The 72,089-nt window shown below is 40.7% G+C and overlaps 1 protein-coding gene across 1 annotated transcript; it reads left to right on the plus strand.

Annotated features, from left to right (window-relative positions):
* Window positions 1-3,268: 3,268 nt before the first annotated feature.
* Window positions 3,269-54,766, plus strand: LOC139462057 (uncharacterized). Its single transcript, XM_071243558.1, has 5 exons — window positions 3,269-4,090; window positions 35,994-36,096; window positions 36,884-37,029; window positions 41,728-42,144; window positions 52,932-54,766. Exons 1-5 carry the CDS (start codon window positions 3,883-3,885, stop codon window positions 53,432-53,434), a joined length of 1,377 nt encoding a protein of 458 aa, XP_071099659.1. The 5' UTR covers window positions 3,269-3,882; the 3' UTR covers window positions 53,435-54,766.
* Window positions 54,767-72,089: the final 17,323 nt, after the last annotated feature.

Here is a 72,089-nt window from a genome sequence, read left to right on the forward strand (position 1 = left end):
GGTGGTCAAGTTCGTTGACTTGGTTGATGCATGTCGTTGGTCGGTTGGTTTATTGTTTAACGACGCACTAAGCAATATTCCAGCTATATGACGGCGGTCTGTAAATAATCGAGTTTGGACCAGACAATCCAGTGATTGAGATCATGAGCATCGATCCACGCAATTGGGATCGATGACATGCATCAACCAAGTCAGCGAGCCTGACCACCCGATCCCGTTAGTCGCCTTTTACGACAAACATAGTGTCATTGATCACAATTGCGTGGATCAATGCTCATGATATCAATCACTGGATTGTCTGGTCCAGACTCGATTATTTACAGACCGCCGTCATATGGCTGGAATATTGCGGAGTGCGGCGTTAAACAACAAACAAACAGAACATATGATCAATCATTGATGGAAAGATTATTGTCTAAAGTCCATTGAAAATAGAAGGCGACAGTTATCGCTAAAAGCATCAGGTTATAATTTCTTCTGCCTAAATGTGTCAGTGATTCCTCCTGCTTTCTGGCGGTAAGCATCTGTATAATTTGTCCTAAATTGAGACTAGAGTCAATCTGGTACAGTAACAATTCAAGAGATAAAGACATATTGCATGAAATCGTATCCCCGACATTTACATCCAATGATAACGAGTCGTACTTTGTAGAATCTGATATCTGATATCTATATAGCTTACCTGCTATTTCCATCGATTTTCATGCATTATGATGTAACGAATGAGGCCAGAATCACGAGAGCAGTGACACACGATGTCTTTTCCTATCCAGATTTATCTGCTTTGTGTCAGTTCTTTGTTGAACTAACTACCACGTGATTGATGATCGTGTGTTGGAATAAAATTAAACGTACTATCTACGATAATTCGACGAAAATAATATGGTCCTATCAACAATAATCAACAATATTCTAGCTATATGATCAAGACGGTGACCTAAAGACCCGTGAAGATTCCGGGTAGAATAGGTCTTTAGTAACCCACGCTTGCCGTAAAAGGCGACTCTGCTTGTCGTAAGAGGCGACTAACGGGATCGGTTGGTCAGGCTCGCTGACTTGGCTGATGCATGTAATCGTATCCCAGTTGCATGGATTTAGCTCATGATGGCAATCAGGATTGTCTGGTCCAGACTCGATTATTTACAGGGTCATATAGCTGGAATATTGCTGAGTGCGGCGAAACATATCTAAGCAGAATTGATTTTTCGCCGCTCACGTGGTAAAATATTAAAATCGTAGCATACATACCAACCTTTTCCTGATGTAAGTATGCTCGGTGAGGATGGAGGCAATCAAACCATTTGTGAAAATCTTTAATGACACATGGAAATATATCATGGATGCACTTTGACAGATAACAGTCAGCAAGTGATGAAGACTTGTGTTGATCCCATCGGGCTATGGGGTCTTATCACTAGTGAGGTGAGGTGAGGTGAGGTGAGGTGAGGTGAGGTGAGGTGAGGTGAGATATCACTATTGAGGTGAGGTGAGGTGAGGTGAGGTGAGGTGAGGTTTAACGTCGCGTCCAAGATTATTGCACTTATATAGCGACGTGCATGTACGTGTGTGTGTTTGTGTGGCTGCTTGTACTAGTCCGGACTGATGCCGATTTATAGTGCTAGCTCACTGAGATAACATGCCGCATTTTAAACATGAATACCCCACTCAGACACAGTATACTGACTCCGAGCCGACCAGTCCTTGTTTTAGCCCCTAAATGCCGAGCGCCAGACAGGGGAACAACAAGTAACATCTTTTAACGTCTCTTGGTATGACGCGGTCGGGAATCGAACCCCAGACCTTCCGCTCTCCGGGCGGACGCTCTACCACTAGACCACGGAGGCGGTCAGAGTGAGTGTACATTCCTAGGTCAGATACAACACGTTCTGGGTAGAAGGTTAGCATTCTCACTGTAGTGTTCTAGGTGCATATAATGTTCAGGGACGTGACACAGCTGGGAAACTGCTTACTGTGGCGTAAAATAACAAACAAATAAAACAACCCCCGAGGTTATAATCATATTGACGTCTTAGAATGCAGTCTTATAGGCGTGAGTGAAAACAGTCCTATTGACGTCAGTGTTTATTTCTCTCTGTTCACAATGCAAACTAAACTATCATCATCGTCTTCTTTAAGACACGATATGGTGTATGTACATAATTCGTATCTTAAACGTCTTTGACAGAAACTACTCATTCTCCTTGTCAGACTCGCTGGGTTGCGCCCCTTAGGCGTGCCAGAATCTGATGATCGTAAGTTAGAATTCCCAAATTTGACCCGACTAATTTTCTTGGTTTGTCAGAAGCCAACCCGGTCTCATGGGTTTTACAAAGTGGTAAACGTCTAAGACACCCTGACGTCAAAGACACACTGACTACTCAAATGCTGTCTGAAGTGGCGTTAAACACAACTCATTTACTCACGTTTCTCAATGAGTATCCAGATAATATACAAAGACAGCAGAGTAATTCGCTCAACCATACTTCCTGTGTGAATAACTTGGGTGTAACGCCACTTTTAACAGTATTCCAGTCACATCGCTGCGTGTCAGCTTAATGTGGGAGGAAAGCCCTAAGTGATGCAGGCCTCAGACGTAAACCACTTCGGTGAAACCCACGAGCACGGGTATGGTGCCGACAAACCTAGAAACATAATCGGGGCTGACCGGGATTCGAACCCACATTCATAGGAATCTGACGTGCCATCATGTGACAGAGAAGTCAGAAAAATCGATTGTCATCAATACATTATTGACTTAAGGATTTGAGTCCAGCACCAGCATCACTGTTTTTATCCACTCACATGGTAAAATATCAATTCGGTAGCACAGTCATAAATCTTTTCCTGACGTGTGTATGCTCGACGAGGATGAAGGTAATCATACCATTTGTGAAAGTCCTTAATGACACATGGAAATATATCATAGATAAACTTCGTATTTTTTCCCACATGAAGCTAACATGCCGTTATACATCTAAAATAGTGTCTAAAACGGCGTTAAGCCAAATGCATTAAAGAAGTCAAACTCGGTGGAAAGAAATCGATTCAATACAATTTGTGCATTATCCTCCCAACCAGCACAACACATTCAACAGGCTGTACAATGCCCTTTATCAAACCTTATCCCACCAGCAACAGATGGAACAGCCTGCAACGACCACCGCATTTTGTTACAAAGGAAATCGAAGCCATAAGCAAGCCTACAACTACTGCACTCGCCTATCCTCGGTGTCGGCCGAAGTGTTTAAAGCAAGGCAGTCTCTCTGAGGTGTGGAACGGGCTAGCTGCAATCGATGATTGGTCCTATCAGATAAGCTACTAAGACGTGCAGTGGCTGTAGTTTGAGTAATCAGGCAAGCTGAGTGAAGGCAGGAACGATGAAGTCCGTTACACTGTATACTACATGAAGGGGATTAGCTCCGCGGGGTGTGTCACTCAGACTGTAAAACATAACTCTGTGATGAGAAGCTACCTTCGCGTGGATCGACAGCGCTGTTGATCATGTGGGTAAGTGGGGACAAGCGTCTTGCTTGTAGAACACATACATGATCACTTGTTCCATATCCGACCATTAACTTGTTCATCAATACTAATTTCTCACTTGTATTAACCTGTGAGGACATGTGTCACAAGGTTGTGTGATTGTTGTTCCTGGGCTAATGGTTCTGAGAGAATCTAATCATTGATTTCTGCTGTAATGAACTTTCACAACATGTTCGTTAGGAGTGGCACAACAGCTTTAGAAGACCTTGGCGTAGTTTTTGTCATGATGTCTGGCACGTTTGCAACTTCAAGTCGTCCTGATTATCATTAAGGATGCCGTGGACATACAGTGCGAGCGACTGATACTTCTACAACTTGTACAACGTGAGGATTATCATTATGGATGTGGACTTGGACATCGTCCGGGTGAGTGTGTCGGTCACTCTGTTGTTTCTGGTGATCGTTGGGAATGTGAGGCTCCTTGTGTACTGTCAGCGGACGCTACCCAACAATAACACCCTCAAGAATGTCCTACCCGTGCTCTGTGTGTCCTCTTTCCTTGCTGGGGTCAGCGGCTTGTCTGGAGTGCTTATGTCGGCGTGGAAAGGTCAGTAAAATTGGTTCCTCTTTATAGACTGACCACTTCGTCGGGGCTAGTTGCAGGGTAGCTACTGACATATATCTGTGATTGCTGGGGTTTATATCAGTCCTCACACTAACCCCTGCGTCAGGGGTAGTTGGAAGGGTACATAAACGTCTGACATATCTATCACAAATACATAGAATTGACAACTTCTTCAGAGTACCTACATGTATGGGTTATATATCTGTCTTATTTGAGTATGAAGATTCACAGAACTGGACCCTTGAAGATTCCGGGATAGAATAGTTCTTCAGCAACCCATGCTTGCCGTAAAGGATGACTACTTGTCTTAAAAGGCGACTAACGGGATCGGGTGGTCAGGCTCGCTGACTTGGTTGATGCATGTCATCGATCCCAATTGCGTGGATCGATGCTCATGATATCAATCACTGGATTGTCTGGTCCAGACTCGATTATTTACAGACCGCCGTCATATAGCTGGAATATTGCTGAGTGCGGCGTTAACCAACCAACCACATAACTGACCATTGCGTAAGTGTACCTACATGCATGGCATATATATCTGTCACAGTTGAGTACATAAGATTCATCAAGACTCGATTATTTACAGACCGCTGTCATATAGCTGGAATATTGCTGAGTGCGGCGTTAAACAACAAACAAACAGACATCAATCTGACCTCCGCACAGGTCCCTTAAAGTATGAAGTATATACACTGACAATTGCGTTAGTGTACTTACATGCTTGACGTACCAGTATATACATGTACGTCACAGTTATACATCAAGTATATATGTTTCAAGTGTCCATTGCGTAAGGGTACTTTAAAGTATGACATATAGATCTGTCACAAATGAAAATGTTAGATTCATCAAACAGACCATTGCGTTAGATTACCTAAATATATGGCATATATATCTGTCACACAAGAGTACCTACGTGCATCGCATATATATCTGTCACAGTTGAATATATAAGATTCATAGTACTGGCCATTGTGTTAGGGTAGTTTTAAACAGACTTTTAATTTCATCACTGGAAGAAAGCCCGAAATAATGCAGATCTGAGACCCTAAAACTGAATAATGTTGACAAACCAAGCATAGTCGAATCGGGGATTGAAACCCACGATGATAAGACTCCGGGACGCCAAAAATAACCCAATCCTTCATCGCGAATCGCGGTGCCTCAGACGACTGACCCGCCTGTGATGAGCACTTTACAGCCTCTTGGAGAATTAATATTGAAACTGCCACCGTGATCCTTCGTTTCTTGCCGGCCTGTCCAATTCTATACCTTATCAAAGACATTGTTTCTTTTGTTCTCTGGAGCTTAGTTTTTGCTTAACTGACTTGGAGGGTTATCGGTAATAGGCTCCCAGCCTTGTTCAACGTTCAATGTAAAAATTATCTACTTTTAAAACTAACCTTTTTCAAAGGTCACTTTCAGAAAGAGGCACATCACCCATTTAGATATATTTGTTCGGCGTTCGATAGAAAACACAACAGACTGACTGGCTGCTAGTTTAAGTGCAATTTTTCAAGACATATGAGGTGTGTGCATTTGAAAACTGTATGTTTTTTAAAGAAATAAACAACGCGTGGGTTTTTTTATCGTACAATATCGCAGCCCCTCATGGTTTATTCTTAGCCCCTCATCGATATTCTTTCTGCATTGTTTTATTGTACGATAAAAGACCGACCACGAGTCGTTTATTTCTTATATGAGATATCAACATTTTGTACAGCCCCTTTAATGATGTTAATAAAATGTACAAGCTTGAAAAATATTTACCCGTATTTTATTAATGATGACTCACTGAACAAAAGCCGACCTCTGCTATGTCGGACGAGTGGGTTTAGTTTGGTATTTCCCGCATATTCTCCCAATCCCCACGTCGACTATCTGTACCTTTTTTCCCCAATACAGATTGTCATATCTCTCCCACGTTTGGATTTCGATCGTTCGGCCGATGCATTTATCTGCGTTGCCCAGCTGGATCCATGGAAAACAACTCACTAGACACTACCCACTAAAAAATAAAGGCCAAAATACGTCATCAAGTTGCGAGCGCATGTTCGAATCTCCGGAAATGACGTCATGATAGAACAATGTTTTATCGTGAAATAAACCACTCTTCGTTCTTCATTGTTCTTTGCGTCACGCCGAAGACCCGGGTTCGATTCCCGACATGGGTACAATGTGTGAAGCCCATTTCTGGTGTTCCCGCCGTAATATTACTGGAATATTGCTAAAAGCGGCGTAAAACCATACTCACTCACTCATTGTTCTTTGCGATTTCTCGAGTAGCTGTCTTATATTAAGCAGTAAATATTGATTATTACTATAAGCTTACTGTTACTAGTATATGTTTGTTTTGATATTTGGGGTGTGTGGGTGGGAATTGGTTAAGATTTAAGAATCAGAAGCATGTGCAACTTCTTGATCAAATTTGAATCTGAACCATTTTCCAACTAAATTTGAATCTAAAGGATGCAACAGTTTTTCCTCAGATCTGTATTGACCAAACACTGTTCCCAATAGTATCAGCGATAAGCTGACTTATAACTCAGCCATAACCATGCTTCAGGTATCAGACGTTCTTTAGGGTAACCGCGTCTTCTTCTGAGCTCCTTCGTCCTAATGTTAAAACGTTATTTTTAGTTGAAAATCTCCCACCACCCCAAACCAGCAAAAAATTGATTGCTTCCATCTACATCTGAATGTACATGTAGGCTGCAACAGACGTCATTGCGAATTGCGATCATTACTCAGACGCACAGGAAATATCTTATAGGGCTCCCAGTCCCTCTTCCACAATAATGTCTCAGTGAATTACACCTTTAGCATGCACATTTATCATTAAACCATACCATAATGACCTTAACGACCATCATAATTGTGATGAGATCTCCAAATGAAATGGTAGGTTTCAGAAACAAGAAGACAGCTCTGAAAAATATTAATTAATTTCAAAATGAAATGCCGATAATAACTTTAGAGAAATGATTTTTTATTATTATTCTTATTACGAAAACATGATTACAAAGTTTTAATGATTAGAAAGGGTTTTGTCGCTGTTATTTATTTGAATTATTTCAAGAAATTACATTGCAACACACACTCCTATTAGTTAAACATTGTCCAGACAAAGCCAATCCAAACGTGTACTGATGGGGACGTCATTATATGCCACGTAAATATTTACAAATGATTCGTTAATCCGGATTACCGGGGTTTCACTGTATAAGATTTGGTTGGTTTGTTGTTTAACGCCGCACTCAGCAATATTCCAGCTATATGACGGCGGTCTGTAAATAATCGAGTCTGGACCAGACAACCCAGTGATTGATATCATGAGCATCGATCCACGCAATTGGGATCGATGACATGTATCAACCACGTCAGCGAGCCTGACCACCCGATCCCGTTAGTCGCCTTTTAAGACAAGCATAGTCGGCTTTTAAGGCAAGCATGGGTTGCTGAAGACCTATTCTACCCCGGAATCTTCACGGGTCTCACTGTATAAGAACTGTATACAAACTGATGATATTGGATGCGGCACTACTCCGATCAATCAAACACCGAAGGAGAATTACGAACAGGACGGAAAGTCATGACGTGATAATTACCGCTTACATCGATACACCCATCAGTTCAGAAACACAGACTAGAGCCATGACGTCAAAGCAGCATACAACTAATCAATCTTTCAAGTTAATTGACATCAAAACATCAACATGACCATGGCATCTCACTTTTGGATAATTGTATTCACTGAATGATTTGTTTATGGTGCTTAAGTCTTTGTTATCTCTTGTTGAGCCTACATTCTGCATCAATCCCCGAGTATCAGGATACTCTGGTCAATGAGAAACATATTTCAAAGGAAAAGATGTTTACAGAATTAATGCATTTTGAGAGAGATTAAGAGCATGGTCCCCGGCCAAACAAGGCTTGTTTGTTTGTTTTTTAACGCCGCACTCAGCAATATTCCAGCTATATGACGGCGATCTGTAACTAATCGAGTCTGGAAATCCAGTGATTGATATCATGAGCATCGATCATTGCAATTGGGGTCGATGACACGCATCAACCAAGTCAGCAAGCCTGACCTCCCGATCCCGTTAGTCGCCTCACACAAGCATAGTTGCCTTTTACGCCAAGTACCGATTGCTGAAGACCTATTCTACCCCGGATCTTTACGGGTCCGACTAACTAACCCTACGCAGGATGGTGCATGATTTGGTTTATTTTCCAAATATTGCTGCTGACAGTCATGATTACAATCCATTTTTGACTCCTTGAACAAACATGATAAAGCATCCCCGCAACAGTTCAGCTGAATCCGTCAAGTCATTTCGGAGAAGTCGAAATGTTAAACGACGACGTTCATTTCAGGCCAAGTGAGCTTAAAAAAACCCAGGTGCCTTTGTTACCTTTTTAAGTGGCTGAGTGAGAATGGTTTTACGCCACATTGAGCAATATCATATGAGTGCGGGGGACACCAGAAATGAAGTTTACTCACTGTATCCATTTAGGGAATCGAACCCTGGTCTTCGATTAACCACTAGACTACCCTACCGACCTATCTTTAAATCCCGCCATTCGCGAATAATTTTAACTTTAGAACACGTAAAAGATTTTCTTTTTCCTCGTGGCTTTCTGAAAAGAATCAAAAGGTACATGTACGTCGGAGTAAAATTTCTATGTTATTTCGATTTTCATCATCATCCAATAAATAATTTCACACCAAATGATAAAACTGCTATAAATGAGTAGAGGCTGTTTGAATGTGGCCGTTATTGGAACAAAAAAAACATTCCCTTTTCGTCGTGACGGAAAACATCAAAAGGCGATTCTTTTGAATAGAAAATGGAGGGGAAACAAGAAACCTTTTAACGTGACTTAATAATAACAACCCCGGATTTTTGCAAGACAGGGTCGCAAAACCTGTCCATTAGGAAGAAATAGACTTGTTGCGAAATAGAAATCCCCACTGAGTTTAGTTTGAAAAGAATTCGCATCCCCACTGCTGAAAAGTTTGATTAAACGTGACAAATACAATATCGACCAGGTGTATACACGTATATAATTAGCTATTGATTGTGTACATTGTCACAAGAACAATCAAGCTATCATGCTACCAATATGAATAATTTTTCATCAGATGTCGATGGCGCATTACCACCGTCTTTATCAACAATGTAGCCATACCTTGTAAATGGAACCCCAACACATTGATGTTAATTTGCTACATTAGCTATACGAGAACCTCGGACCAGAAACAATGTGTATCTTTGTGCTGTTACAGTATGCGGAGGTAGTGAGCATGTATTAATGCTTGGACCTCTATACCTTTGCTAGTAATATCCAGAGAGTGTTTTGGCATTTGCCATCCATCAAACACTACGTGGGGTTGAACAATGCCAGAGCAGGCAGAAGGGAAGTGGAGAGTTAAATGTGTGGGAGGTTCGTCACGAATATAAATACATTGTAATTAGGATCACTGGAGTTCAGGAACTAAGCGACATCTCCGGTCCCCCTGAATAAATATGACATGGCTGTATAAGTGCTGCCGCACGTGTTGTGTACCGCCGCTTAGCAATACCCCTCTTTATCACGTACGTTAAGTAATGTACGATATGTACATGTTGCTGCGGACCCGTGAAGATCCGGGATAGAATAGGTCCTCAGCAACCCATGCTTGCCTTAAAAGGCGAGTATGCTTGTCGTAAAAGGCGACTAACGGGATCGGGTGGTCAGGCTCGCTGACTTGGTTTATGCATGTCATCGACCCCAATTGCAATGATCAACATAACATAACATAACCCGTGTTTTGGTTTTCGATCCTGATTCCATATTTTAACGGTATGATCCGTAGGCCACAGAACTGACCTATCGAAAGACGAACGCATGAGGGCATACGGTAAGCGCAGCTAAGATATTAGTCAGGCAATCAACCACTTGAGCCAGGCTATCTTTCATCAGTTAGTCGCATCTTCCCACTTCACAAGGCCACTGGAGACCTATTCTAACTCGGAATCTCCATGTGGTATCAATAATATTTTCAAAGAAACTACGCAATCTTGTTTAAGACTCGTCTAAGGCTGTGTCGAGATGTCCCCCGCTGAAGAGAGTTGAATCACTCGCCCTACTTTAAAATGTTAGTAGGTGGGGGACAGGGGCTGTTATTTCGTATGGAGACTGGATATAACTTTTTGAGCTACAGATGCCTAAATAATGTTTTAAAAAACTCACCTTGCAACAACGTTATTTTTGTGGCTGACAATTTACAATAGTCTGAAGCAAACTATTTTCTCAAGCATATTCTGGGACTACGACTATCTATTTATTTCATCAGGCTTTCCTGCAACATCAAACTGACACGCCGTGAATAAACTGAATTAGTGTTCACTCACTTAGAACTTCTCAAATGTGTATTCCAAATCGAAATTCAAAATTCACGAGTTCAAACTCACGGAACCAGGTGGTCGCGAGACTCGTATTTTTTAGTTCACTAAACAGTTGGCCCCAGACAAATTCATCGACAATCAAATCACAAGCAAATGAACCTATGTAAAGTTATTTCAGGATGACCAGATTTTGTTGTAGATCTTCAGGGTAATTAGCTGTATCCTTGGGCCTAACACTGTTGCGAGTAGTTCTTGAGATCGAAGGTTTGGAAATGTCATCACCGTTCTGAAGGTAAGCATTCATGGCAACAGACAACGCAAACAAGAGTTGAAGATCACCGCAAATACCCAGGATGGTTACTCCACAGGCACGTCTGATGAAAAATACTTTGGGCAGAAAGGCCCGTCATATTGGTAAAGAGTTGCAACGCCTGAAATAGTTAGAAAGTAGAAGAATTTCCACAACAAAGAAGACTAAAGGGATCCATAACATACAGACAATACCGGAGTAATGCTAAAAGCGATGGTACAACAACTCGAGAAAAAAGGTGTGGGGTTGGCGGCTCCTGATTGGGGTGTGATGGATACACACACATTTGTTTTAGACCAAGAACGTAAACCTTTCCATGAGTATCATGATGGTTGGTTGGCTGGTTGGTTTGTTGTTTAACGCTGCACTCAGCAATATTACAGCTATATGACGGCATAGTCACCTTTTACGACAAGCATGGGTTGCTGAAGACGTATTCTACCCCGGATCTTCACGGGTCGTATCATGATGGCAATCCATGGAGTGACTAGTTCCCCAAAGAGTGAGGTGTGTCGTCCGTTGAATTAAAAGCAATATTGATACACGGTTATATTATTGATAAAGTATAGCTATTACTTTCTAGTGAGATCCGTGAAGTTCCGGGGTAGAATAGGTCCTCAGCAATCCATGCTTGCTGTAAAAGACGACTATGCTTGTCGTGAAAGGCGACTAACGGGATCGGGTGGTCAGGCTCGCTGACTTGGTTGATGCATGTCATCGATCCCAATTGTGTGGATCGATGCTCATGATATCAATCACTGGAGTGTCTTGTCCAGACTCGATTATTTACAGACTGCCGTCATACAGCTGGAAATTTGCTGTGCCGCGTTAAACAACAAACAAAAAGCCAGCTTAATAATAACATATGGTTCGAAGGGTCAAGTGGTTGTTCTCTATGCAGAGTTGTTGGTTGGTTGGTTGGTTTGTTGTTTAACGCCGCACTCAGCAAATATTCCAGCTCTATGACGGCGGTCTGCAAATAATCGAGTCTGAACCAGACAATCCAGTGATTGATATCATGAGCATCGATCCCGTTAGTCGCCCTTTACGACAAGCATAGTTGCCTTTTACGGCAAGCATGGGTTGCCGAAGACCTATTCTACCCCGGAATCTTCACGGGGTGCAGAGTTATGTCCCATAGCCATATCATGATGCTAATATTAACGTTCTGAAAGTCCTCCTTATTAACCGCGACCGCGAAATACAGACGTGACATCTAGGATGTTTTCGAGACGGGGATATTTGTACGTTTACTCCAGAAATTACCTACTTTATGTCAGCTCAGAGCCCAACCATTACATGCATGTTGCAGTCATTGCATCGTGAAAGTGTTGCTGGAGCGGATATTAGCAGTCTGAGAAAGTGAAAGGTTGTGATAAATTGAGTACATGGCGGTGCTTGCATCAACAAAATTGTATTTTCCTTTCACTGATAAGTTAATGCTTCTTCAAGCAAAGTCAGAGTTAAATTAATTTGCGTTGGAAAGCTTTATTCCAGTTGGTTGGTTCTGATGACGACCTCTCAGTGTGGACAGAAGCCTTAAGAACCCCCAAAGTTCCAAAAAGAAATTGTGCTCGGGTTTGGTTCTGGCACAAAAGGAATAATCACTTTGGGGTACTGATTACCGATTAAGGATCCTGGGATGTCGAAGGGACGTAACTCTGCACAGCAGTTTCCGACGCCTTCGACTGATCCCACGACACGCAAACATTGAATTACTATTGTACCTATTGTTTTCATTGTCAATGCAATACCCACTTTCATTACATGGTAACAGAGGAAGGACAACAGTGTAATTGGTACTGACACGGGAATTTGTGACACCTTCGACTGATCCGCGGCTCACGCGAACATTGAGGAACTATTGGGCCCTTGCATTGTCAAGGGAATATCCACTTTCATTGTGTAGTAACAGGGAGGGGAGCAGTTTTCATTGGTACTGACACGACTTTTCAGAATTTAATTAACTTTACTCAGACGCTTCTTTGGACCATAAACAAAGTGCGTGTGCTTTTGTTGTCATATCCATCAGTATACATGCCTTTAAAATATATGGATTATGTTTGTTCTGTTTACCCCGTGATGAAAACAAATAAAATACACTACCCCTTTTAAAGGTCGACATTTTCAGTGAGCCAAATGGGCACCGATTTGTCTATTAAACATAGTTTGTCTCTCAATAAAGATTGGTACGCAGGTTCAATGTCTCTGTTGTCATAGGGGTGCATGGAGGACCATATCACTATACATTATTCGTCGAGTTGAGAGATCTGAAATTATATATATTAAAAGTAATCACACTGTAGATATGTTTTTTCAAACGAGTGAGTGAGTAGTTAACCCACTGCGATACCATGCTGCAGTTTAACATGAATACCCCACCCAGATACAATATACTGACCCGTGAAGATTCCGGGGTATATTAAGTCTTCAGCAACCCATACTTGCCGTAAAAGGCGACTATGCTTGTCGTAAGAGGCGACTAACGGGATCGGGTGGTCAGGCTCGCTGACTTGGTTGATACATGCCATCGATCCCAATTGTTTTGGTCGATGCTCATGATGTCAATCACTGGATTGTCTGGTCCAGACTCGATTATTTTACAGACCGCCGTCATATAGCTGTAATATTGCTGAGTGCGGCGTTAAACAACAAACAAACAAACAAACAAACAAAACAATATACTGACTGCGAGCCGACCAGTTATCTTTTTTTCCCCTCAATGCCGAGCATCAGACAGGGTAACAAACAACTTGAAGTCTTTTGGAATGTCGCGGCCGGGGATTGAATGCCCGACATTCCGATCTCCGGCCGGCGCTCTACTACAAGACCACTGAGGCGGTCCCATGTGTAAAAGGGTGTATGAATCTATTATGTATTAATGTTGAAATTAGTTTATCCATACGACTTTGGAAGTTGAAACACTGACCGGATTAACGAGTTTTTACTATTAAACCAAAACTTTCAATTTTAGTGAATAATAACATCTTTCAAGCTTTTGGATAGGATGTAAGGTCATTGAGTGTCAGCCTTTTGTCTGAAATGTGGGAGTTGAATAATGTTTTATTGCTGGTTATAACATAAATTACACAACCACGTATCTGCGTCGTGGCAAAACATACAGCTCAATGAATCGCATGTTCTTCCCAGCATTTTGATATTGAAATGTGAACAGTTTATCGGAAGTCTCGCTATGTTTAATGTCAATGACATTTACACTACGAAAGAAGTAATGTATACCTTGGTCTGTTTTATTTAGCACATGTAATGTTTTTTTTTGTTAAGACACACTTGATTGTATACAAGTCTTTCGTGTATGGGTCTGTGACCATTGTATTGAATTGAATGAACTTTACTCGTCACAAGCTACCGCCCCAATTATGTCTCTGGGCTTGTCAGCACCATACCCGTGCTCGTGGGTTTCACCGAAGTGGTAAACGTCTTAGACCTGCACCACTTCGAGCTTTCCTCCCACATTAAGCTGACACGCCGTGATATAACTGGAATAATGTTAAAAGCGGCGTTAAACCCAACTCACTCACACTCTCACAAGCTACCGACTGCGAACTGTACTCCCTGTAGATATCTTTATCGTTAACATGTCTTTGAATCACACAATATATTTGTCAACGACCGTTGAGTCATAAACTTTGTAGAACTTGGATTATTTCTCGTCGGATCGACGCCTACGTTCCATAAAAGGAAACTTAATCGTAAAAATAATTATATTTGATTGTGTCACAAACTGATTTTTTAGCTACTTCATTATCCTCCTTGCTTTTCATTTGTTTGCAAGAAACTTTTGAAACCAGAATACATCTCTGGTAGGATCAATAATATCTAATCATTGAAAAGCCATCTGCTTATCCAATGTTTAAATCTCCAAACTTGTCAATTTCATGAACAAATACCGCCCCAGGTATCTGCAGAAATAATACGGCGATCAAATGCTTAATATGGTTGGGAGTGAGTGAGTATTGTTTTACGCCGCTTTTAGCAATATTCCAGCAATATTACGGCGGGGGACACCAGATATGGGCTTCACACATTGTACCCATGTTGGGAATCGAACCCGGGTCTTTGGCGTGACGAGCGAACGCTTTAACCGCTTGGCTACCCGACCGCTTCCTAAATATTAAGGTATGGCGTTTTTTTTAATACATATTACTACTTAGAGTTATCTCCCTTGACTGTTGGTAAAAAAAGCAAGCTTGATCGTTCTGAAAGTTTCGTAATGGGACAGTTTATAGAAGGCTGGTTGTAGCCACATAAGAGTGACAACAGGGCAATTCGAGGCGTTTTACAAGACTTGCGTCTTATATCCTTACCAAGTGCGAACGGGATACCAATCTGAAAACATAGTGTTCCTACCAGCTTCCAACACTAGTCTGGATTCAAGAACGGAGCACGTACCTCTTTCAAAACATTCGTCAGTGACATATTCTGGGCATTCGTGAGTGCAGTAACATATTATAGGGCTTGGTACCTGCTGCTTGTAACAGTATTCTAGTTATATCACGGCGTGACAGCTATATTATGGGGAAAAAGCTCGAAGTGATGCAGGACTCAGATGTTTACCACTTTGATGGAACCCACCAGCACGGACCTGGTGCTGACTAACCTGGAAACATGATCGGGGCGAACCGGGATTTGAAGCCCATGATCGTAGGTGTCTGACGTACCCAAGGGACGCAACTCTGTACAGCGAATTGCGGCGCCTTATACGACTGGAATACTAGTGCCCTATGAACTGTTGTAAATATAAAATCATAACTAGGTCTAGACAAGAATGCTTATTGGCATTCATAAATTGGATATTATTTTGACAAGGAATATTGTGAATAACAACAATTTTTACATGATCGTCAAAAGTGACCCTTTTATGCAAGCTAAATTTGTTTGTATTGGATTCTGTTTTCAGAAAAAATAGTCACCATTTCTGCCGATAACAATAATGTTCAAAGTAACCTTTAATCCATTTTACGTAGTTAAGGACGTCCGCTGTTAGGAATTTGTAATCAGCGCTCAACTCGAACTGGCGTGAATGGCAATGTCCTCACAAGATAATGTAAAGTAAACTATCGCTGTGAAGCGGTAATCAGTGAATCATAGAATCAATTCGTCAAAGTTGTGTCATGTATCACACGAAAATAAAATTTCTTCCAAATTTACGACACAGAGAAATATGTAAATGAACAAGTATTTTCGATATGCGAAACACATAGCACACTTACAAGTCGGTATTAGAATGAACACGATGAATGTAATGAATGATTTCTCACTGGTACTTCACAAGTAAACAATATCTTGACACTTCTTTTTTTCCTTTTGACACTTAAATAATACAGCATTTATAAATACATATCTTAGAAAGAGGGAAATACTCTAGAGCAGACATCCTTAAGCATCTTAATGATTAGATTGATCTCTGATACACGGACGGATCGGTAGCACGGGCAATGAGATAACTTTTCCAAATTGATTAAAGTAGGATTAATGTACACACGCACCCATGCAACCTCTCATCATCTGAGTCGATTGCATTGTCGGGATTCATCACCAGCAGAATCAGTAGAGGTATTGATAAATGATTGTTGCGACTGTTTGTGGTATCTCTGTCAGGTGACTCCCGCCTATGTGCAATAAGGAGAACACTTTGATGATGAATTATTGATTCAGATGTTGTGAGCTATTATGACTAATCATCTTTTAATGAACGCAGTATTAAATTTCCTACATATTGCTACGTAGAAGCCAGAAACTAATTACTACAAAACTAATATTCATCCTTAAAAATGTCATCTTTAAATTTCAATACGAAGTAAAGGAAGCCATCTCGCATTCGTTCCAAGCGCTGCGTATTTCCTTAAACGAGGCTAACGTTATCGTGATGAAGATGCGAACTAATTTCATTTCAACACTTTCTGTGTTGGACTAATAAGACCAAACACAGATGTTACAGTCTATAATGTGCAGAAATCAGATGTTTTAGGTTTGAGTGAGTAAGAGTGAATGAGTGAGTGATCATTGTTTAACGCCGCATCAGAAACCTGCAGTTATTTCTGACGAGTTGGAACCTCAGAAAGTGTTTAATCCAAGCTGATTGTCGTGGGAGATTAAATAGAGATTATTCATTTTGCCATAGTTATGTATTTGATCATATTTGAATACTACAACTTGAAACTATAAGAAAGAAAGAAGCACGCTGTCAGCCATTTGAACATATCTCATAAGGTTTATGCTGAAATTACAAAATCTTCTGTAACGTGTGAATTTGTTATTTCCAATCGGCCGAAAAGGGCCTTATCACACATCGTCTTTTGATAGCCATTGTAAAAATACCTGGAGAGTGTGAGTGAGTTGGGTTTTACGCCGCTTTTAACAGTATTCTAGTTATATCGCGGCGTGTCAGCTTAATGTGGAGGAAAGCCCGAAGTGATGCAGGACTCGTGAAACCCACGAGCACGGGTATGGTGCTGACAAACCTAGAAACATAATCAAGGCGAACCGGGATTCGAACCCACAATCATAGATTTCTGGCGTGCCCAAGGGACGCAACTCTGTACAGCGAATCGCGGCGCCTTAAACGACTGGGACACCCGTGCCCCCATACCTGAAGAGGCTGTGAACAGGTGTTAACGTTTTAGTGTCCTTTGTCGATAACATGTCGCAACATGCCGTCATTTAGCTGGAATACTGCTGACTGCAACGTTAAACAACAACGAAACAAGCAAACACGTACACGTTCCTTGAATGCCCTGATCCAATATTATTAATCTAGAGACTGTGATGAGGATCCATAACCATCTAGTTCCAGATGACTGAGTAAAAATACATTAGAACACATTCAATAATATGTTTACACACCACAAACAATCGTTGTCGTAACACCGACGTCATTGTTAACGTAAAGTTAAATTCCATCAACTCACTAGCACTTAATTCTGTAATAAATCATGTTCTTTCCACACCAGTAAGTGAATGATGTGTAGCACAGCAGTCAGCAATGTTCCAGCTATATGACGGCGTCCGGTCAATAATAGCCATTTGTAGTATGAGCCGAACACGGGTCGCCCCGTCGCCTAGGACGTCGCAATTTGCATGTGCAGAGTTGCATCCCTTGGCTACGCCACAAACCGTGGCTGTGGGCTCGACTTCCGGTTCTAGGTCTGTCAGTATCATACCTGTGTTTATGGGTATCTCCAAAATGGTATGCATGTAGCTTTAGTTTTTTGTTCGACTTCTCGACACGAACGGTATATTTGGTAAACAATGAACTGTTTCCTCAAAAACAGTGGAAGAAACGGTACAAAAATGACAATTTACATTTTTTGTCAGCCGTACTTTTCGATTTCCTCTCCCATTGCAGTATTACTGCCTTAGGAAGAACATAATGAGCTGTCGCTTCCTTTTTGTTTAACAAAATCATTCAAATATTTTTTTATGCTGTTTAAAAAATAAGGTATGATTTATCTTGTCCTTACTTTCGATCGAGTAAAAATTGTGAACAATCTGTCTGGTTCGAAAATTCGGTCATTGTTGTCACAAAGAAAGGAACCTCTTTTATATGGCTTCAGTATGATTGAACGATAATATAAGAAGTCTTTGTCAAAAACATCTCTTCGCTGGAATACAACTAATTAAGGGTTTTTTTATGTCCCATAAGATGATTGGATGTCAGAGACACAATGAATTACGATCACACCGGTACGACGAGTAGACTCTATATCTTGACAATGAATCTCGATTACACTTGTGGGGAAGGGGAATCACCTCTGCACCCGCAGCGAACAGCTCATCAAGACATGGGAACATTTCGGTTAAAAAAACCCAGGTCACCACATGTCAAGAAAATTATTTTATCGAAAGTAAATGTCGTGTTTTCATTTTCATTTTACTTTCACACGTCTCTTTCAATAACAGCCAATTTAAATAAAATCCTTCGTAAATTAAACGCAACGATTATAAATAGGATTGTACGCATGACTTAGATTGCATTCTGAAAGTCGTCGATCAATTACAAGATGGAGGTATCTCCTTGAGCGTTCTGTATAAATTGCGTGTTAAAATATGAGTAATACATCTCTGTCATTTGCATTTTGATATAAAACATCATCTATGCCTGGAGATGATTGGTGTGGTGAAATGTGATCAAGGCAAAGACACCCGTGGGTTATTCTAATATTATTATCATCATACCTCGCGGGATGCACTAGTTCCTCTCACGGAATAATATTTGGCTTTTGCCTTATGGCACTTTCATAGAAAGTAAATGATTAATGGCTTTTCGTGTAATCACATCTCGAAATAGAAAACAATATGGTTATTAATTCGATATGATGAAAAATATATTGCAAAGTTGGTTGATATGGAGTTGTTTACCAAGACAAATGTCTCCTTGAGGAATCTAAATTGTTATCTTTTTTCGGAAGAACAACAGTTCTGGAATTGATCAAGGGATGAAACAAGCTAGAGGCAGCTTCATACTGATCGAAGTTGTTTTTTTAACTGGTTTATGATCCCGCATTCACATACGTTTAAGTGAATGAAGCATATTTTCAATATTGTAATGATTCCAAATGGCGATGGGAGGTTTTCAAATGATATCATCACTGCGATGTTTATGTTCCAAAACACATGATAGCAATAACGCGTTCATTTAGTCATTTTTTGTACTCTATTAAACATTTGAACTAGCATATGTTTGTTTCCTAGATGTTCTCATTACCAGTTTTGAGCAGTTTTTGTCTTATTTAGTCATGCCCTTAAGTAAAATATTACTCCTATAACTGTGAAATTGTTAAATACGTGTTCCCCTGCACATTTGTACATATTTGCACATATATGTCTGTGCTGAATTGTAAAGAAATGTACACTATGCCAGTATATCATGTCTTTTTAAAAATAATTATAAAGATGTATATACATATTTGTCATTTTATGTAAATGCGTGGAAGTATGTTAATATGTACCGCTGTTTCTCCTTTGTTTTGAGAGAAATTAAACTAGACTAAAAATTGTTCCGATCGCCATTAATTCCAGATCACTTCCTTGTCAGCATTGATGGCAAAGCTTTCATAAGCCTCACACACTACCAGATGGCTTAGGGTGGTTTATGTGTTTATTTAAGCGTTGAAATACTCAAATGCTATTGAAGATGACCGTAGAGTTCTTCCGTCATATTAGTCGTTAAATAAGTACACACAAGATCACGCACTTCCTCACCAGCCACATGCTAACTGTAGATCAAAGTACATGTACGTACGGGTTTTTTTTATGTTGATTTAATAGAACACACATCTAATGGGTTGTCTTGCTTCGTACAGTATCATTAGTCGATAAGAAGCTGTCATTTCACAAACCAAAATACGTTTGGTGCTTTGTGAAGAAATATCAGATCCTATAGGATACATACTGTGTGGAATGGTACCAGCTTGTTATAGAATAAATTCAATTAGAAGTGCGTTCTTCATAATGATTCTTTTCCCCCAAAACAAAGATGAAACGCCTTTGCCTCTCATCTACGAGGCATTTAATTTGCAATGCGTTTACTTCTGAACCAATCATGCCCTCAAATGGAAGCTTTTGGTAAATGGGTAAAAATTATCAGCATGTTTTCAAACTCGATTTAGATTACTAATATTACCAGTTACTTAAATGTTTTTAACTGTATTAGAAGCTTACATTTAAACACTTTGATATTGTCTTATTCGATGTTTTCAAAATATCACGTGAAAGCCTAATGCTTGGCTGAATCTGTTTCATGAAGGTTGCGGGAAAAGTGCATGGCAATTGACAATCAAATCTTAACTTGAAACTTATAGGTTGTGTAGACTGCTATGTAATTATGAAAATTATTTATTTAATGTTAAAATACTTATTTATAAAATTTCACTGATAAAATCAAGATGTAATCACAAATTGATGACAGGAGCAGGTAAAAATTGGGAATTGTAAGAGGCCAGCGCTTGCGTCCATTTTGTATCCTTTCCAATGTAAAATCAGAATGTCATATCCTTTTTAAATGTCCATTCTAATTAGAAGCTGAATGTAACTTTCAGCGTTATAATCATCAAAAATCCACGTGTATTGTGAATTTACTGTTTTGGAAAACACGTGTTCAGAGGAATGAAGAAACGCTCCAAATGTCTTTGTGGTGCTCCTTGTCGACATTATTGAAGATCATGGTGTAATAGTGAGTGAGTATTGTTTTACGCCGCTTTAGCAATATTCCACCAATATCACGGCGGGGGACAACAGAAATGGGCTTCACACAATGTACCCATGTCGGGAATGGAACCTGGGTCTTCGGCGCGACGAGCGAACGCTTTAACCACTAGGCTACCCGACCGCCCCCATGTTGTAATATATAATGGACCGATGGAACCTTTACTGAACAAACTCTCTCTCACTAGTAAGCTCAATACAAGTAAGCCAATAAGCTGAACACATTTGCTGCAGCATCAGCTTGCTCATAAGGTCAATTAATGGTGTGTCTGTTCGAGACCCGATTACTTACACAGTTGGTACATTCACGATTGCGTCGTAAATAGAAGAGACCAAAAACATTTCAATGATCACAAGAAACCTTTACAAATAGCAGAGCCCATTGCCCGATTCCTACTCCCGCAGCCAACTGTTAATAAAGCATTATCAAGTACTAAGGCGTTCGCAAAAACGTGGACGTGCCCTGTCCCAAGGTTGTCCCCGTCACAAACACTTGCGAAGGCAAGTCAATTGCTCTCCTGAAAAAGCACGGGAACATAAGGTACAAATCAAAATAGGTAAATCGGTCATCATTTTGGAATTTGCAGTGATGTCAGTATTGAGAACGCTCAGACGTTAATGCTGTGTACGACCTTTCTAATTTCACTTACCCTGCCTTGGTAAACATGCATGTAATGGAGATTTGGGGTGGTGCCGTTGGGAGTTCGACAATGGAAAGCGGTTGCTCGCCACTGGGCTATATTGAAAAATACATATAAATGTATGAGGTTGATTAACAAGCCTCATTTATATGGGCTGACACTTTCAACGGAAAAGACAAGAAAAGTAAGGGGAAAAAGTTTTCTGAAAGACATCAATCTTGCTCGTCTCGTCCACACGTGTTTTTGCTGATAATCGAGACTGGTTATTCTCTGGCGTTGACGTTTAACGTTTCATTATTATTTGTCGGTATAAATTGTCTGGAAGAAGTAACAGAAACTGGTGATTCAAACAATGGATCTTGTGTGCTCGGGGTTTTAAAAATATCACTTTTAAGAGTAGATAATATCCGTGTTTCAACTGCACGCTTGTATTAGCAGACAAGGTCCGGTCTGTGCGAGCCGGACTGTGCAGAGAGCGCTAATATGTAGGTATACCCTTGTAATTGTATAAAGGCCGCCTCTTGTGGTAGAGCGTCCGCCCGGGGAGCGGAAGGTCCGGGGTTTGATCCCCGGCCGCGTCATACCAAAAGACGTTAAAAGATGGTACTTGTTGTGACCCTGTCTGGCGCTCGGCATTAAGGGGCTAAAACAAGGACTGGTCGGCTCGGAGTCAGTATACTGTGTCTGAGTGGGGTATTCATGTTAAACTGCGGCATGGTATCTCAGTGAGGTAGCACTATAAATCGGCATCAGTCCGGACTAGTACAAGCAGCCTAGCAAACACGTACTTACTTACTTACTTACTTACTTTGGAGATTTAACGTGCGCTTTCCGACTGATGCGTATTTCGCACACGGGCCCGGCCAGGCCATTTAATGTGTTTCCGAAAGGGGCGAAAGTGGTCTGTGCAACCCAAGAGGGGGCTTTAGGGGTTGCTTATATAGAATTTGGGAATTTTGAGATTTGGAATAGATGCCGATGGGGTTGGGGAGGAGAACTAAGGGAGCTGGGTATGGTTGATGTTTGTTTGTTTATGTGATTTTGATTTGGTAGATTATTGTGTTTTTAGATGCGGTTTATTAGTTCCGTTTTGATTAAGAATACGCCTAAGGCCTTGAAGTTTTTTAGTTTATTTTGTGGGTTTAGTATTGCTTCTAGAGTGAGAGCCTTGTTTAGATTGAGGGTGGTTTGTAATGCGGTTCGATGTGTTAGGTAGTGTGTGCAGTGGATGAGTGCGTGTTCTGGGGTTTCTAGTTGTTTGCAGTTTGGGCAGTCACCTGTAGTGTGAGTGGTTTTTTTTAGGTGGTTATTTAGGTTGGTGTGTCCTGTTTGGAGTTTAGTGATTACTCTGTCGATTGTTTTTGATGGATGGAGAATTTTTGGTTTGGTTAGTGTTTTGCTGAGCACTTTTTTGATTTGGCCATTTGAGTTTAGTTATAGGTTTTTGGTGATGTTTTGCTTGTTTACACTTTTAATTTCTGATTTTGAGATGGGTAAGTTAAAGCTTATTTCTGGTTTACATAAGTTTGAAGTTAGGGATATTGGTCTATATGACTTGGCTTGATTAGCTGGTTTATTAGGTTTAGGGATTGGTATGTGCAAACACGTGCATGCACGTCGCTATATAAGTGCAATAATCTTGGACGCGACGTTAAACCCAATTTCACCTCACCTCACCTTGTAATTGTATACATCCGGTGAGTTATCACTGCTGGGGTCAAGAGTTCTACCCACTCATGTCAAACGAGGCATCACTGACCACTCCAGCAGTCCGGACAGACGCCACCCACGCAACACTTCGTCAAAGGCCGACAAGACCCAACGCGCACCGACAGGCTTCATCACACTCCTCAGATCTACTGTTGTTGGTTTAATTATTTTATTTCCTTTGAACTTCCTTAACGCCAGTCACTAGAATGAACATATGAACTATGTGTTGGTTTAAGGAAAACGCTGTTAATTGTTTTTTCACTGAAGTGCTTTACCCAGTGCTAATAAACGGTCGCATTGATTTTGAGTCGCAGTTTTGGCTAGGGGTCAGCAGTCGTATTAATTTGGAGACGCATTAATTTCAAGATTTAAAATATTTTAGTGACAGAACCTATTCCATAATCATTAGGAATCCCTGCTAAAAGTCCATTGTACGAATCCGAGTTTATAATAAGCATGTATCTATGAGTCACCATTAGACAGTGATGTTCGCGAAGAGGTGAGCGTAGCTTGTCCCATCAGCAGCACCCTTCATAGAACGGAGTTGTTTTAAGTTATCACATATGGAGAAACTGACACGTAGTGCCGGCGCTGGTATGTAAGACTACCAGAAACCACCAGTACATTTTATCGCATGATTGAGGACTAGGTGTCCTTATATATATATACGCTTGACAAAACGTTAAGCACCCCAAATCTTTTTAACATCCATGTATCTTTGGGAAATAACCAAATATGATGTGTCTTCATTTTGATGAATTTCTCACATACTACTGATACCTGATGATAACACCTGAATTGGTCAGATCATTATTAGATGTGCGATGAGAAGAGGTGAAATGAGGTTTAACGTCGCGTCCAAGCGACGTGCATGTTTGTGGCTGCTTGTACCAGTCCGGACTGATGCCAATTTATAGTGCTAGCACACTGAGATACCACGCCAGCCGTGTCATACCAAAAGACGTTAAAATATGGTGTTTGTCTGGCACTCGGCATAAAGGGCTCGGAGTCAGTATACTGTGTCTGAGTGAAGTATTTATGTCAACCTGGTATCTCAGTGGGCTAGCACTATAAATCGTCATCAGTCCGGACGTGTACAAGCAGCCACACACATGTGCATGCAAGTGCAATAATCTTTGACGCGATGTTGAACCCCAGTTCACCCCACCCCACCTCAAATTGTATGCCTAAATAAATGTCTACGTACCCTAAAAATACTCTTTTTTCCAAACCAGCATGTTGTACGTGAGTGAGTTGGGTTTAACGCCGCTTTTATCATTATTCCAGTTATGTCTAGACGTGTCAGCTCAATGTGGGAGGAAAACCCGAAGTGATGCAGATCTCACACGTGAAACCCACGAGCACGGGTATGGTGCTGACAAACCTAGAAACATAATCGGGGCGAACCAGGATTCGAACCTACAATCATAGGTTTCTGGCGTGTCCAGGGGGCGCAACTCTGCACAGCGAACCGCGGCGCCTTAGACAACTTGGGCCCCCGTGCATGTTGTACGAATGTATGCGAAGGGATCAATCGGTGTACGGTTTACATATAATACAATGTCACTTCCCTATTGCGTCGAATCGACCCTTATGTTGTCTGAACCGCTGAAGCTAGCGATTGTTCATTTTCAATGAGATACGTTGTCGGATAATTTCAAGAGACATTGCGTGTACATTTCACCAAGTCCACAGGGGCAAAACCAGTCGTACTTCCGCAATCAATCTTTGAGTTGTTTGATGTTGGGTTAAGGATGCTGCCAGAAGTAATTGGCTATGAGGAATATTTTAACCTACTCGACACCACAGCAGCTGTGTGAGGGGGAAAATACAATCAAATAACTAGTCAATGGTAAAAAACATATGTTCACTAAAAATAAGTTGCAGAGGACCATGTATGCTAAAGAACATCAATCTCTGTGAATTGTCAAGCATTCTGCCCCAAAAAGGATTCCTGATCAGAATATGTCTCCCGTGATTGTGTCTGGGAGAGTTTGGTGAAACGCCGCTTTGAAAAGTTTGCTATGGCGTGCAGGTTTCATGGGAAGGAAACCCCGAGGTTATGCAGTTCTTAGACGTTTTCCATTCTGGTTTGGTGAACGCAAGATCAAGGGTATGTGACGAAAACCCCTGTAACAAGGACGCGTCAGGGATTCGAACCCACGATCCCAGATTTCCTACACGCCCAAGAGGCTCTACGAATTGAGACGCCTTAGGCGAGGGAGCTATCTGTGCCCGCTAATTAACATGTCAAGTAGGGTAGGAGATCCGGGGTAGAATAGGTTTTCAGCAACCTATGCTTGCCTAAAAGGCGACTATGCTTGTCGTAAAAGGCGACGAATGGGATCGGGTGGTCAGGCTCGCTGACTTGGTTGATACATGTCATCGATCCCAATTGCGTGGATCGATGCTCATGAAATTAAGCACTGGATTGTCTGGTCCAGACTAGATTATTTACAGACCGCTGTCATATAGCTGGAATATAGTGCGGCGTTAAACCACAAACCACCCAACAAAAGGGGTTATCCGTTCATACGTGATGCAAGTCTCAGACATTAAGGCCAGCGTGGACAGTCTTACAACCGAGGCTCACAATCAGGACGATATGCAAACATAACATTATCGCGATCATATGTTAGTACAGTCAAACAATATTGAAAAGGTCGGTTATGTCCCAATAGAAATTGTCAAAATTAACAGATTTCCGGATTAGCAAATATCTGTACTTGTATAAGAGGTCGACGTTCCCAAAAATAATTGTCGAGAGGCTGTGTTTCCGGATCTAATGTTCCGGACTAACGGAATTCACTGTAAAACAATCCAAGCAATCCATCGTGAATGACAGCCGATCCATAAGAGAAGCCGCTGAGATCTTTACAGTGATAATGGTGTTTTGTTTAAGGACGAACGTGAATGCGATCCAAATTGACAGTTGTGAATGTCTTTCTTTGCACTCTGACACAGCGTTAAAAACGTGATTTCTTCAAATACTAAATTACCCAATTCGATCGTTACAGACATGCTTGTGTATTTTCAAATGCCCAGCAAAAACCACTAAAGCCAAGGCATGATATAATACATTTGCTGGCTTCTCCTTCAAACAACGTAGAGGCACTTTTGCTTTTGAGACACTAATGTTTTCAACAACTTTCAACATGAAACGTTAAACACTATGACACATTTAGCATATCATATCAGATCTAGCCTCATTTGTCACTTGGTTTGGTTCAACGCCGTTTTGAACAGTGTGTCGATACGGCGTGTCTGCTGGATGTTGGATACGAAAAGTAACACAGGTCTTACACGTTTACCATTTCAGTAGCATGACGAGCACGATCATATGATGCTGACAAGAGAAGGATTATGATCAGGATCATTGCATCCATAAGGGTCGCAACTCTACTCAAATTCCTCCGCCTCATACGACTGGGCCACTGGGCCCCTACGTGATATTTTATTGACTTATTGTATATAATCCAATACCAAACAACTTAAGTTTTGTGTCACATTTGGAATCTTTATATCAAGCTTTGCAAATACATGTAATGTAAGAACCCCATGGTGTATGATCCTTCCAGGAGATACAGGGGAATACAAAAATACAGTACACAGTTGTGAATTCTTTGGAAAATTCTTCGTTCTGTGGTATCAACCGCAGCAATTCTACACAAAGAAAATTACTGCAAACGACTTCAGAAAGTTGACTTTTCCATCGTAATTTCGTGTATTTTTTGTAATATAAAAATCTAATACGCAGAGAATTTCATTTAAAAAGCATCACATTTGTGATCATGAGAATCTAAAGATTAAGACGCAGATAACCATTCGAGAAAAAATCTAAGTATCGTTTAGTATACTAATAGTTGTGGGAAAAAATGAACGCCGAAGTGTACTTTCCGCATCACTGGATAACGTTGACAATATCAGGTTTCGCTTGTGTCGATTACAAATACATCCCTGGATTTTTCATACATTTTTAATCAATTTTTGTTTGTCAAACTGTCTTTGTCACAAACACGAATTATCTAGATGAAATCATGAGAACACAATCGGGTGCAAAACCGAAGACTGTGCTCTGAAAGCCGTAGATCTACTTCAGTACTTGTTTGAAAATGTCAACACAGCCAAGTCCATATTCTCTAACTTTTTCTTGTTAATAATAGATACATGATTTGGTAAATTCAAAAGAAATTGTCAAAGTACCACGTGACGTGGCTGATGCAAAATCACGCACAACAGTGACGGTATATATCTGCATTTTCCAACACGACTCATGGTTACAATAGAAAACATAAAAACTAAACGCGGGTTGTTAGGTTCACTGTATTTACTTATGTGATTCATGATAATTTATGTACATATAACTGAATCAACGAAAATCCCCATCTCAATATCAGGCGAACAACTGTCCTTGAACGTTTTAGTTTGTGAAAGGAGGTCACCGGTAGGGATGTCATATGTCAAAATTGTACATGTTTGGTATTTTTATTGACTTGAAGGTCGAGTGACTACGTGAACGCAATCACGTTTATTCTTTCAATTATGATGTAGAATTTGTATACATATTAATGGTTTTTCACGCAAACAAAATAAAGTATGGATACGTACTAATGTATCTGTTTATGTCATCATAGACCACAAAATACTTTAAACTTTTAAAATCTAATGTTTGTGTGAAGGGCAATTAAATTCTGGAAAAATGTATCTCTCGTATATAAACATTTCAGGCTGTCAGCAGAAACCACAAAATGTATCTTTCAACTCTGTTTTTTTTTCACCAAAATAATATTCTAATAAAAGCCCCCTATTTCTAATTTTGAGAGCGCCCGAATTACGTCGAATACGGTATGTATAAGGGCAAATTATGTTCCTGTGCACGTCCGCACAAAATGGGCATCAACACTAGGACGTCAGCCAATCGATCTGAAGCAAAGGCTCCAAGTACAACTGGCTTCTATTCTTTTCTTCTTCATTTTCTATTCGGTAAATGTGTTTTGCACGTCAGTTCATAATCGAAGGCTGGATACATTTTAAGGATTGCACTTAATGTTTGCAGTATTGCAACATTGAGCAGCTATTTATTGTCTGTATTCAAAAATGAAATGAAATGCTTCCATCCTTTCCGTTCACCTTTACAGACAATGGATCACATCTCTGGGTCGTTATTCGCGCGTTACAAGTATTGGTACTTAACAAAGTTTTGTAATTAGGATTGTTCCATGATTTGAGTAAATGTGACGGATATTTATATACCCTATATCTCCTTCATCTTCAGTATAATATCAAAGATGCATTAGAGAGTCTGTTCTTTGTGATGCTGGGTCGTGATATGGATGCTTGTGGGAAATATCAAATTCATAATCGAATTGTTCCAGTTGAAAACAGTTTGATACGGCTGCAACGTCATTGGCTATTTCCAGATGATGACATGTTAATCGTCTTGCAATACTCTGTTTATATGATCATGCATATGTGTACATATGGTTCCATACATTCATCCAATTGAGAGCGCGGCTCGTGCGTCAAATTCACTTTAGGGTCCAGTAAGTAGTATCTTTGATCACATATTCTTACATCAATAGTCTTCTCAATACTGAGTCCCACACCTACAATGAGTGGCAGTTATTGATCCCGTGTTTCCAGCTTCTGTCTTCTTACAGGCCAGGGATCACCTTTGATTTGTCAACCGTTCCACGTTGATTTTTTGTTTCTTCAGCGAAAGACTGATGCTATCTATTTTACAAGTAACCACGTGATTCATCTCAACTACAAATGTATGTGTTTCCTGTTCAGCGTATGACTGATGCTGTCTATTTTACAAGTAACCAAGTGATTCATCTCAAATACAAATGTATGTGTTTCCTAGAGCTGCCATGACACCTACCTACAAGTCCAGATCACGTCTTCCGAACATCAAGAAAAAATAAAATTAAATCAAATCAATTTCATAAATTACCACTGTGACTCAATAAAGTAACTTTTTCATATTGGTCTTGTTTTCAACTTTTGCTGGGTTTTCCTCTCACATTCAGCTGACAAGGAAACTAATGTTCAAAACAACATTCACTCACTCACTCGCTCGCTTCTCCGAGATATGACAAACCGACTAGAAAAAACAGACTGTTTGCATTTAAATGGAATACTAATCGTTCTGTTTTCAATACATGTGAATATATTTATGTGGAATATGTAATTTGACTCTCCACTCTAAAATTGTAAATTCAAGTCAACAACACGCAGTACAGAAACCAATTTTGTTTTTTTCCGTTTTTATGTATCCGTTGAGACTGTCGGTCTACCTCCATCCAAAACACTTATCTCTCGTCAACACATCACATCTGTTTGCCTGGCAAAATATTTACTCGCTTCTGCATGACTTGGAAGGGAATTACAAAATTTCTAATTAAGTTACGGTGTTTTTATTTTGCGTTCCTTCTTATCGTTTTCTCACGCATCAATGTTTATCGATTTTAATCAAAACAGTTCTACAATTATTTTTTTCGAAGATTATGTTTACATAATGATAGTTTTTTAACAATTTTAACATATTTATCAGTCGAGTGTATAAGCCAGTATATCATCCCATGGGAAACCCTGTTAGGTTCCATTGACTCTTTTACAACGAGAGCGGCATGAGAAAAAAGTGAACGTTTGATGTGTAAGTGCACACAGGGAACTGTTTTGGCTTGCATCCAAGGTTGGTCGCCCTTGGCTGATCTACACTGATTTAGTCACGGTTTCTCGTCATGGACAGTAGAAGGTTATGGAGTATACGTAGTAATTCAGCGTAGGAAAAACAGAATGTGGGAAGGTGTTTTCTATGTTTTGATTGACTTCCCTTAACGCGTGTCTATTTCCGTTTACCACTTACAGGAGAGTTATATGCAATCAAGCAATACAAGATGGACGTTTACATTCAGTCAGTATATCAGCTGCTGTTTTGGGATATTTATGGTGGTAATATGACCCTTCAGTGCATGGACATTGAGTCACCATCAGTGTTTGGTTGAGTTTGGTTGAGTTTGCCGAGCACAGCTAAACATTTACACAACTGTACACTTGCACAAAACGATCTTAGCGCTGAGACTATCGTAAGCCTAATAGTAGTATGTTAAAGTATGGGAGTGACGATCATCTTAGCGCTAAGATCACTTTGTGCAAGTGGGTCCATGACATTAAATGCACTGGAAAAACGAGGCTTGGATGCCAAACTATTTCTACAGATCCAATACCAGATCAATTATACATACATGATCGTACAGTGTTATACCAAAACAACCCATTTCAATGCGAAGAAATATTCATTTGAAATATATAAAGGACGTCATTCGATTCTTGGACATTACTAGAATTTGCGGCCTCACATGGAACGTTTGGAATAATACATCAATCGAATGTTCGTTTGGAAAGAGGATCTATATTTCCAGAGATAACATTTGATAGGGCTATTAGATGATGGCATGGCACAATGACATTATCTGATCGCGTTTTAATGGGGCAATAACAAGCATACTTATTGCCAGAGAAATCATACGGCAACGTCCAATACCCATTATGTTGTATTATTTCGTAAATATTCGTCAATTCGAAAATCATATATGTCACAGCCATGTACCATTAATGCAGAATTTATCGGTTAAGAAGTCCAGATGACAAACATATGTATACCGCGGTAATAATGTTGTTGTCAAGACCGTTGTCTTCAATGGAAGACATTGTCAACTTTTACGTCTCTCCTCTGTGATAAATAAAGCGATAAAATCCTTCTCATATCCAATAGAAATGTCTCTATAAAGCAGAGTCAATTGTACAATTCCGACTATATCATGAGCATGTGTTTAGAAATCAATATGAAATGGTAATGATGCCAGGTGTTTGCCAAAAGGTGAGCGAATCGGATATCATTTTGGCAATGATGCGTCAATTTTAGAAATGTCCTCCACATGTCTACCATAAAACGTTTTGAAAGCTTTACTGAGGCCTTGAATGTTGTGACCATGATCAAACAACTTCTGAGCAAAAGTCGATTGATGCTCTTTGAAATCTTGGTAGAAAGAGCATGCTCGATTGTATCTCAAATCACGCTCTTAATTTTTCTCTAAGGTACCAGCTTCTGTACCTGATACTCCTGATTACTGGAAATCACATCATCTCAACCAAAACAGGTTGCTTTTTACAGCAATTGTCGCTGCACATGTTCCATTACAGAGTCAAGTTTCAAGTAAATAGAAGTTTTGGAATACTTAATGCAGATCATCCTCGATTAAGCAGTATTTTCAATTTTCATTTGAAATACTCTGGACCATTTCGCTACCATCGCTTCTTTCCTCAGCACGATTCGAACGGCATGATCTCTAAAATATACTAAATAACTCTCATGAGCAAGTAGGAAGTTAAAGGGATGGCGATGGTGACATCACCACTGAATGGGACCCGTGAAGATCCGGGGTAGAATAGATCTTCAGCAACCCATGCTTGCCATAAAAGGCAACTATGCTTGTCGGAAGAGGTGACTTACGGGATCGGGTGGTCAGGCTCGCTGATTTGGTTGATGCATGTCATCGATCCCAATTGCGTGGATCGATGCTCATGATTTCCATCACTAGATTGTCTGCTCCAGACTCGATTATTTACAGACCGCCTTTATATAGCTTGAATATTGCTGCTCAGTGCAGCGTTAAACAACAAACAAATACAACAAAACAAACACAACAAACACAACTGAATGGACACTTTGGTTGGGAATGGGACCGGGGTATTTACGATAATAGAATGGAGGTAATTGGTGATGGCTGCAGATTGACGTTTCGTGAACAAATATAGCTTCCAGGGTGCCGTACAAACAACCCCAGCGCTGCGATGATCATTAGCATACCTTAGCGCTAGAATCTCTTTGTACACCGGCATCCATCAGTGTAGTCGGAGGCGTGTAATGGTATAATGTGCAGTCAACACTGTAAGGTAGACTGGTTCACAACAGGTTATTAATGGTACATGCTTTCTCTCCTGTGTTTCCTCTCTGGAAGCTGGACAATGTACACACACACACACACACACACACACACACACACACACACACACACACACATATATATATATATATGTATATATAAACATACATACATACATACATACATACATACATACATACATACATATATACATTGTGATATCCACCATACAAACACACATTTGGTATTCAAAATTGGAAACAAGATATGCTTGCTTCTAAACATTGTTATGAAGAATATCGTGTTGTGATACATTTTTGTACATTACAGACAAGCGTTTTATATATTTTTTATTTTAAATCTGTACAGATAATGGCTCGATTTTATGTATCGCAATTCAGTGGATGAATGTAATTAACACAGCTTTGTGATTGGGTACTGTTATGATATTATGGATTTCCACGATATCAGTAAAGTTGACGAAAAAGTATTTCTCCTTTCTTTGTCAATAATCTTGTCGATGTAATACAATACATGTCTTAGAGAAGCAGTGCTTCTGTGGTGATAGTAATGCGTATGGGAACTATCATCAGCTTCATAATCGAACCACCTAAAACGGCTACAACTCGATTCACGTCAGTGGCTATATCCAGATCAAGACACCGAAATCGTCCTGTCCAGTTACATCATTATTTGTACATATAGACTCGAGTTATTCAATTTATCCACTTAAGTGTGTTGATCAGCACGGCTTACGATGCTCATTCACACATTCTGATGAATTTTATAACACGTATTCATCCATCACCAAATGGTGTTCTTGTCTTCATGTCAAAGGCCCTTCAAACACTAGACTAGGATGTCGAGTTATTTATAGACCCAATGTATATTGACAAGGAACCGGTAGGTCGTATCTTTGATTGTGGACGCCGATCACGTATTTTCATATCAACAGTCTTCTCAATGCTGAGTTCCACCCCTACACTGACTGGCAGTATTGATTCCGTGGCCTCAACTCCTGTCTTCTTGTAGGCCAGGGATCATCTTTGATTTGTCAACCGCCCCACGGTTTTTTGTTTCATTAGTGAAAGACTGATGACATCTGTTGTTCAACAAGACTAGTAATTCATCTTAACTATGTGTTTCCTTGAGCAGCCCAGACACCTGCCTACGTCTTTCGAACATCAAGGAAAAACAAATTGAATAATTTTCTACTTTTTATGAGTTAACACACAATAAATCATGATCAACTTTTTTTCAAATTAGACCTGATGAGATTTCTACTGAGGGTTTAAAATGGTGTAAATCACGAATGAATATTATCCATCCAATAAATCAGCTAACGAAAGACAAATCGCTGTGTTAATAATCGGATAAGTGGATTTTTAGGGCATGCCTGTATTCGAACATTAAGAGTCTGCCACGTGTAGTTGCTCTTTCACTCATGAGGTGCTTGTCAGCCAATCCATTTTTCTTTTCAAGAATGTTAGTGTGTGCGTATGTGTGTATGTGTGCATGTTATAAAAATCGTTCTAAGATTAGATGTAGGAAATTACCTTTTGAATCGAAAATTCGCAATTCAAGTCAACTTCATTTCTAGTGAAATGAAATCCTATTAAACTGTCGATACAAAAGCGCAAATAACATCTGCAAAGCATCAATGGGCCCACCTCTGTTTTTTGTTTGATAAATAACGTTGGAAACTACACTACAAGTCAATACTTTAATTTACTTAAAGAATGTTCCATAATAGATAACTGATCGATTTCCCGAGGTTATTGGTGAACGTTTTTTTTAAAGAAACCGCAACGGGGAAATAAATTCACTCATCTGGTTGTCACTCGAAACCACGGATGAATGTCACACGCAAACTGATTGTATAACACTAACTCGCTCGAGACAGTGATTTTGTTAGTAAATGCTTCCAAATGTAAACTAACATGGAATGACTTCAACCCTTGACATTTTTGATGAATGAAGCCCAAACATTCTGCACACGTTTGAGTGAAATCTTTAGCGAAAATAGCCAAGATATCGCATTGAAGATCAAACGTGACATACATGTATACTGTTTTCAATCAAATGTAATCTCATATTATTGTGCAGTCAGGTGGATCGACTGTGACAGAGGCGTGGAAGATAATGAAAGTGCACGAGTCAACAAGGGGCTCTTTTGGCTTGCAACAAGGGTTGATTCAGTGTTCTCTTTGTGGTTTCTAGGAGGCAATGGTGGCCACGAAGCTTGAGGAAAGCATGCTGTGAACGTTATTTATGCCTTGGTTGACTTCCGTCTGTGCGTTTCTGTTCCCTTTCAAGTTTCAGAGTACATATTCCATGCATGATCTATATTTCATCCTTTCCTGGCATTATAGGAAGACTTTCTATGATGACATTAGACGATGATAATACACGGTGACTTTACATGATGACATTAAATGGTGACATTACACGATGATATTACACGGTGACTTTACATGATGGCATTAAATGATGACATTACACGATGATATTACACGGTGACTTTACATGATGACATTAAATGATGACATTACACGATGATATTACACGTGACTTTACATGATGACATTAAATGATGATATTACACAATACCTTTACACGATAACATTACGTGGATACTTTACATGATGACGTTACACGATTACTTTACACGATGATATGACAGGACGACATTACATATTGACATTATATGATGACATTATACGATGACAGTGCATTATATCATGACATTACACGTTGACTTTGAACGATGACGTTATATGATGAGTTTACACGATAACAGTACATACATAATAAATGGGAATGAATATGGGATATACCAGATATTTCACAAAAGCGCGTAAATAATGGTTATGATGAAATAATGACTGTATTATAAGTCGCGGAATGTGCATATGCCATGGCTGTAAATCAGATAATTTACGGGAACAGATGAAGGTACATCTTTTCTTTCTGCGTCCCTTAGTTGTGTAAGGATATCCTGTGATCGTTAGTTCCAATCCAAGATACTCCTTGAATATAATTGTTGGTCTTTCAGCACCATACACCTGCCCGTGGCTTTCAGCACAGTGCTAAACGTCTTGGGTCTGCATGTTTTAGGACTTTCCTCCATCATGAAGCTGACAAGCCGTGATGTAATTGAACTACAGTACACTACGTTAATAACGAACACGCTTATAACGAACTTACCGATATAACGAACTTGTTTTTTAGTCCAGGCCAAAATGTTGCATATATGCTCAATATATGCTTATAACGAACTACGGTTATTACGAACTAAAATTAGTGGTCCCTTTGAGTTCGTTGTAACCGTAGTTTACTGTAGTTGTTAAATCTAACTATCTTTACAATGGTTTACTCAACCTGGTCCAGTTACATGAAGCGATCTTAGCGTTACAACTGTCGCAAGTCAATGTTAAAGTATTGGAGTTAAGGTCGTCTTGGAGATAAGATCGCTTTGTACCAGGGCCCTGGGCACATGGACCTTGTTACTTGCAACAGACTGAGCGCTATGATTGCTTTGTTAAAGTGGTCCAAGGAAACGTGTTATGTTTCTTTCTATTAATTCTCTCACCCATCCTTCAACATATGGTTGATCGGCTGCGGATTTACAGTTACCATGGTTTTTTTCAGACGGCCCACTACAAGGAACATTGTCGTGTGAGGTGTTTGCAACGTTTGACCACGTTTTTGCTGGGGGAGCGAACTGGATGTTGGCTGTCATTGCCATGGAAAGGTAATACTTACCAAATGTTCTCACGTTAGAATGTATCCAGTTGTTTACGAAATATGTGTCCAGTTGTTTACGAAATGTGGTTCCAAATGATTTGAAAATGAATTCAGAAACGATTTCAGAAAGACAATACTTAAAAAAGTGTTCTAACGTTATGCATGCTAGTTACTTTTGAAAGTTGATTCCAAATTAATCGTATGTTGAAATATGATCTAAAAAACGCATGCCATTTAAAAACTTTCTACTGGAATTGTTACTGATCTGTAATCCATTCATTATGTTAAACTATCTAGTAAATGGAAGGACCACGTACACTGAGCCTGGCCATCTTAAGTCGTCCACACAGAGTTGCTTCCCTTACTTCAGCCAGTATCCGAATGCCATGGGATTCTTGGTTTTTGAACAGTATGACTTTGCTCGTGTGTTTCATCACATTGGCAAACGTCTACGATATGCAACATTTTGGGCTGCCCCTCCACACAACGTTAATTAGTATACAATTTCATTTAAAATCCTTAGTCTCTATGATCAGAACAAACCTGAACAAACGCGCAAAAATGCCAATTCAAATTAGAATATATTATATTAACTGGTACGTAACGACATTGACCTGAGGTCGAATCCCATTAAGACAATGCGAGGGCAGTGGAGTGGTCGAGTGGTTAAAGCGTTCGTTCGTCACGCTGATATGGGTGCTATGTGTGAAACCCATTTCCTGTGACTCCAACTGTAGTGTATAGCTAAATCAGACACACAATGTATGAAGTCGTGTCTGGTGATGTGTTTTCAGATATCTTTACGTAAGAGCACCAGCCGAACACTCTTCCACGTTCTCCGTCCGCAACCTGAAGATCCTCGCAGCCGGCTTGTACATCCTGCAGATCATGATGGCGGTGGGGCCGTTCTATGGACTGGGGGAATATTCTGTATTCCGGGGTAAGTCAAAATAATACCACACTATTATAAGGGTAACGCTACTTTTTCATGACATTATCACCTGCAGAAGCCCGAGGTCTTCAATTAACAAAAGAGCGAGGGCTTCTGCAATTGATAATGCCCTGAAAATAACGTTATCGTTATTATAGCTAAAGTGAACAGAATTTCATTTACTGCAATCAACACACAACGAATGTCACTGACCCACTTTAACAAATATGGAAACGTCATAGAACAAACCAGATGACGTCCCTATTGAACATCAAATGACGTCACCTAACAACGGGCGTGATAATGGCTCGTCGTCAAACAATATGAGGGCATTATCAAGTTACAGTGGCCCGCTCATTTCTGATAACATGCGGGCGATTTAATGATAATTCTATCCATTTTAACTATAATACAGTATAATTCCTGTACATTGCTATGGTTTTTTTTGCGTATGTATGTTGGTTTGAGTTTAACTCCACATTCAGCACAGACCAGCGACATGTATATTGTTTAAACATATTTCACAAAAAAGTGTGAAAATGGATTGGTAAACAAGCGAAGCGCTTATGTTAATACCGCTCCACTGCACATAGGACATGTTACAATAAATACATCAATGAAGATTAGATGTAATAAATGAATTGTACATGCCACGCTATAGCTAGATGTGTATATATCAATAATATAAATCTATTTGCAGTTTATATTAAACAAGTCATTTAACTGAAAATCTGCCAGTTTTTATTATGAAGTTTTGAAAAGAATCAAATATTAGGATTTACTCATCTTTACTCAAATACGAATTTACGCGACATGTTTATGACTGCGGTCTGTAAACACATGGAGAAACCAGTGATCGATATCATGAGTAACGCTCCCAATCGTCGGGGTACGATGACATGCATTCAGCCGAGCCTGATCTCCCGATCCATTCAGTCTCTTACGACAAGCATAGGCGGCTATGGACCACAGAAACCGAATTTGATAACTGCCATTCGATGCCACGAGTACGCGAGTGAATCGTTACAAACCTATACAGATTAGTATTGTTATTTATTTAAGAAGTGACTTCAATAAATTATGATTTTGCGTTTACGGATGTTTTGACGTAAAACCCGTGTGCACACTGTCTAAATCCGGGTCGCCATGGAATCACTTGTAATTAATTTATTAACAGACAAGTGGGTTTTGAATGCCTGGAATTAAAGTTACAGTGGTAGCTGCTTGACCCGCGCCGAGACCCTATTTACGTGTTGCTGTCAAACTGAGCGTATGGATAATCCTTCATCCAAACATCTTACCATGCGGCGTTAAGATATATATGTTATGATTAGCCCCTAACCTTAACGACGTTTTCAATCAGTTAACCTATTTCCTATTACTTGAACGAAGAAAATAACTTCGCAAAGTGAGCAGATATATAATACAACAAGGACTGTTTGCATTAAAATTCAGTGTCAAATGCACTAGGAGTTTCGTATTCCTTTCTGTATGAAATGTCTAGAGAAAATAACGTTGCAAAGGTTCGAATCTCATATTCGTTCTGATTGTGTTTTGGGTTTTTTCATCATAATGCCCTTGATCCTTTGTTTGATCAAAGTGGTACAAGTTTGGAATCTTGCATCACTTTGAACTTTCCTTCCACATTAAGATAAATGGGGTACTGTTAAAAACGGCGTTAAACCCAACTCACTCACTCACTAGCCAACTCACCAACTCACTCACAAGCCCACTCCCGCCGTCATATAGCTGGAATAGTGCTGAGTACGGCGTTAAACAACAAACACTAGCTCACTCACTCAGATCAATGAGTGCAAATGCACTCTCGCTGAGTATGCCCAGATGGTGTCACAGACAGTGAGGTGTGTTCATCCCGCTATGACCAGTACTTCAACTATAGCACGGCGCGTCAGCTTGGTGTGGGACTACACTCGAAGTAAATGTCCATGAAGTGTAAATACAATTATTCAAGAAATTCCTAATTACAATCATCACGCCGCCTATCGTGTCAATTTGAATTCCCATGACTTCACATTATCCTGGTTTCAAGGGGGATAAACCCCCACAGGCAGGTACTTTGTACCACTTCAAGCCACATGTATTTAAATATTGACTTGTAACCTTTTCAAAATGAAATCGGTCTTCATGCTCACACAAATACACACAAATGAATTTGATACCTGCCAGCAATCTTTGGTGAATTGGATTCTTATCACCCTGATGGACTACCCTGCCTAATGGGACACCAGAGACATCGAGCGTCCCGCAATCCTATTACTTTCATAACTCTTCTGGAATTTGGAATTCTAAACGCAAATTGCATGATGCTTAAGAAGAACTAGCGACGGAATCTGGTTATATAGACAAAGTTCAGAGCATGCACGCATCACGTTTAACCAAGTGTCACGAACCTGTTATCACCCAATACATCTAACAAATGGATTTGACAGACCCTAAAAATATTTAAATAACTGTTGAAGTTTATTTGAGAAGACAGGGAATCTTGTTCATATGCATACACCCTTTTTACGTGACGCCAATTCTTCATGTGTAAATGCCATAGATTGTCACATTTTCCCATAAGAATGACATAAAGACTACTTGAAGGGTTCTTGATAACATATCTGCTGATTCCCCTTTTCGAGCAAGAGATTTCGAGGCAGACAGAGTTCAAATGAAGAGCTTAGAGACATAAGGGCCAATGTCATGTGGAGTCTGTTTTGAGAAAAGTGGTGAAAACACATAATATTATGCATGTTAATGAGCAATTTTCTACCGATAAATTCCTCGACATTAATGCATTCTGAGAGCAGAGATATATATGTTGTCATAAAAAAACATTCGAAAAAGGAAATAAACTTACGTTTTTAATTTGTGTAAGGGTGGAAAGGGCCAATGTCTGTATTTTGGCCCTTTTTTGACCCTCAGGCATTTGCATGGGATTTAACAAGTGAGATTGATAAACTACTACTGAAAGTACAAACATATACTATTGAAGTACTTTTAAATGATTAAGCTAATGCTAACTTTGTTGAAATAGTTGAAACATAATTTTAAGGTGTCCAAACTTACAAAATCTCTGTCAGACAACCAATCTCAACCACCAACGGAAATGAGGGCTAAAACGCCCAAAATCTAACAAAGTGACTTTGGCCCTTTTGGAACTTAACTTTGGCCCTTTTATAGAATTTTAAGTAGCTATATTTCAAAAACGCATCTATGAAAACATACAATATTTTTTCTACAGGTAGACAAGAACTCATAGATGTTATTTATGCAATAAAATGCAAAAAGGGCCAAAGTGCATTTTGGCCCCTTTTAGCTCTAAGCTCTTCAAATGCTCACATGGATTTTGAGTCGACCAAATTGGAGAAAGGTTTACATGTTTGATCTGGTGACGACTGATCATGTACATGTGACCCATATTGTGACTCAGTGTTAGAACTGGTTCAGAGCCACATGATTGTGGATCGGATGATACGAGTGACTTCGGCTGTACATCGTATTCTGATGTTAAGCAGGCTTTGGACTAGTTTTCCTGGGCCAAACTGAATTATTTACAGGCCGCCGTGGTGTAGCCGGAGTATTGCTGACAGACACATTAATGCAACATTCACCCACGATTAAAAACGTATTCATTATCGGTAAGCATTAAGGTTGTAGTAATCATTCTTAATCCATCTATATTACGTCCTCGAATTTCTGGTGTAAAATAAAAATAAAATACCAAAGACCCAATCACAGCCATCGTTTCATTTTGGTAGTGACGTCACTATCTTCTCTCTTATCAAATTCGCTCGCTGAGTGTAAAGAGTTTGGTCTGCTGTACTCAGCGTGTTCCATTCGAATCAGGCTTAAAACGAAGCTATGGTGAATGGGTCTAAAGTGTTCATTATAATAGGGAGGAGAAACTACACTGAGTGGTAGAGGACGGTTGTATGTGGCTCGATGGCGACGACTCATTTGATCGGTTAACTAATCATCTAAGGTCATCTTCCCGAGGCAAGGGAGTTAACTGACTATTAAAGACCAGTTTCCACCCTTGCCAAACTAGGCTGGAATTTCTGGGCTCGATCGTAGCGCCACCAGTGGTTATTATGAGTTATGTCCCTTCTAAGCCTCACCTATGGTTCAATCAGATTCCACCTCTCGTTTGACTCGCATTTGCTTCAAACAAGCAGCGCCTGGTCAGGAAGATCTGATCGATAATCAAGATCTCTGTTGTGATAAAACGGGTTTTACATCGCGAAATGCATTAAATCACGTGAGCACCTTGATTAAAAACATGAACAGATTTGGAAAACTACTCTTGACAACAAGTTGGCGGTGCGCATGCTTTACAAATCCTCCAATCGACCGAAATCTGCACGACAGTTTACGAACCGAATTTCAATTTTGTTGCTCGATTTTGATTGGACTATACATAGACTCGTTAGTCCAGCCAAAGTGTAACCCCATGAGAACAGCCTAGTTCGGCAAAGGTGGAAACTGGACTTATATAGTCAGTTGACTCTCATGTCTCGGGAAAATGAGGCCATTATGACCTTGAGTCTTTTTTTAATTTCTCGCTTTCATATGTTTTGTACTCCTTTTCACGTGACGTGAAAAATGTCAGACGTCTACGTTATAATTAGACTCAACGTTATTATCGTAATTCCGAATATGCTTCTGTACGTGACTAATCATGGATATGTTCTACATTCACAGGAAAACTGTCCTTGTTTGTGACGTTGAACGTCACCTCAGTACCAGCCGGCGACGATACATGCACGTTGGAGACGTTGATGTCAACGTTGCGTGGGACGTACTTCCAGCTGATGCCAAAACGCGTCCCCGACCCAGTATTCGTCACGGCTCACTACCTCACAACAGTCCATCACGTGATTGTCGCACGATCTCGTTGGGTTGACGACGGAATGTTGTTTCTAATGCGCATGCCCAACGCAACAGTATTGGATGCATTCTGGGAGGAATATACATCCGGGTCTGTGGGTCAGACGATCAGTTCAGTTGTGTACTCGAAACCTGTGGTGGACATCCTTGGTCCAAATATTCCGGAAGTAGTTTGTGTGATGGACCCTAGTGACTATTCCATGTTGAGGGAAAGTTATCTTCCGTCTCAAGGTATGTACATGTGTTGTTCAATCCAGGACCCGTGAAGATCTGTGTTAGAATAGGTCTTCAGCAACCCACGGTTGTCGTAAAAGGCGACTATGCTTTCGTTAGAGGCGACTGTCGGGATAGGGTAGTCAGACTCGCTAACTTGGTTGATGCATGTCATCGTATCCCAATTGCAATGGATCGATGTTAAAGATTTCAATCACTGGATTGTCTGGTCCAGATTCGATTATTTACAGACCGCAATACAGACGTGTGAGTAAATCTTGTTTTGTCAAACACCAATTTAAATTCACCTTGGCCCAACCAAACTAAACTACTTACCAACCATTTCATATTCGGGGAGCTCGAGGGACAGGGAAGGAGGGCGGATGGCTCATTCGACTGATCATGAGGCATTCGATTCCTGATTCGACCCTATATTCTTCTAGATTTGTCATACCATACCCGTGCTCGAAAATTTCAGTGGTTCACGTCTTAGACCTGAACCCCCTCGGGCTTTCCTCCCACACTGAGCTGACACGATGCACGGCGTTAAATAACATGAATATTGTTCAAAGCGGCGTTAAACCAAACTCACTTACATTCGTGGAAGGAGGTGAGACTCGGTTTTTCGCGCGAACTGGGTTATGTTTCCTGTCATTGCGTCAAGAAATACCATGTCTTCCCTTATTGTTTTTACTTTCATTGTGAGTGGGGTTCAATCGGTAAAGCAGTACACGCTTATCCTTTTACACATATGTCTTCACTAATTTTCTAAGATCCATTATCCATTATTTTACGCCCATGGAATCTGTAGGGGCAGATAATCGAGGTGAGGTGAGGTGAAATTGGGTTTAACGTCGCGTCAAAGATTATTGCACTTATATCGCGACGTGTATGCACGTGTATGTGTGTGTGTGTGGCTGCTTGTACTAGTCCGGACTGATGCCGATTTATAGTGCTAGCTCACTGAGATACCATGCCGCAGTTTAACATGAATACCCCACTCAGACACAGTATACTGACTCCGAGCCGACCAGTCCTTGTTTTAGCCCCTTAATGTCGAGCGCCAGACAGGGTAAAAACAAGTACAATCTTTTAACGTCTTATTGTATGACGCGGGCGGGGATCGAACCCCGGGTCTTCCGCTCTCCGGGCGGACGCTCTACCACAAGACCACGGAGGCGGTCGCAGATAATCGAGACATGGCGTTGACATTATATATTCCTTCAAACAAGCAATAACCTTACACTACGATCTTAGAGCTCGCTGCCACGACACAAAGATGTGAGAAGATTAAATTACAGGTTAGGTCAGAACTTTCGCGAACTTTGACCGACAAATACAATCACTAACATCAAGTCGACATTACCCAAACAGAAAGCAGGTTTTACGAGCTTTGCGGCATTAGTTTCAAAATAGCGACTTCCATTCCAGATTACGCTTTGAAACATATTTTTGCCATTTCGCTGTTCAATAGTTGAAAATGAACGCCCGAGATTGTATGGCAGTACATACGGGCTATGAAATTTCTATCACTTCAAATACTTATACCACTGAAACGAGGGATAGACGGTGATTTGGAAGTAATCTGTAATAGCGCCCGTGACCTTTTCGAGGTTGCATGATTAGAAAACACGTGCACATTCGGACTTTCACTTTATCGATCTGGTAAGCGACGCTCTGATTGGATGGATGAAAGGTCGGTCTGACGTGACCTGTAATGGGATGTCCTCGGATCCATCTGTAACGGAAGGGAGCACCAACATCTTATTTTAAGGACATTGTGAAAGAAGGGGGCATTTTTTAAAGAGTCATAAAACAATTGTTTCAGGACTACCAGCATGTGCAGTGAACATTTTTACTTTGGCCATACCTGGAACAACTTATATACTTTTTTTTAAAGTCTCTAGAAGAACATCACGTGAGCCATGGGGCTGTCTATACTCATGATGCTTCTACACAAAGGCCTGTGGTCTAAACATCCCCTAGATATGTATCGGACTTGTCCCTTTTAATGAGGTCAACGTATTAATTTCAAGATTTCCGATTTTCAATATGGCCGCCACGGCTATTTTGGAAAAGCTATTAATGGCCATTGAAAGGCCGTTTCTTTTGAATATGGTCCACGGTAAATTTGGTGCCTATATAGTCTGTATTTGGGTTCGATTTATGATGTTTTTAAACAGTTTTTTAATGAACAATGTCCTTATTTTAATTATTGCAGTTTAATCTTTGAACTTTGCAATCTGGCTTCTGTACACTTCTCTAAACACTCCTTGCCCGATGAAGTTGATATTTGGTATGCATATTTCTTCCAGAGTTTGTTCATGTCATTGTGTTTCATTGTTGTTTTTGTGGATTGAAAATGTAGATGAAAATCGTTAAATGTTGAAATTCTTCTAAAATGTCATTTGTGTGACGGACAATGGCTAAAGAAGATTTATTCCAGACATTGTGGTAATCAACTTTTATAGAGTTTTCGCTTTTTCTCAAATTCTATAATATCTCCGCATAAGACGTTTGAAGAGTTAAGTCTTTAAAATACTAGCTATTCGTGCTGAATAGATAAAGTGAAGCATTTATTTTAGATAGCGTATTCATCTTATAGTTGAAAATGTAAAAGAAATCAAATTACAACAATGTTATACACCTTTATTTAGTTACCTGTTTCCAATAGGTTTCCAGATTCAGTACTCTACGGTTATACCGAACTCAAAGGGACCACTAATTTTAGTTTGTAATAACCGTAGTTCGTTATAAGCATATATACAGCATTTATACAACAAATGGTCGGGACTAAAATATAAGTTCGTTATATCGGTCAGTTCGTTATAAGCGTGTTCGTTATAAACGTACTTTACTGTATGTTACTATCGATGCTGACAGTGTATCTTCCATTGAGGATCTGTCTATGTTAAAGATTAAGCCGTTGACTACATACACAAGTGAGCTACAATGCTTCCAAAGCACAATTTTAACAAACATGTTTGTAATAATGTATTGAAGACTTTTCTATTTCCTAAAGCCCAGAAAAAGAGAATGAGTTTGTTTAGTTATAATCAGCTCTAAGGTGTTGTCTATGTTGTTGATGCTGTTGTTGTTGTCGTTGGTATTTCGGAAATCCGATAGCATAGTCTATGGTACATGTAGAATAAACTAAGCGTTGTTCCCACCAGACCAGTGTTGGAACTACTTATTATGGCTTATTTTTGCTGTTAATTAGGTCCTTCAATAGGTTCATACCATACGGCTCAAATCGCCACAGGTGGCAATTCTACCTTAATTATAAACTACTATTGTTCATTATTGACATAGCCTCTGGTGTATACGGCCACTATTCCGGTCAGTTTGGCGGCGAGACACGATATGCTTTACCCGAGTTATTTGATCACTTTATCATGCCCACTCGGCTTATTCCGCTACGAAACGCCTCGGGTAAAAGAAGCTGTGTCTCAAACGCCTACAGACTCACTCCACATTTAGTTCATATGGAGACCGCCTCCGTGGTCTAGTGGTAAAGCATCCGCCCGGAGAGCGGAAGGCCCGAGGCTCGATCCCCGGCCGAATCATACCAAAAGACGTTAAAAGATGATATTGTTGTTACCTTGCCTTGCGCTCGGCATTAAGGGACTAAAACAAGGACTGGTCGGCTGGACGTCAGAAAACTGTTAAACTGCTAATGTTAAACTGCGGCATGGTAGCTCAGTGGGCTAGCACTATAAAAATACCAGCCGTATCATACCAAAAGACGTTAAAATATGGTACTTGTTGTTACCCTGTCTGGCACTCGGCATTAAGGGCCTAAAACAAGGACTGGTCGCCTCGGAGTCAGTATACTGTGTCCGAGTGAGGTATCCATGTCAAACTGTGCTAGCACTATAAATCGTCATCAGTCCGGACTAGTACAAGCAGCCACACACACACACGTGCATGCACATCGCTATATAAGTGCAATAATCTTTGACGCGACGATAACCCCATTTCACCTCACCGCACCTTGTTCTTATAGCAGGACGGCCTGCTAATGGAAAAACGTGATGGGTAACAGAAAGTAGGTATACAAATTGGAGCAGCATTTTTAAAGGGGTCACGACTTCAACCAGATGTGTTGTGTAATGTCATAGTTAAGCGAACTATTGAAACTAGTAAATCCAGTTCCAACATAGATTCCCCCAATGCTGAACTGAGAACGTTTATGAATTGATGCATCCCAAAATATAATCTAGAATTGAATCATACTCTTCGCTGAACATATTTGAAAATTACAATTGAAGACCTTGATATCCAAGGAGATGAAGTATGCTAGGAGAGAGGGTAATTGGGTATGTGAAACCAATGCTATCTAAGTTTAAATAATCAGACCGACAAGGTTATTATAGTTAATCATCGAGCCATACTAAAAGGTTGGTAAAACCTAAATTAACCCGTGATCAAAAGACGTAACAATGAAATTTTTGAAGTAAAATAGTTTTATTAAAATTTTGGCAAATCAAATTCATAATTGGTACAGATTGTACTGCCCTATGTTTTTTTTCACATAGCCAACAAATGTACACCACGTCAAATTATGAAATAGCCGCTCGAAGATCATATTTGATAAAAAGTGTCACGGAGCTTAACTATAGATGACGCCACCTGCGCTATAGTAACGCTTAACCCACTGAGGAGCAGACTTGTACTTGTCCCTCAATCTGGACCTCGTCACAATAAGTTCTGTTTCGTTTTGTTTGTTTGTTTGTTTGTTTATTTAACGCCGCACTCAGCAATACCTTAGCTAATTGACGGCGGTCTGTAAATAATCGTGTTTGGACCAGACAATCCAATGATTGACATCATGAGCATCGATCCATGCAATTGTGATTGATGAAATGCATCAACCAAGTCAGCAAGCCTGACCACCCGATCCCGTTAGTCGCCTCTTACGACAAGCATAGTCGCCTCTTACGACAAGCATGGGTTGCTGAAGACCTGTTCTACCCCGGATCTTCACGGGTCGCTGATGTTACTAAGGAGGCCGTCACAAAAGTCCAATCTAGATGTACAATCTCATAATTTATTTCGTAGAGATGGTAAAAAGTAAAACACCGTGACAAGCAAAACTAGAATACTAGGAGCTTGTTTGAAATATTAAAATATGAATTAAATATTGAATAATATATGGTATTCTGATTTTATTCCCGTTATTCGCCTCTTTCGACAAGCATGGGTTGCTGAGCAGCCACGTGGCTTTCAGGATTAGTCAACTGAACATTCGTCAAGGCAGTCCTTGGTCCGTTGGCGTTACTTCATTCAGCCACTACAAATGTACGCTCTGTAAACAGGTTTTAAATTGAATCGTTTGCTGTTCATGTGTAGCTGCCGTAAATATCTTGAGGATAGTGTTTAAATCATGAAGGTGTTGATTGTTTCAGACTTTAAAAAAATGTTTCACTTTCAGTCCTGTGTGGCAGTCATTCCTATTGCCAAAACAAATATTTTTCAAATTCCCCACATCATGAGAAGCAGACTCTATTGTTAATGCTAGACAAATTACATTGTATTAAAAACCCGAGTGAAATAGGGGCCAAGTTGTTAAAAGGAGCTCTTGTTTTCAATAAAAAAAATATTAAGAAGTCTTCTCGTCCTACTCACTTTTGGAAAAAATGTGCCCGAGAAACATCAATTGTTTGGAGTTATTTGTAGACCTATCTGAACACGTTAAGAATCTTATCCGATGAAATGGATATCTCATAACATAATCACTCCCTAAAGTCATGTTCAAACATTCTGAACGCGTCTTTATTCAACAGACATTTAGATTTAAATAACGTTTCGATATTAAACACAATTATTGGACACGGTACGTGTTTAGTTTTGTGTTCAGAATCTTTACTCGGTATTCGTTGACCTCCTTAATCATTCATTATCTCGACGGTGTATTATTTTTGTAAAACTGGTCTATAGTTACGACCTCCAATCAGGAGACCACGAGATGACCATCGTGTTGTTCCGTGAGTTTAATGATAGGATGAGGCGAGGAGGAAACAATCAGCTCCAATTTCCTCCAGACATTTAGCTGCTGGGAGGGGAGAAGGTCAAGAAACGGATGGGGTATCGTGGGGAGGGGGGTTGGTCATCCGACTTTATTGGATAAGGGAACTGCTGAAGGAAAACAGATTACCAAAGGCGAACTTTGAGAATGAACATAAATTCTAATCGCTTGTATCGTGGAGAGAGAGAGCATTGATAGTTGACTATTACCGTCCCCGCTACCGGTAGACTAACATCTGGTCTCTGAAATGAACATGTTTTAAAGAATGAGCAGTTGTTGAATAATAGTTTATAAAACATAATAAAAAGGAGCCCAGGTACTGTCTTCACTTTTATAGACTTGAATGGATATATTTGTTTCAGACTGTGACTTGACTGATTGTGTTGTATAACAGACTCCACTACCGGGTTTCCATGTACTTCTCGATAAACAGTGCCACACCTGAACACAACACTACATGGCTATATTTCATCAGTGTTGACACCCTATAGATTGAAATGTAGTTTTCATCAAGCTACACTCTGTCAGAGCAGTGCTTGACATTTTATAGGTCTGTCGGCAAACTGAAAGCAAAACTCGCCTTTGATCAGGTACCAGTATCTTAGTAGTGGTCGTCTAAGGCGCCGCAATTCGAAGTGCAGAGTTGCGTCCCTTGGAAACGCCAGAATCCAATGATTGTTGGTTCGAATCCCGGTTCGCCCCGATTATGTTTCTAGGTTTGTCAGCACCATACCCGTGCTTAACCAAAGTGGAAAACGTCTGAGACCCGCATCACTTCGGACTTTCCTCTCAAATTAAGCTGACACGCTGTGATATGTCTGGAATACTGTTCAAAGCGGCGTTAAACCCTACTCACTCACTCAGAGGTGGTCGTGCGAGGAGTCTCTATAAGATCGGGTTGTCAGGCGCTGTGACTTGGCTGCTTGTGTGACATCATGCTTGGATCGATGTTTTCCGTCACTGGTTCAGCCTGGGTTATGATTGCCTGTGGCGGCGAGTAGGTGGATGGGACACCATGTTCGATGGTGTGACTCCTGATGTTATGTTGGGTTTCGGTCCTTGTGTCTCCTTGAAATGTTCGTCATATGCTTCCGTTGAACCAGCAGTGAATGGGTACCCGGTAGATACCTGTACACCTGCTCGCGCCTCACACGGCTGCTTGGTCTGTGTACTTCCCAGGGTGTGGATAAATTTGAGTGCAAACTGATCCAAAGACCGGGCAATAATAACGTAGCTCCATGATGAATGAAATCTGGTGCATTATCAATTGACTTATTATGTGATATTGTATATCATTATACAGTTTGCCGTGAGAGAACTGGAATACTGCTCGTCGCGCTATAAAACAACATCAACCAAACTCGCTATCTAGTTTTGCCTTTATGGGAAAATATCACACAATCTTTCTTGTTCTCGCACAATCAACACACGACCTCGGATGTGGTCCATGTTTCCGATTAAATATTTAAGACGTAGTAGGTGATACTTAATGCGGAAACAAACCAAAGGATAAGTGGTAATTTCTTTGCCAATCTCATCTCGATCAATTTTACTGTAATGGGTTTGTCTGATCCAGATTCGATTACGTAGTAGCAGAAAACGGGTATCATAGGCGTATCCAGGGGACCTCCCCCCACCCCTTTGAAAACCAACTGTAGTATGTTGTAGACAGTCCTCCTATACCCACTGAGAGAGGATAGTGGTATTGTTTACCCCTCCCTATTATAATCGCTGGATCCGTCCGACATGATAAAGTCAACATCGTTTGGGAATTAAGCAAGGCGTTTTGTGAGCGCTGATGACCATCTTTAACTAAGGTCAATATTCATTACGTGACAGGGACGCCGTTCTACTATTTGACGATAGGACAGTTCTCCTTCAAAGGTGACTTTTCCGTTATGTTATACATTTAACAGGGTCCGAAATAGAACTGACTCTCATAAAGATATATAAGCCACGTAAACAGGCATTCATTATTGGAAATAGAATTCGCATGATTGTGTCCTAATAACATCCAGATCATATTTCATACACGGATTTTGAGACATTCAAAAGTCATAGTCTGTAATGTTGCCAAGGAAAGAAAAGTTGAGTGACTTCATAGATATTTATAGCAGAACCGGTCATATTTTAGCAATATGGGGAATGAGAGGGTAAGCGTAGTCGTTAAACATGTCTACGAAAGAATATTCGTCCTAATTTCCGCGAACAATGTTGTTCTCTGTGGTTGATATATTCTTGGTGTTTGTTTGTTTGTTTTTGTTTTTTAGGGGTGTGTGTGTGGGGGGGGGGGGGGGGTTTACGCCGCACTCAGCAATATTCCAGCTACATGACGGCGGACTCTAAATAATCGCGTCTGGATCAGACAATCCAGTTATTGATATCATGAGCATCGATCCACGCAGTTAAGATGCGCTGACATGCATCAACCAAGTCAGCGAACCTGACAATCCGATCCCGTTAGTCGCCTCTTACGACAAGCATAGTCACCTTTTACAGTAAGCATGGTTTTGTGTTGATATAAGCTGCTGGGCAAAAAAAAGTATACACTTGAAAATTGGATTTGACCAAACATTAACAAGGTTACCAAAACGTTACCTGGCTGAAAACTACGAAAGCCTAATGGTGACACTTTGTTTGCATATATTTTTCGTTAATCAAAATTTCTCGTTATTTCAGTTATTTGTTTATTTTCTCGAAATTTCGAATTTTTTGCTCGTTACTTCGATTAAATTTTCGTAATTTCAAATATTTACTCGTTATTTCAAGTTTATTTCCAAAATTCGAAATTTCGAGAAAATAATTGAAATAACGAGAAAATAATCGAGGTAACGAGAAAAAAATCAATACCTGGTCGCGTCATAGCAAAAGACGTTAACAAGATGGTACCTGTTGTTATCCTGTCTCGCTCTAGGCATTGAGGGGAAACACAAGGACTGGTCGGCTCGAAGTCAGTATACTGTGTCTGAATGGGGTATTCATTGTTAAACTGCGGCATCGTATCTCAGTGGGCTAGCACTATGAAATCGGCATTAGTCTGGACTGGTACAAGCATCCACATACGTGCATGCACGTCGCTAAATAAGCATAATCAATAAGCAATAATCTTTGACGCGACTTTAAACCCCATTTCACCTCACCGATTGAAGAAGAATCTCTGAAATAACTACATTCAAACTCGGCGATACTTCTTGCCGTTGACGTGTTTATTTATTTTTATCTCGAAGTCTTTGTGACGGTGATGACCCTGAGTGGCTGTATGAAATCTAAATAATTCATTTTTGTTTTGCCATCCTTGATTACCTTGCATATTTAGTTTTATATCAATGAGTGGAAATCACGTAGGTTAACATCAAGATTGATCTTCTCATTACTGATTGATGCTCAATGCAGTGAAACCTTTGTTCCCGGAAATCCAATTGCTTTGGTGGAACAAGGCTATTTCCGCCTCTTTCAATACGACAGGCTTACGGTCTATATCCCATTCAATAAGCTGCTTCATCCATCATCGGTTTCAGAGTCTATTGACTTTGATTGATGTGAGAATACATTCACACACTGATCCACTTAAGCTTGGTATTAACACTGCTACATCTACTAATAAAGTGACACATCTAACGTAGTGTTATTTTCCAAGTGATCGTAAAAAACAGTTATAATGAGTGAGTATGTTTTTACGCCGTTTTTCCATCAATATCACGGCGGGGGACACCAGAAATGGGCTTCACACATTGTGAACCCGGGTCTTCGGCGTGACGAGCGAACGCTTTAACCACGAGGCTACCCGACCGCCCCCAAAACAGTTAGAAATGATATCAAGATGATTGTCGTTTTCTTTATTTCAAATTTATTTAAATACACGTTGCAGGTCGCAATAGGAGCGTATTTACAAATTTATCATGATAATTGTCGTTTTACTTTAATATTAATTACAATAAATGTCAAACTTAATCCAACGAAGGTCTAGCGTAAGTGTAATCAATATCAGCGGAGATCCCTTAAACAGTGCTAATGAAGTTACTGTTTTCTTCTACTCAATAAAGGTTAAAAACCACCCGATTCTTTCATATTACTATAGTTAGTCTGTCGAGCCAGATTGTCACAAATCGGACGTTAGCAAGACAAACCAATGATTGATTTCACCATTCGTCAGGGTAAAATGCCACACAATCAACCAAGTCACAGAGTCTGACCACCCGATCCAAATTAATCGCATCTTATAAGCAATAGAGTGTTGAGTGACTGTTTTAATCCGGGTCCCACGGGAATCATAATATCATTTTGTTTGAATATTAATTTTTGGATATTAATTTTGGAATATTACTGTTGAAATATTGATATTGGAATATTAATGTTAGAATATTAATATTAGACACATCAATGTTGAAATATTAATGGTTGAATATCAATGTTGAAATTTTAATGTTGGTATATCTATATACATGTATGTTGGAATTTATTGGTGAAATATTAATGTTGGAATATCAATGTTGGAATATCAGTGTTAGAATATTAATGTTGAAATATCAATGTTGGAATATAAATGGTGAAATATTAATGTTGTAATATTCATGTTGAAATATCAATATTAGAATATCAATGTTAGAATGTTAATGTTGGAATGTTAATGTTGGAATATCAATGGTGAAATATCAATGTTGGAATTTTATTCGTTAAATATTAATATTGGAATTTTAATGTTGGAATATTAATTTATGAATATTTATGTTGGAATTTTAATGTTGGAATATTTTGTGACTGATTGTTTGTGTTTCAGAGATGGGCGTGTGTGCCGGTGACTTCACTTCCGTCAACCAACACAGTGACATATGGATGGCATACAACGTACTCCTCACTGCACTTCTGCCATGCGCAATAGCCCTTTTCTGCTGCAGTGCCATTTGTGTTAGACAGTTCCGCCTTGGTGTGGATGCGGTCAAATCTTCGATCCCGGATGATCTATTCTTCATTAAAGCGTTGACAGTTGTGTCGTGGCTATCTTTTGGAACCCATCTTGCGTTCATCGTAATCAATATCATGTTTGCGAGAGGGACTCACTTCACTCCAACAACATTACTCAGTATGACGTATCTAGTTCATATCAACCGTCTGTCTCTGTATATCATCTGGTGCTTAGTGGATGGAACACCTTTCATTGCCATCCGGGGTATTGGACGAAACATTCTACGCATGTGCACTACGGTTAATGGAGTATTTAAATCTGAAAGTAACACAAGTAGATCTTTTAATTCTCAGGCTGCTACACCAGTGTCGGTGTGACACATCCCCGACCCCAGCCCCCACCCCCACCCCAACCCCAACCCACCCAAACTCCTCTCCTACTACGACCCCAAGCCACCCTTCTCTTCTCATGTCACTTGGGCACGGGTTACCACCAGTCGTCAAAGGCGTCAAAACGTTGCCGAGTTGCGTCCCTTGGGCGAGCCAGAAACCTGTGACCTTGGGTTCGAATCACAGATTCGCCCTAATATTATTTCCAGGTTTGTCAACACCATGCCCATGATCGTTTGTTTCGCCAAACGAGATCAGCATCACTTAGGGCTTTTATCCTCATCAATGTGACACGCCGTGATTCAACTGAAATAGTGTTCAAGGCGGCGTTAACTGAAATAGTGTTCAAGGCGGCGTTAACTGAAATAGTGTTCAAAGCGCCGTGATTCAACTGAAATAGTGTTCAAGGCGGCGTGATTCAACTGAAATAGTGTTCAAGGCGGCGCCAACTGAAATAGTGTTCAAGGCGGCGTTAACTGAAATAGTGTTCAAGGCGGCGATAACTGAAATAGTGTTCAAGGCGGCGTTAACTGAAATAGTGTTCAAGGCGGCGTTATCTGAAATAGTGTTCAAGGCGGCGTTAACTTAAATAGTGTTCAAGGCGGCGTTAACTGATATAGTGTTCAAGGCGGTGTAAACTGATATAGTGTTCAAGGCGCAGTTAACTGAAATAGTGTTCAAGGCGGCGTTACCTGATATAGTGTTCAAGGCGGCGTTAAACCATACCAACCCACCCCACACCATTTACGTCTTCTGTAAATTACTTCCATCACCCATTACTTTACCACCCCGAATTCTGTCTCAACCTCCCCGTTCCCTCAGTACAAATATTACCAAGAGACTCACATATTGTACATGCTGACATAAGACATGTTTGCAAACCTTGATATAACTATATAACTGTGATCGACGGAGTCCGTCAGGATGACAACAATGTTGTCTGTGGATCGTCAAACGCCACAGTTAATAACATTACCGGTGTCAAATGTAATCAAGATGACGAAGCAGTATTGTAAACGCTGATCGAAAGCTCTGTGATGCTTGATTCTTGCTCAACGCTCAATCATGATTGTGGGTTTATGACACAGATTGTGTTTATTTTCAACGCCTGGATGGCGTGAGATTGTAAGTAATCATGTGAAGCCTCTCTGATTTAATTTACAACCTTCCGAGAACGTGTGTATGTCAAGTAGATCGGATGGTTCAGTTAAGATAAGGCAGACTGTGCCTAATGAAATAACTGTTCCAAGGTAATTGCGGTCGCATACATTTTTACTGACATAATTCCCACTCCAGCTGCAAATCATTTGTAATGTAATAAAATATACTTTTTTTTGTTATTTTGCAGTATATATTTTGTCCACAACGTGTACAATAAATATGTGCTCTTCAAACATGTCATTCGGATCCAGTCGGCTTATTCCGCCACCAACATAGTACCTCGACATTATCCGAACCCTCTGCCTACACTTCGTTTATGATACGTCACACTTTGAGAATATTATTTGAATTATGTTTATTAATTATGTTACAGAAGTTTGAGTGAGTGAATATGGTTTTACGCCGCTTTTAGCAATATTCCAGCAATATCACGGCGGGGGACACCAGAAATGGGCTTCACACATTGTGCCCATGTCGGGAATCGAACCCGGGTCATCGGCGTGACGAGCCAACGCTTTAACCACTAGGCTACCCGACCGTTGAGATCAGGCAAGCTTTATACGACTGTCCCATTACAGCATCCTGTTGTGTGATAGTCACGTGAACAAGTGAAACTAGTAAAGTGTGGATTCCCTTCAATGTAAGCCGAGATAATATATGTGATTGATGTCAGCCGAGTGCAAAAAAAACAACCGAATTATGTCTCTCCCTATGACACTGATCTGGTTTCAGAGATGGATGGGTAGCGAGCGTCATGTGTTGGTTTCTTGTGAAGGAGAGATATTCCGTTTTCTGATGTAATCCTGTTGACAATTCCTCTTCCAGCAGTGTTCCAAAGGCCCGTCAGTTTAGACAAGTGTCTAGTGTTGGTGAAATGAAATACGATCTTAAATTTGTCTGCCAGATGTGCTAAATAGGTTTTAGCTGTGGCAATGTGACAGCTTGTCAAATCAGTAAATCAGTGTGTCTGGTGATTCATTACCAATTACCGTCTCGTTGCCATGGATTCTGGTATAGGTTTTCTGACTTATGTTCCTGACAGTTTGCATTTATTTTTAACAGGTGGTCATTGATAAATCAATGGAATCTCAACGGGCATAATGCGTTTTAAGTAGTATGTACACCTGTGTGTTCAGACAAAGTCGTGAACCTTAATCAGGAACTGACACATGTCTTGTCAAGTTGTCTACGACACATGAAAATCTGTTATTTTGAACAAGGCGCACACAAACGAAACCATCTTAGACTTATATATGACGGTCCATGAGTTCAATAGATAGATTTATATATCTGATAAAACTGAGGGTATTCAGTCTATCTCTGAGCCTTGATATAGTCTACTGAAATTGGCCATCATTATGATGAGGCTACAGATCGCTGTTGGATCTTTGGTGAGGTGAGGTGAAAGTGGGTTTAACGTCGCGTCAAAGATTATTGCGCTTATATAGCGACGCGCATGCACGTGTATGTGTGGCTGCTTTTACTAGTCCGGACCGATGCCGATTTATAGTGCTAGCACACTGAGATATCATGCCGCAGTTTAACATGGATACCCAACTCAGACACAGTATACTGATTCCGAGCAATTCCTTGTTTTAGCCCTTTATTGCCGAACGCCAGACAGGGTAACAACAAGTACCATCTTTTAACGTCTTTAGGTATGACGCGGCCGGGGATCAAACCCCGGACCTTCCGCTCGCCGGGTGGTCGCTCTACCACTTGACCACGGAGGCGGTTGGATCTTTGGTATGGTAATCCGGGCAAAAAAGTATATACACCCATGATTAATGGTGGCTTAATTTGACACAAACATGGAATCGTTATTTGATGGGGAATATATTTGATAAGGATAACACGGTTATCTTTTGGACCTCACGTTTGCAGTATTTCGGCGCCTGTTGTCAGACTAGTAACTGGTAAGCCCATATAACCATTACTACTTAGGTTGTTAATTAGATACTGGTATCAATGACTACACTTGGAGGTATCAACTCGACGATCGCGGCTTCCATTCCCATATTCGTCCCGATTAGCAATCTTGGTCAGCACATACACGTGAACGTTAAGGATGACGCTGACAACCCGTGGTGTTACTGAAATCCGGTTCAATGCAGCGTGACACAAAAGTCACCAACTAATTACATCTCTGGTTTGTTTGTTTGTTTGTTGTTCAGCAATATTCCAACTACATGACGGCGGTTTGTAAATAATCGGGTCTGGACCAGAGAATCCAGTGATTGACATCATGAGCATCGGTCCACGCAATTGGGATCGATGACACGCATCAACCATGTCAGGGAGCCAGACCACCCGATCCCGTTAGTAGCCTCTTACGACAGGCATTGTTTGCTGAAGACCTATTCTACCCCGGATCTTCACGGATCACATGGACTGTAGATAGCGAAGTTATTTTCGGAACTATCCAAGCACAAATGAACGCTCACTCACTGACAATTTCTACTGCCCTTACCGTGATATCAAGACCTACTCACAAGCTCTCTTCGGTGATGATATATTAAAGCTTTTCTAAATCGTGACACATGTGATGCGTATAAGGAAGCTATTTATCGCTACCCAAAGACTCCAAGACCTAACAATAAATATGTGCGGAACTGTAAACCTCGTGTTGGGATTGAACAGCGCTTGCAATGATCGTTCGATGACAACCTTTAAAAGTTGCATGACTTGTGACTTTTTTGCCAGAGAATCACTGACTTTTTTTTTGCAGAATTCCTTGGCAGCAAGGGGTCTCAATAAATATAATCTACACGGCAGGATATTTCTGACAGTTTACGCGGTCATGCACAGTAGTGAGGGGCAACTATAGCGTATTGGCACAACATGACGTAACTATTATCTCCCGAGAAACGGTTTTCACTCTAAGGTACTTTAATACTCACTCCCTCGACAACACACACCTAAAGATATCAAACAGCTGCATTGTTATTTCCTCTTAACACACCATGGAAATCTATACTGACACATCTCAACACACTATGGTGTATTGACGCAGGGACTTCATGTCTCCGGTAACTCCCCACCGTGGTCTAGTGGGAGAGCGTCCTCCCGGAGAGCGGAAGGTCCGGGGTTCGATCCCCAGCCGTGTTATGCAAAAAGACGTTAAAAGATGGTACTTGTTGTTACCCTGCTTGGCTTTCGGCATTAAGGGGCTAAAACAAGGACTGGTCGCCTCGGAGTCAGTATACTGTGTCTGAGTGGAGTATTCATGTTAAACTGCGGCATGGTATCTCAGTGGGTGAGCACTATAAATCGGCATCATCCGGACTAGTACAAGCATCCACACACTTGCATGCACGTCGCTAAATAAGTGCAACAATCTTGAACGCGACGTTAAACCCCATTTCACCTCACTTCACTTTCAAATAGCACGACGGCATGTTTCTCACAAAAGCGTGATGGGTAACAGAATGTAGGTATACAAATTGGAGCAACATTTTTAAATGGGTCACGACTTCAACCAGATGTGTTGTGTACATGCTAATCCACAATCAAGTGAACTACCTCACGTGAACTCACCTCATGATATCGGTTCTCGATAACAGAATCTGTTTTACGTTGTGATGCGCTGTACTCTGTACTCTGCAGGAAGCTAATGGCATTAACTGACTATAAAGGTCAGTTTCTACCCTTGCCGAACTAGGCTGGAGTCACATTTTGGCTTGATTAACGATCGAGTCTATGCAGTCTAATCAAAATCGCTTAACGAACTAGACATGCGGTCCGTAAACAACATAGATTTCAACGTGCAGATTTCGGTCGACCCAAGGATTTGCAAAACATGTGCCCGCCAACTTGGCGTCGACATAAATTTTGCAAATCTTTCCATAGTGGAGTGTATAATTAAAAGTACTTCTTTAATTACTGTAAAGGCTAAAATCTTTCGATCAGACCGTCTTTATCGCCGGCATTCTGTTTGAGGCAAATGCATGTGATATGAGAGATGGAATCTGATTGGTCAGTAGGAGGGACATAGAAGCGACATAACTCGTAATAGCCATGGTGGCACTACGATCGAGCCTGGAAATTTCAGCCTAGTTCGACAAGGGTGGAAACTGGACTTTTATGGTCAGTTAAAGCCCTTGTCTCGGGAAGATGGGAGTGAAGGGAATATTTGAGAGGTGGTGAGGAGGGCGTTAGCTGGTGGGAACACATTATATAATTCAGAGTCGTGATCACTGTGTAGAAATGTCATTCTTTAATAAGTGAGTGTTTCACCTATATTTCGGTTATGTCATGGCGTGCAGAGTAGCCTCCCTGGACACGCCAAAAACCTATGATTGTGGGTTCGAATCCCGGTCTCCTCCATTATGGGTCATGGTTTGTCAGCACCATACCTGTGCTCGTGGGTTTCCCAAAAATGGTGAACGTCTGAGACCCGCACGGCCCTTCCTCACACATTAAGCTGACACGCGATAATATACTAGTAACTTGAATACCATTCAAAGCGTCGTTAAACCCAACTAACTCACTCAACAATATCACGGCGCGTCAAACTAACGCAAGAGGAACTCCCAAAGTGAGGCAGGTAATAGACGTTTAGACATTACAAGTGAACATATGTTTGGTTCTGGCAAACCAAGAACAATCAGGTGGGACTACTGCGACTACAACGTGCTGCGGCGTCATAGACAACCGGGACAACCGTTCACCTAGCAATTATTCTATAGATATGTTGGGCTTTTCATCTAACCTCATACGGACATCCTCTGTGTATTGACCGTGGCTAAAGTGGGACTCCAGACTGATAAACGAACATTGATAAATGACATTCGGGCACTGAGGACCTATGGTTTGTTTGGTTACGAGGGGCTTATCAAACCTTAATGTTGAAGACACAAAGACGTTACCACTTTGGCATGTCTTCGACTATTCCTCTCAGATTGATTTAATCACAGATCGGTCTCCTGATTGGTCGCACAGTAGTCACGTACTTGGAATAATGTAGGTGTCATAAACGTCACGGTGTCACGGGTGGACCAGGCGTCTTAGGCGCCACAATTCGCTGTGCAGAGTTACGTCCCTTGGGCATGCCAGGAACCTGTGGTCGTGGGTTCGAAATATAATTACCAAATATCCCTGACTTGCCTCACTATGGGGGTTCCTCCTGCGGTAGATTGACACGCGGTGATATTGTGAGTGAGCTAGTTGAGTTTAACACCGTTTTAAACAGTATTCAAGTTACTAGTTTATCACGGTGCGACAGCTTAATATGTGAGGAGAGTCCGACGCCGGCCTTTTAGACGTTTACCATTTTTGATCTTCATAGCATTTATTCACACGGGGAAGTGGTAAGTACATACCCCGAAACGTTGTACTGCTCATAATATAGAAGCTGACATCCATAAATTCTCTTTCTTACCTGAGGCTTGATCAAATTTTTTACTATATTCAGGATTATGATTTTAAACGGAATGCAAGCCTCCTTCAAAATATCAGATGGCCTCTGCCCCAAGCGTTAAATTAGATTTTCACTGTTCAAATATATTCTGGTATCGGTATCACCATGACTATTGATTGTCCCTACCGTGTAGGGCAATGTGCGGTTTTTCTTTCATGCGGATTTCTATAACATATCCCTTCAAAAAAGGCTGAGCCTATTTACGTAACGAATTCAGAAGAATTTCAGCCAATATTCGCAGCTTTTGAAATATGGATTTCATTATACTACACTGAGAAAAGAGCCTGTGGGATATTTGCTCTATAAGGGGGATAAATATAGAAAATGTGCGATTTTTTATTCCAAACTTGTTGTCATGGGCCTGCAAACAATTCAGTCCACTATCAATCCATCAGATCCGAAGCCCATATATTTTTCATATAAAAACTGACCAGTTAATTCAAAGGTTTAATTTTTAATAACACTAAGCCTTAAATTTCATATCGATTTACGTAGAACGGTGAAATTGGCTTCAGTATTGGGAAAACTTTTTTCTTGGGACTTTAGGACGTAAATATTTTATGATACTCTCAGCTGTTTACCTTTGTAGCAGGGCTGATCCACGAAGAAAGTACCGCGCAAACACAGCTCCATTACCGCTTATTTCCTTATCGACTTGCAAGAAACACAGGTCAAGTCGACACTAGTAGTCTTCCCTGGCAAACAGTTTTTCAACTTTCTTCAAAGAATTTAGAAACATGAAAACCTTCCTCGTTATCAGTGAATGCCAAAGTATTAAGTACAATCTACACTGAACGCAAAAGAAACGTCATCCCAAGTAACACTGCATGAAAAGTTGTCATTTAATTATCTTGGTAATTTTTGTCAAAGTTTCTATAATTTGACGTTACCTTGTCATTAAAACATTAAAACCGATCGCCCAAACGCATCACGGCAACGGCTATGGCAACCCGATGCACGTGAGTTCTTTGCAAATTGAAATGCACATGCGTTCCCCCATTTCTTGCTCTATAAAAATCCAGATCGGATAACATTCATTCGTTATTGAATTGCCAAGATAGACAAGAAATCAGCGACACCAAGCCTTTGGACGATTGCAAGATGGACAAACCGCCCGGCAAGTAGCCAAGAATTTCAAGTCCACGTAAGGACCATAAACAGGCTCCAGCAACGGTACCAGACCACCAAACATAACAGATGACCGACCACGTAGTGGAAGACCAAGGGTCATCACCCGGGGTCAGTGCCGTCAGATTGTGCGACAGCATCTTCAAGATCGCTTTGTTACTGATGCGAGACTGCTGGACAGACCATTGGGACACACCAGCGACACATTAGTGCGGACACCGTGCGTTGACGATTGACGAGCAGACACCTCCACTGTCACAGGCCACACCGAGAACCCATTCTGACACCACGTCATCGCCGGGACCGTCTTCAGTGGGCCACAAAGCACCAGCATTAGCACCACCATCAATGGAGAAAGAGTCCTCTTCTCAGACGAGAGCCGTTACTGTATCTCATGATCAACAGCAGATGGCAGAGAGAGAGTCTGACGACGCCGTGGGGAACCTTATTCGAATGCTTGTGTTGCTGAGAGAGAATCGTGGGGTGGTCCATGCATCATAGTGTTGGGTGGAATTGGTCTCGCCCAGAGGGTCGGCCCTATGGTCTTCCAGAACATCGGTCCAGAGAGGCAATGGTGTCACAGCAGATCGGTACATTGATCAAGTCTTAAGACCACACGCCATACCTCATTTGGCACGTCACCGTAACCACGAGTTTCAGCATGATAACGCCCGTGTCCACACTGCGAGAGCAATAAGAGACTTCCTCCAGCAGAATGGCATCAGAACCATGCAGTGGCCCGCCCTCAGTCCCGATTTAAATCCCATTGAGCACCTGTGGGACGAGATTCAAAGACGGCTGAATGACGTCCGACCAAGGCCGACAACTGCGGCTGAACTGCGTCAAGCGTTCCTCAGACTGTAGGCTTAAGTGCCCATGGCCTTCATCAACCGCCTCATCAGACTGTAGGCTCAAGTGCCCATGGCCTTCATCAACCGCCTCATCAGACTGTAGGCTCAAGTGCCCATGGTCTTCATCAAACGCCTCATCAGACTGTAGGCTTAAGTGCCCATGGCCTTCATCAACCGCCTCATCAGACTGTAGGCTCAAGTGCCCATGGCCTCCATCAACCGCCTCATCAGACTGTAGGCTCAAGTGCCCATGGCCTTCATCAACCGCCTCATCCATTCCATGTATCGACGTTGCATGGCAGTGAACAATGCACATGGCGGACTCACGAGATACTGACTTGTGATGCCTTTTTTACCGAGACTAGTGTTGTGTTTCACTTTAAGAACATTGGACACTTTAATTTCAACCTTGAAGTTCAGTTTTGCCAAGTTTCATCTTTTAAATATGTCTCAAAGTACGTTTACACTCTTTGGACAAATACGAATTCTCATATATCTATCCAAGGTGACGTTTCTTTTGCGGCTCAGTATATATCAGTGTCAAGTAGCAAAGGTGGATGGATGCACGGGTACATTCATGCAGTAGCAATTCCCAACAACTACATGCCTATAAACATCATTTCTTACATGGTAAGGGGTGGTGGGGTAGCCTCGTCACGCCGAAGACCCGGGTTGGATTCCCTACAAGGGTACAATATGTGAAACCCATTTCTGGTGTCCCCCACCGTGATATTGCTAGAATATTGCTACCAGCGGCGTAAAACTATACTCCGTCACTCACCATGTTGGTCAAATGCGGCAATCCCAAGGGCAACAGTGCCTCAATGAAAACATGACTAATCATTACATCTTCTGAATAGATTCAGCTAAGATTGGAACAAAATCAGTAAATTTGTTATATCTCCTTGAAGTAGAGGCGCCGGTCGATTGCAGATTCCATTTGGGCATTCAAAGCATAGTCTTGACATGTCTGAAACAGAGTGAGTGAGTGAGCTGGGTTAACACTGTCTTCAGCAGTATTCCAGTTATATGTGGGAGGAGCTTGATGTGGGAGGAAAGCCCGAAGTTATGCAAGTTTTAGATGTTTACTGCTTTGGAGAATCTCAAAAACACGGGTATGCTGCTGACAAACCAACAAATATAATCAGGGTAAATCTCGGGTTTGAACCCAGAATCATAGGTATCCGGCGAGACAAAGGGACGCAACTCCGCTCAGCGAATGACGGCGCTTCAGACGAAAGGACCACCCGGAATATTGAATGTATTGACAGTTCATCTGTAAGGAAATGCCATCATTTTGCAAAACACAGTTGCTAGCTCTTGGCTAGTGAGCAGGTTGACTTTAACGCCGTATTCAACAATGTTCCAGTCATATCACGGTTTTCATTTATCAGCTGACCCGTGAAGATCCGGGGTAGAATAGGTCATCAGCAACTCATGCTTGTCGTAAAAGGTGACTAATCGGGTGGTCAGGCTCGCTGACTTAGTTGATGCATGTCATCGATCCCAAATGCGATGCTCATGATATCAATCAGTGTCTTGTCTCGTCCAGACTCGATTATTTACAGACCACCGTCATATATCTGTAATATTGCTGAGTGCGGCGTTAAACAACAAACCAAACCAAGCCAAGCCATTTATCGGCTGAATAAGGTCCGCCCACGGCGAGGCGTAATATTTTAAGCACGAGTATGGTGACGAACCAAGAACCGAACACAGGATTCTGGCACATATAAGAGACACAAGTCAGTCAGTGAGTGAGTGAGTTGGGTTTAACGCCGCTTTTAACAGTATTCGAACCCACAGTCATAGGTTTCTGGTGTGCCCAAGGGGCGCAACTCTGCACAGCGAATCGCGGCGCCTTAGACGACTGGGCAACCGTGCCCCCCGTGTCTGCTGGATGTTGGATACGAAAAGTAACACAGGTCTTAGACGTGCCCCCGACACATGTCAGTACAGATATGTATTTAAAATTATGGAACGTTACGTATACGATACGTTTATTCATAGAATGCCTTATTCTGAGTACCCTCAATACAAGGTGATGTTCCCTGTATCTCGGTCAGTATGAAACCAATCTGACCTGGTCAGAGTGACCTTTCATTACCAACTGGAGAATTTCTGGAATCCATCAGGTCACGGTGTGTATTATAAAGTTGAGCTGTCGCTTTTTCATGACTTAAATTGATTTCAAATACTAAGTACATAATTATCTCTTCAATAACTGCCAGTTCGCTGACAGAAACCATTCGGTTTGATGGGTAATGGAGAATGATGATCTACTGTTATGGTAATATGAACAGACTTGGTTCTTTCATCAGCAAAACTCATCATTCAAGAATTTGATAACTGTCAACATAAAAGAGCAAAACTGTTGCTCTGTTTACGTACGCGAGGCGCGGACCAATTTGTGTTGCTGCCATAATGATATCAAACGGTGCTGGGCAGCACGGGCTAATAAACACGACGAGCTTCTGTTTGTTTGTCTGTTCTGCCGGGCACTGGTAATATCATCATGGCAGAAAGATAATAAATATAATATATACAGAATATCATATTTCCCATATTTCGTATTTCTTATCACAACGGGGGTCACGGGTGGCCCAGTCGTCTAAGGCGCCGCGATTCGCTGTAAAGAGTTGCGTCCCTTGGGCACGCCAGAAACCTCTGATTGTGGGTTCCAATCCCGGTTCGCCCCGGTTATGTTTCTAGGTTTGTCAGCACCATGCCCGTGCTCGTGGGTTTCACCGAAGTGGTAAACGTCTGAGACCTGCATCACTCCGGGCTTTCCTCCCACATTAAGCTGACACGCCGCGATATAACCGGGATACTGTTCAAAGCGGCTTTAAACCCAACTCACTCACTCTTATCACAATACATCTTTGTCATGACAACCAGTAAATCTTAGGCAAAATTAGAGAGAGAGAGAGAGAGAGAGAGAGCGAGGGGGGGGGGGGGAGAGAGAGAGAGAGAGAGAAAGAGAGAGAGGGAGAGAGAGAGAGAGAGATCCAACATTTATGTGAGTGAAAGCACCAATGAACAAATAAATCTGATAATAATATTAAAGTAATGATTTTCATCTGTATAACACCCTTATTCCAATTTGATGTTATCGAGGATTGTATTCACCAAAAAATGACGGGTGCTACAGAAAATACATTTCATTGTACAAAGTTGCGTATCTTAACCGTGCCGTGATCCGCTAATCATGGGTTTCGATTACGACCTCTTTTCAAGCCAGTAATTCTGATATGTTTATTGAATAAACACACACTTGATAAATTAACTGAAAAAATAGCTAAGGCTTTTACTGTTTCGTTCTGTTTCACTTTTGCGCTTTGCTGCTTAAACTTGTGACGGCCCAGCGTCTATACTGCCGCAAATCGTGTGCAGATTTGCTTCCCTGAGGCTTGCTAGAAACCCAGATTGATCCTGATAATAGTTCTAGGTTTGTGCTTTTTTACCAAAGTGGTTGGTTCTAAAAACCGGCCACATTGAGCTTTCGCCTTACATAAAGGCGTGGTGGAATTGAAATATTGTATTAAGCGATCAAACACACAGCGAATCATTCATTTGGGTCTTACACCGTTTTTGCAGTATTCTAGCCATGTGACGACGGGTGACGCCAGACATGGTTGGTTGGTTGGTTTGTTGTTTAACGCCGCACTCAGCAATATTCCAGCTATTTGACGGCGGTCTGTAAATAATCGAGTCTGGACCAGACAATCCAGTGATTGACATCATGAACATCGATCCACGCAATTGGAATCGATGACATGCATCAACCAAGTCAGCGAGTCTGACCACCCGATCTCGTTAGTCGCCTTTTACGACAAGCATAGTCGCCTTTTACAGCAAGCATGGGTTGCCGAAGACCTATTCTTCGCCGGATCTTTACGGGTCCGCCAGACATGGATTCCATACATTGAACCCGAGTAGGAATTCGAACCCGGGCTTTTACATCTGTTTGTTTTTTAACATCGCACTCGATCATCAATATTCCAGCTCTATGACGTCGGTATGTAAATAATCGAATCTGGACCATACAATCCAGTGATTGGCATCATGAGCATCGATCTACGCAACTGGAATACGATGACATGCATCCCATGAATATCCCATGGACAGTCAAGACCTCGTGGGCATTCCGGATCAGCATAAGCGCCCTGCACTATTTTGCTTGCTTAACATTGTAAGACACGATTAATTTGTATCGGAAAGCAGACTCGATGACTTGGTTGATTACTTGTCATATACCTCGACAGCGTGGGGTGTTATCATGCTTGTAGGTCTCTGGTTTGTTTTGCTAAGAATTAATAATTGACAGGCCGACATGGTATATCTTGAACTCTGCGGCGTAAAACAAGAGACAGAAAAAACATATCGATGGTTACAGACCACCGTGATTTCGCTTGAATTTGGAATGACCGGAAATCTAAACTCACCACTCACGTCGGTACTATATTTATTTATTATTTACTATATTTATTTTATTTATATTTTTGTTTTAGAAATGAAGTTCTTTATATATCTGACAACGGACAAGCTGTGTTAAGGGCCAATTTGTACTGGATATGTATTCTTTATTAAAAACATTAGATATTTTAGAACCGTTTTGTAAATAGTTCAGTGTGTTCATGTAAGTGAGAACACATTGCTTTTAACTCGTCGCTGTCTTCAACAAGAGAAAATCTTTGAATCATGCTCTTTTATCTTTGGGGGCGTTGCTAAATCATTATCATTATCATCTGCGTAGTGATCAGAGCACATCCCCATAGAGGTCGCGTCAGGTGAACTTTCTAATCAGGAAACCAGGTCCAAGGCTTCTAAATTCTCGGTAACCATTCACTTACGCAGATCTGATCTCTGTATCTCGAAAACGACTAAAACGACCAGTTCCAAATGTAAATAATTAATATCGCGTCACATAGTGTTGTTGATAGTTTATACATCCTGGCGTTTTCTGGGAACCAGGACATTTACACCCAAAGGGAGTACAATCGACGGAATATCTGTCCTATTTATAAATCTAAATTCCCGAATCAGGATGGTAAAGAAATTAAATCGAATCGTTTTCGAAAACAAGATACCTGGTCGCCGAAATAACCAAAAGACCATTCCTTTAGATTGGTCGGTCAGGTTTTGCTCAGAGTCCATCTGACGTGTCCTAAAATGGAGGTGTCGTCGGATATTCACGCAGAGAGGTATGGTACCGCTGTAAAAACTATTTCAATAAGACTGAGAACAATCACACGGTGAAAATTTCATCACTGGTCTTGGACTTGCTAATAGTAAGATTGTGTATTGAAGCTCGACAAAAATCAGCTCTTTTAAGTGAAAGGTGACAGAAAGAAAGTCTGGACGTCAATTTTTTAACAGGTCCTATCATTTGCTTTACACAATTTAGTAAATTCAAACTTTCCAGTCCTGCAGTAGTAGTTTCGTTATGTGAATTCGTAATCTCCGTTGGTTATCAACTTGAATCCGATCCAAGTGGTAATAGTTATCCATTCAACTGATATTGCAATTCTGACTTGATGAAGGAATCAGAGAGGTATGGTTAGTCCGTAATGATGACTCGGCCCAGAGCATGCCACTCATCGCGTTAATAGTCATAGGTTTAATGAGCCCATAACACCTAATGTGTCGGAACCTTGTCTCCCGTAGCACGACATATGATGGCCGCACACGTTGACTTGGTTCCACAAATGAATCAAGTTAATTGTTATGGATCTATACCTAAGGGGCACTCGTCCGTTGAAACCGATAAGTTTCCGAATACCCGACTGCCTTACTCCCCGTAGACATACGTTAATAGACATACGCCCACGGTATATCCTTGAATAATAGAAACTGATGATGCTTCATTCCTTCCAGCATTATTCCAGCAATATCAGGGCGGGGGCATCAGAAATTTGCTACACACATTGTACACATGGGAATCGAACCCGGGCCTTCAGCGTGAGGAGCGAACGCTTTAACCACTAGGTTCTACAGGTCGCTGATGTTACAAAGGGGGCCGTCACAAAAGTCCAATCTAGATGTACAGTCTCTCAATGTAACATTTATATCGAGATGGCTAAAAATAAAACACCGTTACAGGTAAAACTAGAATACTAGGAGCTTGCTTGAAATATAAAATATATGGTACACACAATCAAATCTTACCCAATTATATAATAAGCATCATTGATCGGACAGGCCCGTATATATCAGATTCTGAACTAATGATCAAAGCGGCGGAAATCCCACCGTGAACGTTATTGTCACCATCCAACTCCATGCGTTCAAGTTTTCTCGAAAACATATTATTTTACCGCAGTCGATACATTTCAAAACAAAGAAATTTCGAACCTGTATCCAATGTATTTGTCAGTTCTATACGATCAGGTAGGAGCGTTACTGCCCAGCCCTATGGCATTGTTCTCGACCAGGCATTTACATTGAAGATTCTTTACTACTGCTTCCAGGTTTTACCATATCAATTTTGATCATGCGGATACACGGAAACATCGCTGCAACGGCAGCAAGAGTCGTTCTGCTTCAAAAGATAAGAAGTTATGAGATATAACCTCTTTCCGAATTTGTCCCTGGGGTGAATGACATTCAGTGAAGAAGGTATTCCTTGTCAGCAAAGTTAATCTGAGGAATATCTAGAGTATCGCGTTGTCTTCCACATCAATTCTTCCTTTCAACATCAATCAAACATCTCTTCATTGGCGTCAACATGGAATGGACCAAGGATCGTCTGGAAATTGAGATTCCTAACATCAAAGTTCTCCTTGCAACATCATATGGTATCATACGAATCAGCAAGGGAGGGGAGATAAGCCAATGAAATTCTGAGCGGACATTTGTATGTCGGAGGAAGTGCGTTCCTGGGGGACGCTGGTGTGACCAAGGTCTTCAAGAGAGACATTGTGTCAGGCAACCAGAAACACGAAAATAGTATAACGAACAAAGCGTTTTAATACGCCATACAAAAGTATTTATCACAGTGTAATTTCAGTGTGACTCAAATTGTGTTTGGCTTTTCTGTCAGTTGAAAACCCACATGACCGTAAAACTTATGACCATAAACGTCTTTATGTCTATAAATGACATAAACACTGAAGGATAACCTCAATATTCCTGAGAAATACCTCGGAAATACCACACATGAATAAATACTGAACCATTTGTGGCGCACGTTACTGTTATTTCTAAAATCTAATCACTATCTATATGTAGAGATTGGCCGTTGAAGTGGTATATCACTCAAAGAAAGGACTTGCTCTCTCTGTGATTCCTCAGCCTCTTCTTCATCTTCACTTTTTTATTCAGCACTTATACATGCAAATACAATTTAGGTGCAAACAGTATTAAATACAACAGATCTCTCTGCTTTTTTAACAAAATCAGTTTTAACAAATATGTAATTGCAAATTATCAAAGTCGGAGTATTTGTGTTCTCACAACATTGGCATAAAAATAGTACTTTGCTCCATTCATATTGATAATATGGTCTTGCGTTCACAGTAGTGTAATAAACTTCAGAATATTTGGAAAGATGTAAAATTTAGATTGTATGTAACTTTGCCTAAGATGGCTATAAGTTAGACAAAATAGGAAAACGTGCTATTCATTTTCGATATGGCTTAAGTTACCAACTTTACACTTTCTAAATTCACGAGGAATATTAAAATGCTGTCCACGTTCAATTTCTAAATTGTGAGAACAAAGCCGAAACCGAGTCATTGTGGTCCTAAATGTGTTTACAGTAATTCTACTCAAATAATTCTTACATGAATTGGATGTTTTAAACTGTGCATAATAAGCCATTTGGGGGCTTTCGGGTAAATCAGTATGACAAACCTGAAAAAAGTTGCCTGTTAACCGCTGACGTAACATATTTAAAAATACGGTTTTATTACCACATGTCAGACAACATCAAATCCTAGTTTTAAGTTTCGTTACCCTTGTTCATCGTACAACCGCAACATATTATAACATTTGTGGGTAAACGAGATTCCTTCTTATTGAAAAGAGGCAGCCAATAGATCACACATTTCACAACAGCAAGCGACTGAACAGAATATCTACCACACTCGTCTAACACCTCATTATTTGAAGTTCAACATTTAAAAGACGCTTACAGGCATACACTTGAACTTTTTCTGATCGTTCTATGTCACTGAGGTAGGTGTCCAATCATCAGCCGCCTTATCAAACAGCAAGCCAATATTGAGACCGACTTCACCAGTTCCAACTCCCCCAAGACCCTACTCAGAGTCTACGGCACAAACACAGCCACACGCCAAGAACCTTAAGGTGTAGTTTAAACAATTGACTGTAACTGTGGATAATCCTACGTATGTGAAACATCCCACCCCACCAACATCAGAATCAAAGAGCACAAAACTTCAACCATCAAATCAGACAGTAAATCAGTCATCTCGGACCATATCAGCAACTGCCCCAATCACAACTTCAACTGGGAAAACGTCCAAATCCTCTCCAACAACCTCCATGGCTTCACTAAAAGAAAACTAACAGAAGCAGTCCACATTCGCCGCCACAAGCCATCAATCAACAGAGATCAAGGCTATTTCATTCCATCCGCCTACTATGAACTCATTCAGCAATAATCACCCCACCTGTGTACGCTTAATCCTGTTTAATTGGCTTCCTGTCTTATTCGCTCCCACCATTTGTTCTCTGTCAATCAAGGTGTTACAGTATTACCCTTCTGTTGTCATTACTTGACCTACTTATGTCTCCCTCATGTATGCAATTGTTGTTACTGTTATTCCTCTACTGTTAATCCTCCACCTACTATATATATCTTCTGAACCATGTTCATCATTCTGTCTTGCTTGACACCGGTATAAGGATCTATAACGAAACGTCGCCTTTACATTAGATAAAGAAGTTCTTATCCATAAATTATGCCTAGTAATGCCTATCAAACAAATGATGCTGTCAAATATGATTTCTAAATATGGTAATATAACAGCAAACGAATATTCACTACGAATGTCAAGGCCAGCCGATTTATAACTTTAAGGGCACAGTTCTTGCACATAACCTGGATATGTCTCTATGTCCTCGACCTCACCAATATCATCCTGAATACCCCCCCCCCCCCCCCCCCCCCCAGTCTTGTATATCAATAGGTTTGGGGCGCTGCGGTCGTCCAGACACACGCTTCATCATGTCTCAGAAACGATTAGAATCTCCCGCTGCAGCATTTTCTAGGTCACTCCTTTTACATTGTGCATATTGGTCCTTCTTTATTCTACACAGTTATCTGTATTCAGTGCAAACTTTGTTATACTTAATAAGGTATTAGATATCTTTAGTTTTTCTGAACGCATTTAAGTAATGGCCCCGTGCATGTTTTTCACAGAAATATTCATCATCATACCACAATAAACGTCTTTAGTTATCGGTCACTCGTGTCTTCAACACAGAGGTAACTCCTAAAATGGCATCAGTTATCAATGCGAATTCCCCAGACACCTTGTAAGTGAACACGCTGCTGCATTTCCTGATAAGTCTGTTGTCGAAGTGGACTCCATATTGTGGACAAAACACTATGATAAACAGTCTTTCCACGTGTATCTGTATTCTTTACGCGTACGCTTACCTAGGGGTCTGACTTTGTGCATCTGCTTCTTTTAAGGCCCAAATGTACAGGTAGATGCTTTGATACCGATCGAGATAATACATCAAAATCGGTGACATCGGGAACAAGTTACTCGATGCTCAAACATTATCTAATCACACTACGCCCTAAAACCCCAATAAATGTATAATCATCGATTTGATAGTTCAGAACTGAACACATTTCCCAAAGTGTTTTTCCAAAGCTATTTAGTAATTCATCACATGAATACCCTTCCATCTCAAATTGTGGAATAAAATCTGCTAATTAATCATTACTTTCAATATGGTGAATAGCATCTTTCTCAACATAGTCCTGCGTCACACCGGTTGTACTGTTAATGTTTCCAAGTACAAAAATAGAAACAGCTGGGTACTCTACCATCATGATTGTACTCAATGAAAAATACAGCGAAATTTCTATCCCATTTTGTCTATC

This window comes from Haliotis cracherodii, unplaced genomic scaffold (assembly GCF_022045235.1).
Source record: "Haliotis cracherodii isolate W230 unplaced genomic scaffold, xgHalCrac1.p SCAF_15, whole genome shotgun sequence".
NCBI classification, from domain to species: Eukaryota; Metazoa; Mollusca; class Gastropoda; order Lepetellida; family Haliotidae; genus Haliotis; species Haliotis cracherodii.

Bases quoted from the DNA above. Each gene is read 5' to 3' on its own strand.
- LOC139462057 (XM_071243558.1), top strand. From the start codon at position 3,883: ATGGATGTGGACTTGGACATCGTCCGGGTGAGTGTGTCGGTCACTCTG. The intron at 4,091-35,993 runs GTCAGTAAAATT...GGTTTTTTTCAG, and splicing joins GCTTATGTCGGCGTGGAAAG to ACGGCCCACTACAAGGAACA. The intron at 42,145-52,931 runs GTATGTACATGT...TTTGTGTTTCAG, and splicing joins AAGTTATCTTCCGTCTCAAG to AGATGGGCGTGTGTGCCGGT.